The sequence below is a fragment of the Talpa europaea genome (genome assembly GCF_964194135.1).
Source record: "Talpa europaea genome assembly, chromosome: 12".
Classification (NCBI taxonomy): domain Eukaryota; kingdom Metazoa; phylum Chordata; class Mammalia; order Eulipotyphla; family Talpidae; genus Talpa; species Talpa europaea.
The window spans coordinates 25,033,489-25,104,605 of NC_140079.1; the positions used below are offsets into that span (position 1 = coordinate 25,033,489).

The window sequence follows — 71,117 nt, forward strand, 5'->3', positions numbered from 1 at the left end:
GATCTCCTTGTAAAATAATAATAATAAAACAGCTCCACATATTATGTATTTATTATGTGTCAGGAGCTGGGCTAGATTTTATATGTATTTATAAAGGCCATAACTTCATTCATATCCCCATCTTCAGATGCCAGATGAGGCATAGATACCTTACATGAGGCATCACTTCTAGTAAGTGGCAGACTTGGGATTCATACCTAACTCTGTTTAGCTCCAAGCACTAACTTTATTTACTTTATTAAGAGAGAAGCAGCTCACCAAGGAGAAGGCAGCCCCTTTGTGAGGAGGCTCCTTTGGGGTATCCTCTGATAAGAGGATAAGGAGTGGGGAGCTCTTCCATGTAAGTTATAACACCAGGGCTGGTGTTTGAAAAAGGCCAACTATGTAGCTTTGTTCTATTTGCATTTTATGCCAATTCAATGATCTTATTTATCCTGGGTGTGGGGGAAGTGCTAAAAAGAGACCCCAAGAGATGGCGCTGAATGGTAGGAGCTGGGACAGAAGACAGAATGGTAAACCACTAGCAAATAGTGAGAACCAAAATATAAATTGAGAATTGAAACCCAGAAAAATATTAATGATTTGAATCATGCCCCATTGTGCCTGAGATACTAAAATGTTAACTATTTCATCAGTTTTGAAATTATGGACACCCAGGTACTTGGGTGGACCCAAACAGAGGTCCTCAGCGGAGGACTTCTCTTTGGGGGAGGAACTTTTCTGGGATGAAGAGGGAAGTGTGGAATCTTACTTTCTTCCAAGAATTTCACATTCTTATACTATGTGCGAGAAATCCTTAAGGATTTCTAAGACTCGGAGAGGGGCTGTGTCCTCTTTCTCATCTTGGATTTCAACATTTAGGCACATGTGTAAGTCTTTGGAATTGCAAGAGCTATTATTTTTCTTGAGTATGTCTAAATGTACTAAGTGTACTGTTGTCCACTCAGTCCTCCCGCGTCCACCTCTAAGGCCTAAAGTTACAGTGTCACCTTGTTCCAGTGCTCTTACCTTTATTCACCTGAGTAGGCTTTTCACCTCTCATCTGTTGCTCATTTAGACTTTAATGATCAGAAACGATCTCAGGCCAAGGCCCCAAGAAGATGATGTTCTCTGCCTCCTCACCCGTGGGCTGGATACCAGGCTGTTCCCGGCCCCAGGCTTGTCAGGATTACATGCCTCTGAGGTACTGTCCACAACCCACCTCCCCCAGGTCTGGAGTGACATGTACTCCCAGGAAGACACCCCCCCCACACACACACACATTATTGTCCCTCCTTGGGAATGGGCGGGGATCCCTCTTGACTTATCCAGATACTTGGGTCATGACCAGGGTCTACACTTCTCCCAGGGCCTCTTCTTCTTGACTTTAGCTATACAACACTCCCTTCTGCGTTTTTTATCATTTTATTCCTTCCCCTGGGTCTTCTCCCAGGTTGAAGTCTTTAAAACCATCTCTCTTTGTAGCTCCTGAATCTCTCTTCGTTCATTCCTCCTAGCAGCTCTGTGATAGCAGCCCTGCAGGACTCCAAGGAGCAAAATCAAAGCTCTTTTTCTCTAAGAGAATGGCTACATGCCTCCATTTCAGCAGATTAAGTTTAACAAATACTAACAAATTGAGAAAATATGGCTCCAGCTGAACAACATCAAGGCCGTAGCAAATTCAGTAATAGTAGGGACAGAGGAGGGAACAGTAGTGATATTATGAGCCCAGAACAGACTGGACTCTGCGACTGATTTAATGTGAAATGAGAGAGGATAAACTGAAGATAAGGCTGATTTTATTCACACCAGGGTATGGAACACACAGGAGGAAGAAAGAACATTTAAGTCAACACCTGAATTTGAGTTTCCTATAAGGGAGAGAATGGGAGATGTACAAGATGTACAAGAGACAATTGGCATTTCTACAGGCAAAAGTTGAATGGGCCTGTCTGCAGAGGGAGCTACCCAGAGTGGGCACTGTCCACCCTGAGAGATTTCCAGGACCCCAGGCTTCTCCACAGTGAGGCAAGGGGCCAGCTGTCTCTTTCTTCCTGAGACTGTCACTGTCCACTGTGTCCGAGATCTAGGTCCCTGGTTACTTCAAATGCCCATGATGTCTTCTCCAGTCCTCTGCTGAGCAACTGTCTAGGGAATTGTAATTCTGAGAGGGATTCCCAGAAAATGCTAGGGGTGATGAGTCTTACAGTAGAAAAGAATACACACAGAACCCCCCAGAGACTCTTCTTTTAGGTTCTTTCTTGTCTGCAAATCTGCTCTTTTATGTCCCTCAAAAGGGTAGACTCTGGTTTTATCTAGTCCCTGCCACCCAGAGCTGTGCAGCCGCCCAGTACTTTCCTAGAGAAAAAAAGATAGGTTGTTTGGATCCTTCCTTCAAACCCTGATCTAGAAGAAACTGTTCTCTTCCTGCGGGCTCACTGGTATAAACCCCATAGGTATTGGGAAAACCCCAGGGGCCTGAGGTTCTTCATCTTGCAGACCCTTCTAATCGTGTCGGGGACCTGTCCAAACTGAGATCTCTTTCCTCAAATCCTGGCACTGACCACCAGCCCTATCAACCTATTCAAAAAGTTCATCATGTGTGGTTTTCTTGATTCTCAATGACTTTCAGGATGTTTGGCAGTATTCCCTGTGGAGAGTAGATCTATTTCTTTTAAAAATAATGATAACTATAAGACAATAAAAATAAATCAAAACAAAACAAATAAAAAATAACGGTAACTGATTGGAGAGTGAATTTTCTTTTAAGAAGCATTTTTATTGATCTGCATGATAACTTCAGTGATGCAGACCCACAATCTTAGGTCGTAATCTAAGCACCTTCTAATCACACAGAATGACATAATTGAGTGACTACATAGTCACTCTCAGGGTTAATGTAAACTTCTCCCCTGTCTTGTTCCCCACCCATCTGGCCTGACAGCAGGTGGGAAGGACCGGTTTCCCTGCTTCCAGGAGAGGTCATGTCAAACCACTCCTAGCATGATCTAACATTCCCCATCAGGAAGCAGTTTTCTCCCCAGGCCTCGACTTCTACTCTAAGGGTTTGCTTCTTTCCAGTATGGTGCAGTGGAAACTTGACAGAAGCAAAGTCGCTGAGCCTCTTTCCACCTCTCTTCCCCATGTCCCTAAAAGGAAGCTTTTTCGAGGTTCTGTGCTCAACTTTCTCTCGCCCTTTCTACATTCTGGCCATCTGCACCCACACATCCTTTCAGCTTTAATGAGCGTGGCAGTGTAGGTGACTCTGAATCCTACCCCTCCTGACTTTCCTTCTTATCCCTCCCCGCTTCTCCCCCAGTGTGGGGTCATGAGAAGACCACAGAATGTGGCAACAAAATCCTGTGTGGTAGGGTGGTGGGACTGGAATAAATCAGGCTCAGACCTTACCTGGCCAGCCCCTCTCCCCATCCCCCTGATTTTCCCAAAGGAGAAATTATAGGTCACAGATCTCCCTCAGAACAGGTATCCTTTAAAGGACTTCCTCAGTGTCCCCACCCTTAGCCCTTCCCGGGGAAGCCCAGCCTGGCAGGTGTATAAATAGGCACATTGCTGCCTCTGCCTTTCTTGGTTTTTCTCCTTCCAAAATGAGCAAGTCCCTCCTGCTGGGAGTCCCCATCCTGCTCTGCTGCTTTGGAGGTGAGTCTCTAGGTCCAGCATGTGCATGCAGTGTCCTGGTGTGCTGCAGGCCTCGCACAACAGAGGTCCTCTTATGGGAGGCATGTGGTAACAGAGGCTGTCATGCTAACGCCACGCTTCCACCCACAACACATCACGCCTTTTGCCTAAACCTTCTGTCCTCCCCTTCCAGCTGGAAAGAGGTGGGTTCTAGAGGAATCAAGAGGGTTTTCCTACAAGCTCTGAGGTGGGGATTGTAAAGTGAGGTCTGCACAGAGAATATCTTTTTTTCCCCACAGTACTATCTGGAGCATTTTTGAGCAGGGATCGTTCAGGTGAGCGGACATGGATCAGGGGCGTGGCAGAGGAAGGGGGCGGAGGGAGGAGAGATGGGGGAGGTGAAGGGGGGGCAGTGGGGGCTGAAAGGAACTCAGCAACCTCTTCCCACACGATGGGTCTGGATGGGAGTGAATTTTAAGTTTGGCAAATACTTGAGCAGCAGTTGACAAGGCTGGGATGAGAATAATAAAGAACAAGAAAAAGGGAAAGAAGGAAGTGGAATGTTGGTTTCACAGGCACCAACTAGCCAGGTCCCAAGGCAGCAACTCCATGTATCTCTGTTGCTCCCCCCCATTGCCGTTTTCCAGACATGCATGGGTAAGAGTGACACATAAAGTCAATTGAAAAGAAGGGATGAAAACCAGAAAAAAGTGGGGGGCATTTATTCTTCTCTGATCTGTGCTGCATCTTCTAGGGGTAGTTAGGGAGTCTGAGAGACACTAGAGAAATGAAAAGATTTGAAAGAGGGAAGAGGGGCAGAGATGCTGAAATCAGTGGCTAGGATTTGTGGGGGGGACACACAGGTTCTGGAGTGGCCCCAGTTAGGAGCTCCAAATGGACCTGCAGTCATTGCAAGGATTGCGGTGGCTCTATGCAAGGCTAAATCTCAGGCAAAATAACACATTTGTTTTTGTTTTCTTAGCCAGCGCAGCCCAGATACTACAGATTAAAGAAGAGCAGATTCCTCGTGAGTACTGAAGGACCTGGTCTGTCTTGATGTCGTTCCTCTTTATCTTAGCCCTCCACCTTCCTTCCCCTTGCCATTTTTCAGGCTTACACTTCTGAGACCATAAACTCCAGGCTGTCTCTGGGGGTGACCTATTTTCATAGAGACACGTGCTTACCGGCTCTCTGACACAAGCTGGCAGTAACCCAAGGAGATGGGGACCCTTCTTCTGGCCATAAGAAATCTGCTCTCACGTCTCTCTCTCTATTCTCTGGCCCAAATTACAGACATTATTCAGTGTCGGATGTGTCACTTCCAGTTTCCAGGAAAGAAGTGTTTGCGGGGCAGAGGAATATGTAGAGCAACAGAGGATGAGGTTTGTGCAACTGTGAAGATTTTCAAAGGTAGGTTGTGGGCTTGGGGGGAGTGGGGGGTGGTGGTGCAGAGGGCAGAGGAGATGGACAGAGGCAGCCAGCCATAGTGAGACAGAGGGACCTTGACACAGACACATTCATACAGAGGTGTGAAGCTGTATTCCTGAAATTTACACAGTGTTATAAACCAATGGTAAATCAATAATTTTTTTAAATTAAGATAAAAAATACATGAAATAAAAATAAAAAGAGATACTTGACTTCACTATAGGCAGTGTCAGTCCTGGGATGACTGACACTTGCCACCATCAAATGCCATAATGAGAAATTGATGGAGGTGCACACTAAGGGCTAAGGCTGTATAGCCCAGGGCTAGTATTTTGCAAAGCCAGAGGAAAACAAGGAGACTAGATTAAGGTTTAGAGGAAGGGACTATGGTCAGTGGCTAACTTTCTGCTGGAAGCAGAGAAGGCAGCAGCTCCTTGTATTTGTCCCTGTCTGGACATCCTTGTGGGTGGTTTTATTTTTTTTTTAATTTTTTTAAAGATTTATTTATTTTTATACAAGAATTGGGGTACAGGCCAGAGATGTGGGGGGGGGGGCGGTGAGAGGATTCACCAGAGACAGAGCAGGGAAACAGAACAGGCAGACAGACCAAAGCACACTGTTGAGGGGAGCAGCGGGCGAGACAGGAGAGCTCTGTCCCGCCATGTGGGCCTCTCCCTAGTGGGCCAGGAATCGAACTCGTGCTGCAGTGGCTGAGGATTGCTTCATAGGTTGCGTCCCAACCTCTGCGCCACCAGGGGGGCCCTGTGGGTGGTTTTAAACTGTGGAAACAGAAGTTCTAACTAAAATCTTCAATTAAGAGGGCACCCTTCTCCCTGGTCTCAATTAACTGCAAGCTAAAAGTCAGTACCCCACTGTGAAGAAGCTGTGTGCACAAGAAAACTGCTTCCAGACAAATCAGTAATTGCAAAGACACAGACATCAAGGTTTAGGATGTGGCTAAAATGCCCAGTTCCCAGAAGTTAAGGCTCTCAATAAGGTGGATTTTAGTCACCCTTTTTGTTTTCCTCAAACCATGTATAACATCAAGTAGATACATTAATCAGACCTCTACCCAAATTTCCTTTACCTGCAGAACTTCTTGAATAACTGTATATAAATCTCACTGAAGATCTCAAAATTGGGGCAGCCTTCCCAGAGCTATCTGGAGGTTGCTCCCGGACTCAAGTACCCACTCTTGATTGATTAATAAACTCAATCATTTACTTGCCTGGATTTATCAGACAGCAAACAAAAGATCAGTGGATGCTGTCTTAATGGCCCTTGATGGGTAAGACTAAACACCATGATTTCTCTGTTTTCCCACCCTTCATGCTAAGTCATCCTTTGGCATCTCTAACCCTACATAAACCAGTGTTAAGATTCTCAATGGAAACATCAAATTCTGGTAATCACTGCATTGCAGTCGCCACTTCCTCCCCCCACCCCTCTCCCAATAATTTTTGTAAATTATGCTGAAGTTGTTTTTCTTTTGAGAAGCCCTCCAGCTTGCAACATCTTCCAGTTCTTCGCATTTGAAGAACAGAGTTTTGAATCACACAAGTTTGCTTTTTTATCTTGGGATGGGATGGAAAGAAGTTTCTTTGCTGATCTGTTTCTTCTCACTTCTGCAGATGATGGTACTCCATGGTTAACCTTCATGGGCTGCTTAAAGAACTGTGCTAATGTGAACAGCATAAACTGGAAAACCTATTTGGTGAACTTCCGGTGCTGCAGAGGCTATGACCGGTGTAATGAATACCTCTAAATATTGTGGGTCTTTGTGTGGTTTCAATCTCTGAGCCTCATTGCTATCTTGACCTCTTCACAATGATTTCTTCTAAAAACATCTCAGATCACAGGCCTATGGCTCTGCCTTCTGATTGTGTAAAAAACAGCACTCTCCTTTTTTAGATTCTTAATTTTAAAACCCGAGAGAAGGAGGGAGGGTATGTGGGAGGTGGGGGAATTGGAGGATGGAGAACACTTAGAGAGCAAGATCAACATATCCTGCAGGTTGTCACAAAATCAAGAGCGTTCAGTGTGTACCTAAGTTGCTTCAGAAATAGAAGATAAGTCAATTCTTTTCCCTACTTCTTCCTTCCTTCTGTGGCAGAATATGTTCATATTTTTATTATTTATTTCTCTCTGTATTGTCTTTCTTATCCCAGTCCAATTAAAGCATATAACCCTGGCCTCTTGGGGAGGAATGGGGAAAAGTGAAAAGAGATGACTTGGGTCTTCTTGAATGTTGTTCACCCAGAGTGAGAAGGGTAGAATGTAGAAAGGAATTTATACCGGAACCAGGAAGAATGATTTTCTACCTTCTAGAATGAGATTCTCTTTAGTGTTAAGGGTCGGAGAGTAAGAAGCGAAATATCTATGGGATTCTAGAGAGAGTGCTTGCACCTGCCTCCGTGACAAACTCGCAGAAAGGCATTGATCCGGGGATAGGGAAGACCTGCAGGGTCTTTCCAAAGAGATGACACCAGGAGCAGCTGCACAAATATTTCCATGTCTGAAGCACAGAGGTAATTAAGATCTGTGGGATCTGAGGAAGCCAGGTGAGTCTGATCACTACACGTCAACAGCAGCCTCTATGGAGAGTCGTCCCACGGACCAGATGCCTGTCCCCACACCCCATCTCTGTCTCACACTTCTTATATATATAGTGAAAGGTTGACTGTTTTTCTATTTAGAATTGAGACAGAGACATCTACCACTTGTAATTATCATCACTCTACAGGTCCTAAGAAGTACAAGGCATGGTAGAAATATAAAAGGAGAATAAACACTTAAGAAAGAGGTAAATTACATCACAGTAATTCCCCCATGAATTATTGAAATATTGGGACCCAATGCTAATATCTCCATTCTGCCCATATAAACTAATTATCCCATCCTGAATAGGAAAATCTCCTATTTTCTACTTCTGGGTATGCTTAAGTATTATATTCATCCAAACATTATATAATTAGGGGGAAATACCAGCATGCACACAGTGCAAATATTTAAAAATTAAACCATATATTAGAATATTTTATCTATTTGTGCAAATAAAATATGGTAGAAACAAATAAGCATTCATAAGTCTGGGGGTCAGGAGGGTCTCTACCAAACCTGGGATAATATTATATATGTTTATATAATCACAAAGCTAAAAATTAAATGTAATGGTCTGCAAATTCTAACACATAGGAAAGTTAACATGTTAAAAAATAATTTATCAATCTAAGTCAGTGAAAAAAAATTTAGGAATTACTTTTTGTCTTTTCATAGAATATTATTTTTTGTTAGGAAAACCATAGTGAAGATTTGAAACACCTCTCTCCTTGTCATTTTTCCGTTGTCGGGCTGTGCCCATAATTGAAAGACACTCAGTTTCCTATAAATGAGTGCGTTGACACTGTGGAGAGCTGTGTGGAGATTTCTGGACCTACTAAACACAGAGCTTCCATATGATCCAGCAATTCCACTCCTAGGTATTTACCCAAAGGACACAGAAACATCAATTCCAAAGAACACCTGCACCCCTATGTTTATAGCAGCACTGTTTACAATAGCTAAGCTTTGGAAACAACCCAAATGCCCAAAAATAGATGACTGGATCAAGAAGATGTGGTACATATATACCATGGAATATTACTCAGCATTCAAAAAAGATAAACACATGCAATTTGCAGCAACATGGATAGCGCTGGAAGGGATCATGCTCAGCGAAATAAGCCAGAAAGAAAAAGAAAAATACCGGATGGTCTCACTCATAGCAGGAATCTAGAAAACTTAAATAAGGGACCAGGAAAATGAATAACTATAAGAAAGTGAAAATCAAAATCAACAAAAAACTATGAACCAGAGACACTTTTAGGGGGGCGGGGGCGGGAGGGGAGGGATTGGGGTCAGAATGGGGGGGGGCTGCAATTGTATGGGGAATATAAAAATAAAATTTATTATTTAAAAAAAAACTACATATGCATTGTATAAAATTAGAGAGTAAAGACACACACAATAAAATTACTTTTAACATCTTAAAAAAAAATAAAAAAAATAAATGAGTGCGTTGAATCCAAGATGACATCGAGATATTCACATTGAAATATATTTGAGTTCGGGTGGTAGAGTGACTCACGTGCCCGAAGACAGAACGATTGGCAAATACTCAGTCAAATGCCCCTTCTGATATATTTGCTTTTGATCATGAGAGCAAGGTAAGAGGCATAGAAGCACAGTAGCCCCGTGAACAGGAGTAGCTGTGCTTGGTAAGTGGTGACAGACACACTAACTCTACTGTCTGGGATGTCACAAGTCAGTCTTCTAGTTCACATGACTTTCTCAAGTCTGCTGTTTAAGACAAGCTCTTCCTAGCACCCCCGCCAAATGCTCTTCTACTTTCCTCCCAAGGATTTCTCCCCTTTTGTACCTATCTCTTCAATTTGTTTTCTCCTAACCTTCCCTCATAACCTTGACCAGGAAAATAGCTTTATTGCCTTTACCAGAAACTTTAGAACTCTGACATTAGCCCAAGTTTAGCATCAGAATTTAAGAGTAAGAAAGATTGCCAGGAGGTATAGAGAACAAAAGAGAGGAATTTAACCAGAAGGTAGAATTAGGTTTTTGTGGTCTATGGCTTTACCTTTTCCCATGAAGGACACACTGACATGGGACCGAACAGAGCTTTTGCAGATAGACCTAGTGGAATGGAGAAGAGGGTAGGGTCTAGGTTTTGAGAAATGGAAAAATGATATTGTCATTGGGTATGAGAAGGACAAAGATAATTAGAAGAAATAGTTTAAGAATCTTAATTATTTTAATGGTATTCATCTGTAATCAAGACATCTGAATTCTATCTTCATTTTTTTCATCATCACCTGGAACTTTTTCTCCATGTTTCCTTTGAATATCAAGGTTTCTATCAGGATGATTACAAAAGTCTTTGTTATTGCAGCATTGTGTTTCTCTCAGGAGATCATGGAATAGCTGGGTCATTCCCGCCTCACAAGGATCACAAGATAGTTTTGTGTAACGATACAGATATCTCCCTAAATAAATAAATTAATTAATAATTAATAATAAATGCTTAATCTCACCTTTTTCCTAACAATGGCTTCTCTCCAGCCCCCCCCCCCACTTTTCTGCAGAGAACATGAGCCCTGAGGCTGTCTCTGCATTTCACCTCTGTCTCTCTAGATACCAAGAGACATGGCTCCACCTAGCTCTGTCTGCATGGAGGAGAATCCTGCTTTCCCCACTCTCTCCCACACTTGCAGTTCCCTCCACAACTTGACTTCACCAGAAATGGGGAGCGCCTCTGGTAATATTTTATGTCTCTCACTAACTCCACTTACCTGTCAAGCGATCACTAAAATAAAAATGATCTGTTTTACAACTCCTGTTATAACGTAGTACATTAAACTTCCAGCAATGTGTCATTTCGGTAAGGCATTCGTATCCATCATAGTAGTCGCATACTTTGCAAAAGCGTGTCACTAAAAAAGGAAGAAAGCCAGGGAGCAAAATTTGAGGGGAAAGTGATTCTGCTTCACAAGCCTGTCCCCACCTATAAACATGTATGCCGTTGTGGTACAAGCCTCACAAGGAGAAATTGACATCCTTCCCAGCTTTTGTCAGGGTGGGTGACAGACTTCTCCAAGAGTCAAAGACACCCTCCTCGCCAACAGCCCCACCCCCCCAACCGGCCAGGGTTACAGACAGAAAGAAGAAACTAGAGCAGTGAGTGGAGAGAATGAACTATAGACAGGGAGGACACAGACAAGGTGTAAAGAGCTCAAGAATGTCCCTTCTCATTGTAGCATCACTTAGCCGTGAACTTGCAACAACTACACCATACGTTTTATTGTCAGGACTCTGTCTCCTGTGAAGAGAAGAAAAATTCTCCTTAATCATTGTACAAGAGCCCCAAGAGTCAAGTTTAGAAATCCCTCTCTTTCTTCCCATAAACTCTCCCCACCCATCAAGGCCTCCCTCACTGGGCCTTACCTTCATTCATTAAGAGCACTGTAAATATGCCCAGCAGAAACACCTGGAATGTCCTGGGGTCCATTCCTGAGAAGCTTCCAGTGTTAGCTTCCAGCTTTATTTATTCCCATCACCTGCCCTCAGGCATCCCACTGGAATCACAGCATCATAAATCTCAGATCAAACACTCGATTCCTCTTTACGGTGTTCCAGAGAGGGTACATCCTGTCTGCGTCCACATCCCTCCAGCTACTCGGGGCTCAGCCCACCCATTTCTTTTATTAGACCTTCTCAAAAGAAACTAATTCAGTGGCTGAACGTTCTGTCTCCCCGAGACCTCTTTACTTCAGTAGTTGTTTTTCTGTGTGTTGGTCTACACAGAATATGGTGACCTTCACATCCATACCATATCCTTTCACACGTAACCAAACTGATGATCCGTGATTGCTCTGTTCCTCTCAGGTGCTAGAAACATCCTGGACACTCACCTCAGCATGACTCAGAGAGGTACTACAGCCCTCTACATGGCAAGTCACGAGGATCAGAGCCGCATATCCCAGATGTGGTCTCAAGGTCCAGCTTAGCGTCCTGCCTGAGGGGCAGAAGGGACTGCCCAGGAGTAAAGAGTGAGCAGGCAAAGACAATCTTAGTTTCTCTCAGGATTGATTCATTTTTTTTCAAGGGCAGCAAAGACCATCAATAACTGCGGTGGGACAGACATTGGGTGTCATGGGTTAGAAAGAGGACGCTGTGTTTGAATTAGTTACTAGAAGGGTGCATGGAGGAGAAGTAGGGAGGGTTGGAAATAAATTTTCCATCAGTTCCCTGACTTGATCTTACTTCCTGCAGAGTATGTGTGTGTGTGTACGTATAGACAAAACTTCCTTACCACACCTCTCTGTTCCTTTCTCGTTTGAGTTTCTCTAGAGAAATTAACCCATTTGTCACTTCATAGCTTTTCCTTATGGACATTATTTTGCCTTGCTCCTCCCAAGAATGAAAACTCCAGGAATGCAGGAGTTTCATGTGCCGTGTCTTCTGCTTTCTCAGCACCTGGAAGGATGCTTTGCACATATCAGAAAACCACAAATTTTGCATGATTGGGAGCCATGGGGCAATGGTGCCACTTCCAGACAGCCTCCAATTCCAAGTCAACGGGGTGAGATTCCTGCCTACACCTTGCAGGTAGTAGTCACTGCACAGAAGAAAGGCAGTGCTAATAGCAGGTCCCCCTGTCTTGGGGGGAGAGTGACGGTGGGGACCATTTGTCTGAGTGGGCTCACTGCCCAGGCTAGGTACACGCTACATCTGGGATCAGCGCAAGATCCCTACCTACCTGCTGTGCGACCTTAACCAAGTTGCTGAGCTTCTCTGAGCTCCATGACCTCATGGGTGGAAGCAAGGACTATTACTATTAGAGGTATATCTGTTGTTGTTAGCATTTAATATAATCCTGACACGGGCAATGGCAAAGGGAGGGAATAAACATTAAGACTTCCTTGATCTCAAACATGTAACACTTGTTCTCTTTAAATTCCATGAACAACTTAACAGGTTAGAAAAAATCTGACATCATCCTACAGTTGAAGGTGTGTGGTTCTTAGTGCTGAAGTACCTTTCCCCAGGTAACAAAGCACTCATCTGTCTGGTTCCTTGTTCATTGTTCCTTGTTCAATGGGCCATTATCTTCTCACTCCAGCACGTGGTCTTCTCATTACAGTCAGAGAAGCTGACCCAGGCCAGGGCTCTAGGGCAGGCTCTGCCTGAAGACACCAGATGCCAACATGGAGAGAGGAAAAATGTGGAAGGAAAGGCTGTCTCCATTAAAAAAAAAAAAAAAAAGGAATCTCTTTGACTGGCAGGACTACATTCATGACCAAGCTTCCACTGAAACTTAGGGGCCTACGAATCTGGCTGTGATCTACGATTTACAGGCCACCATCAGGGAAGTCATTCCCACAGGGACTGTAGATGACCTGCCTCATAACCCAGATCCTTCTAGCACACTGGATCAGCCCTCAACACTGCCTGCATGCCTGGGTTAGATGACCCTGGAGTAAAAGTCTTGATTCACCCTCTGCTCTTCCATCTCCACCCCAGTCAGCTTCCTTTAACTCCTCCAAACTCCCTGAGTCTTGCATTTGGAATGTGTGAGACACAGGCAGCCGCCCTCGGATATGCGTTCTAGTGGGTCTGAGATAAGAGCATCAACTTTAGGGCCTTCTCGGTGGCACAGTGGGTTGAGGTAGCGGGTTGAGTGCTGTGCTGTGAAGCTGTCCACAGCCTCAGCAGTGCAGGTTTGGTCCCAGCCGACCGTTGAGAATCTCACATGGTGCCGCAGACCTCTCCTGTCACACCCGCTGCTCCTCTCAGCAGTGTATTTCTGTCATCTCCCTGTTCTGCTCCCAGCTCTGTCTCTGGTGAATCCTCTCACCCTCCTGTGCTTCTGGCCTATACCCCAGCTCTTGTATAAAAATAAATAAATCTTTAAAAAAAAAAAAAAAAAGAACATCAACTTTATGCCTCCAAGCAAAGGTCTTGTTCTTCTGGGAAGACACCCTGCGCCAGGACCTGGGCAACTGGATTACACTGTGGGTATGAATCCCAAACTCCATTCAACCCAAGTCTTCCTCCTATAGTTTGTCCAGACAACTTTGAACATTTTTCTCAGACTAAAAGTACAGAAACTTTAGAAAACTTATTAAGAAATAAATGAAGTTCCCTTAGTGCCCCACATCTGAGAAAAGCTTTATCTTCATACAATATTTTTGCAATCTTATTCTGACACTTACATCACATATTCATAGTTGACATAAGTGATATTCTGATGTTCTACTGTGGAATCTCTACCCTTATCTTTGTACCTCACTGCTCCTCCTAGAATGTGAGGCCCAGAATTGGGCAGGAAATTCGGGAGATGTTCCCCTGTTTAAGCCTTTCTGACTCAGCCAGAAGCTTCCACTAGCTGCTTAGACTTTCAACACCCCACACCTCAGGGTCTTAATATGGCTCATAGGCAGACCCTGAACTCTGGGGGCCACCTCTCCTCCCACAGAGAGGATGTGCAGGCCAGCCAACTCTTTCCTTTGTGTCTGAGCCTTTAGCCCTCTCAAGACTTCTCCTGGCACCCAGAGCCTGTGCTGTCTCCCATCCATGTCTGGCTCCTACCCAAAGCCTTTCCACCCCTCGTTGTTCTTTCCTGGAGGGGTTGGGGGTGTGGGTACAATAGGCAGGATATGCCGTTCTGCCTTGTCCTCTCCTGTCATGCTGAGGGCACAAGCTGCACCTGTCCCCTTCTCCACAGAAGGAGGGAAGGTAATGGATTGAGACCAAATGAGGCCCTTTGTAGTCAGCCCAACGTTGTGTTTGCATTAACCTTGCATGGGGACAGTGAAAGGCAGGGGATGCAGAGAAAATCAAAATACCAATAAAACTTCCCCAAAGAGCATTGCCTGCATTCAGCAAGACCCTCCTCAACTACTCACCTCAAACAAGCACTACCCCTAGCTCTGCACAGCAGGGAGGCAATCTGAGAGTGGAATCCCTGGTCCCAGGTGAGTCAGTGACAGACCCAGACTTTCTGCACTGCAGGCTCTGCTAGAGTTCAATGTGGGCAGGAGAAAGGAGGGGGTGACGGCAGGTTTTTTTTTTCCCACAACAGTTTCTTCTCCATGACAGCTAGCCTGCCTCACTCCTAGGCCTGCAAGGGGAAGTAGGGAACAGGCCATCTAGTTCTCCTGACATTGGGACATGCCTCATAATCCAGATCCTTCTGACACACTGGATCAGCACTAAACACTGCCTGCATACCTGGGTTAGATGACAATGGAGTGAAAGTCTTGACCCACCTTCTGCTCCTCCATCTCCACCCCAGTCAGCTTCCTTTAACTCTCCTCCAAATTGCCTAGCCTTCCACAGCTTTACAGTAAGGTCTTGCAGACCAAATGGGTCAAACAGAGGAGTTGAGTGTAGAAGCAGCATAGCCCAATGTCCTTATTTTACACCTAAGAAAAAGGACTGAATTAAAATTGTGCCACAGTGCAAAGGCAGTGGGAGATCCTCATCCATATCCTCTCAGTTAGGAGGTCAGGGATCATGTCTGACAGGTAAAAGGGGTGTGGAATGTGAATTTGGTATTAGATGTAGATTCCCAGTCACCACTTGTCATTAGTTCCGCTCCTCCCACATGCCCAGATAGGAGCTTAATTCATTTAACTTAGTTAAAAAGAGGATTAATTGTGAGACCAAGAATAACAGCAAAGACTTTTTCACCAGGACTCCTCCAAAAGATGTCTCCATGACCCCCTCACCTGAGGGTTTGTCTGGACCTTAAGCTTAAGGTCCAGCGCAGAGGGATTTGCCTTGAGGCCACTCCCGCAAGCTGTTACAGGCCTGAGAGGAAATTGCCTCCTATGCTGCTGGGTTCTTCTTCAGGCTGGTAGAGCAATCAAATGTACATGGACTATGAGTGAAAAACTACCTGAATATAAATCCTAGAGTCCTTGGGACCAAATAAGGATTTATATCCTGAGTTATGGAATGGGATAGAGGGCCCAGAGCTTCCAGGAAAGGAGAGTGGCTCATATGGCAAAATCCAGATGTCCTGAAACTACTTTTCCCTGCCACAGGAGCCTAGTGCCTGGACAAGGGCAACCACCTGGAGATGTAAGGAGCTCAGATTTTTCACGACAAACACTCACTGCACTGATCTGCAGAGGATCAGCAGGGCACCCAAGTCTTTTTTGAACCCCAAGGTGAGACACTGATCTCTCTTTTTTCTTCCCCCTAGACTCATTTGTGTGTGTATGTGTAGAAGAACTGGGATGTAGGTCAGAGGTGTGGGGGGTGAGAGGACTCATCAGCGACAGAGTAGGGAACAGAAAAGGCGGATCTACTGAAATACACTGCTGAGGGGAGCAGCGGATGAGACAGAAGAGGTCTGCCTTGCCATGTGGGTATCTCCCTGGCCAGGAATTGAACTCAGGTGGTAGAAGTGATGGTGCTAGGACTTAACCCCTAAGCCACCAGAAAGACCCTAGACTCACTTCTACCATCTCCATGATTCAATGCATGAGTCCACATACAGCTAAGAATAAAAATATTTTCACCCTAACTCAAAATAGCCTCATTACATTGGCCTTTCTAACCTGCTTGTCTATTTTGAACAAGTTGTCTTTGTGTCTTTCTTCATCATCACTAGGATTCCTGAGAAAGGAATATATTCTCAGGCACAGACAACACAGAGAACACACCAAGTCACTCAAATAGAGGGGTAATTGGTTTATTTTATACATTTCACACAGCATAATAAGGCAGAAAAAAATTCATGGAAATCCAGGACCAGGAAGCACAGTAGGCTTTACAAGGAGAAAAGCGCTAGGGTTATTCCAGAATCAAGAACATCACCATCTTGTTCATAGTTCCACCATCAGTGGTACTAAATTTCTATTTGTTTTACCCAATGTCTGCCTACTTCTCTTTCCCTCAATAAGACCTTTCTGCAATCTCCACTTCCTGCTTAAGATATTCTGTTACCAAAACATCACCTTGTGGTATCTCCATACATTCTATTATCTCCAACTACCATGTCACCTTTATTATCGACACCCTCTCCACCACCCACCCTAGCCCATTCTTATGAGAAGATACTGACTGGCCATCTTTGGACAAGGTCTCAAATCCCAGTTCAGTAACCTAGTTCAGTCATGTGCTACCTAGCTACCTGGCAACCAGGGCCATGATAATTCAAGCCCATTCTACCCATACCAAATTTTCTCTCAATCTTAGTTTCCACCACCTGGAATGTCCTTAAAATTTTCCTGCATGCCTCATCCTTACACCTGTCCCGTTTTTTCTGACCTGAGATTCCTCCAAGTGTTCTTCCAGAGAAAAACCATTGGGAAATTGGAGTTGGCCCTTTTCGACCTCTGCCCACAGGCCAAAGCAAAGTCGCAGTGGGTGTCAAGTTTCCTCTGAAGAGAATCCAATCCAGAGAAGTGGGTATTGATGAGGATAGCATATGGTCACAGAATTCTCAGTATAAGCTTAGAATTGTTTTGTTTGAAGTCTTCACATTTCCATGTATAGGAGATAATAATCAATTCTAAGTCTAACCCTATCCATCTGTCATAAGGAAACCCAATCCCACTACCAGCATTAGGGATTTGCAAAATTTCAGTCCAGTGCGCCTCCATTAACAGACTCAGCTACCCTCCCGTTCTCCTTGTAACTGCTGCACTTTTCACTAGCAGTTGGCTTTCTCATTTTTATCAGGAGTTAGAAGAGGAAAACAAATACAGGTTTGGGGGGAAGAGATAAAAGGAATGTAAGTTGAAGAATGACCCCAAATTCAGGAGAAATGTAGAACTAACTTCCATCAGGGATGTTGCAATTGTCACTGTGTTTGCAACAGATGAGCTCAATCTTCTTGTCAAAAGATAAAAAGTTCATGTCCTCACAGTTGTGCATACATGACAGTCTTGAATAAAAATACATACTCCTTCCTGGGGAGGGAGATGGAGGAATACAACTGTCATGACTCTCAAAATTCCTACCAGAAACCTCTCTTTGGGTCCTCACTAACCATTCTCTAGGCCCAAATGGGTTCTGTGAGTCTACTAGTTACTGCACAAAGGATGGATTTTATCCCTTAACTGATAAGGGACCTCAAACTCAATATTGTATTATGGAAAAGTTCATCCTTGCCATATCCTCTATAGGACCACCCCATCCTTCCCCACCCCTCTCACCCACACACTCTCAGGGTAAAAGAACATCACTGTCTCTAAAGGCAGGAGGTGGAGGAGGTGTGTCTCATCCCTCTGTTCCCCATTTTACCTTTCTTCGTAAAAATGTAAATGTTCTCAACAGCACAGGACTGTTGGTACTTGAGATTGCAGGAAGTCATTGTGCCATAGCACACACCAAGATGAAACATCTTACAGGAATAACAGGTACTTGCAGTCTCTGCCAGACACAGAAAGAGATGCTTAAAGGACACTCTCTGGAGAAGGTTCTAGGCCTGGAGGTTTCTCCACAAGAGCTTTACTATTGCCTAGTGGTCCCTAACTTTTTTGACTTCTTTGATGATCTTGTGAAAGATAACTGGTGCAGACACAAATCAAATGTTGTGTATAATTTCAAAAGATCAGAATTCTTATAAAATGTACCCATGACCCCAAGTAAGAAACCCCTTATCTGGTATGGTGATTTTGTCCACAGTAGAGAAAAAAGCACAAAGAAGATTTTAGCCTCCTCATTCCAAGAAATGAATTAAATTGGTCTGGGAAAAGATAAAACCAGGGTTCCACAGTAGAACTGACCACAGTCCTCTCTGAAGATGAAGATTTAGTCCTAAATGTGTCACAAAGATCTGTTTACGGAGGTTTGGGCATGGCCATACCTTTTAGGCGTTCCTGAAGATTACCTGTGCAAAGAAGAAAAGTATTCCTTGTCATACACACATTCATCTATCAAAACCCCAAGAGTCTATTTTGGAAATTTTCTGTCCCCTAGCATCCTGCCCAGCTATTTTTTTTTTTTTTTTAAGATTTATCTATGCATACAAGAACTGGGATACAGGCCAGAGGTGTGGGGGGTTAGAGGATTCACCAGAGACAGAATGGGGAACAGAATAGGCAGAGTGACTGAAATACACTGCTGAGGGGAGCAGCAGACAAGACAGGAGGGGTCTGCTGGCTGCAGACAGCTTCATAGGCTGTGTCTTAAACCCTTGCACCACCTGGGTGGCCACCTGCCTGGCTCTTAACCAAGAGCCAGCTGACCTTCCCTCTGCAGGACTTACCCTTGTTCATGCAGACCAGAAAGACCATGCTCAGCAGAGACAGAATAAACATCCTGGGCCTTTTGTCATGTGCAGTTTCCCGGCTGATTCAGCTCCTCCTGTGATCTGTCCTGGGGCTAGTCAACTAACCATATAATCATACAAGTCCAGGGACAGACAGTACCTAAGTGTGCCCAGAACCAAGTCACCCACTGGAGTCTTCTTATCCCCAGGCATTGAATTTAAAATTGTCTTTAATGATGAGCCCAAAATAGTAACATGTCCTCTCCTCCTCCTTCTCCTCTCCCTTTCCCTCTTCTCCCCTCCCTTCCTGCCTCCTCTCCTCCTCTTTCTAAATGTATATAAATGCATATATTCATAATTGTGCAGCTAACTTTTGTGCTCTGTTCTTCTTATGACGGCCCCTTTTTCACCAGCAGTTGGCTTCCTCGTTTTACCCCTGGTTCGAACAGGAGTGTAAAGAAAATCAAATTTCTCTCCATTTCAACCTTTCAGATATTGCAAAAACAGGCTAGAACCCCTTCATTCCTATTGGCTCTCTTCACTAACCTAATCCTGTTCTTCAGCATAATCCAGATTTGTCTTTGTCTCACTTAGAAGCACCAGGAACTCAGCTCAGCATTCCAGGCGCAGTGCGAGTTCCGGGGAAACACTGGAGTGTGCCTCTGTGGTATGGGAAAGGAGAGGCGAGCAGAGAAGTCTCTCCAGCTTGCCTTCAGGCATCAATACAATTGATTCATTTTTAATCAAGCAATCATTAAATACTTAAGAAATGCCATTATCACGGGAAGAGAAGGTGCCAGGCAAACCAGTACATCAATCACTGGCCTGGCAGAGGTCGGAGTCTAGTTAAGAAGACTACAAACACTTCAAACATGGGGGTCTTTGGGAGCCCAGATGAGTGATGATCAAAACTGATTACCTTATCAGGGAAGGTTTCCCTGAAGAAGGGATGGTGAGTAGGACTTTGAAGGCTAATGTTGTGTTAGCAAGAAGTAGGGACAGACAGGCAAAAGAACAGCAAATATCAACATACAGAGTCAAGCAACCTGAAAGCTGGTGATGTGTAGAAAGTGTGAGAGAGACACTCAAGCTCAGAGAGAAACATGGTTTTGGTGATGATGAGACGTGGGTAAAGAGAGGGGCTCCAGTGGAGAGGGACTGGTCATACCCTGAGACAGCTATGTTCACGCATGTAGGATGTAATGTCTTGCTCACAATTGTACAATTGCAAGATGTCAATGAAAAGAGTCCTTTTCCCCAGCATTGGGAAAGATATTCAATACCCATTCTTCTGTGCCAATGGGGGTTTCTAGAAAGATCACTCGCTAACTTAAGTTTGCTATACATATGAGTTTAACTCCATAGTCTGTTGCTTGCTGACTGTGATTTTTGGTGAGTCACTGATGTTGAGGATAATTTTCATAACTAAAGGGATTAATATTAGGACTATACAGCTGGTTGACCCTTGAAAAACATGGGGATTGGGAAGCTGACTTCCATGCAGTGGAAATCTGTTTTTAACTTTTGACTCCCCCCAAACTTCACGATTAATAGCTAGCTATTGACCTGAAGTCTTACCAATAACATGAACCATCAATAAACACATGTGGTATGAGACATGTATATATACTATATTCTTATAATAAATTAAGCTGGAGAAAGGGACATGTTATTAAGTAAATCACAAGGAAGAGAAAATACATTTATATAGTACTAGACTATATTTATGAATACTGCAAATTTATATCATCCATTACATCATCCGTGTATAAGAAAATGCACATTTAAATGGACCTGTGTAGTTCAATCCCATGTTGTTCAAGGATCAGCTGCACTGGTTTGTGAAAAGGGGAAGATATTTGTTAAGAACTTGGTAACTATCAAGCACTAACTCTCCAAGCAGGTCTTATAGTTTCAGAAACAGTCTGAGCCCTTCTGCTAGGGCTTCAGCCCAGGCTTCAGCCACAAGGAGCTGGAATACAGGAAAGGACCCCTAGCTAGAAGAGACAATAGGGCAGGGATTGTTGTGTGGATTTGGCCTCCAGGGCACAAGAGCCTGGCTCTGAGGAAGCTACTAGGAGCATCTGGTCCGGGGTTAATTTTCACCAAGGCTTAGATCTGGCTTTGGGTATTGGAAAAGGTGGGAAGATTAGTACGTGTGTTCTAGAATGGACTTTGAAGAAAGAAAGTCAGGTTCAGAACAAACTTTCTACTTTGCTTTGGGTGGGTGAATGGCCAGGAACTAGCTGAGCTCTGATTCAAGAGATTGGGTAAGAACTGGGTACCATTCTCATAGCTCAAAGGACGCTTGCTATTGTCTGCTGATGACCCCCAAGGTTGCATCTCCGCCTCAGATCTCTGAGTTCCAGACTCACATCTCAAGTGGTCACTCCATTTTGGAAGGCTCACAGATACCACAATCTCTGGCTGTCTCAAAATGATATTGTAATCTTTCTGATTCACTAAACATTTTCCTACATCAGTTTATTCAAGAAAAAAAAAAAAAACCTCTTAGAAATCATTCTTTATAGCCCCTGGATCCCATTCTCAAAGAGAATCTAATAGCAAGCAGGTCTCATCCATTCTACCTACTAAAGTTTCCATGATTATCTATCTGTCTCCACAGCCACAACTGTACCCAATTTATCAGGATCTCTTGAATTTATCAAGCAATGGCCTTTTTTTTTTTTTTAAACGTCTCTTCTTTTACTCTTGTCCCTTTTCAGCTGATTCTTCACAAAGCAGGAAACCTGTGTGATTGGTTCCCTGTAGGCATAAATAATCCCTGCCCTGGGATGAGGATTTCTCCCTGCAGCTTAAAGAACTGTGTTTACAGTCTGACTTATTTTCCTCCTGTACAAGGGATTTCTGGGTCAGCATGGAAAAACACTTCTTGTTGATCTTCTCTCTTTCCTGCTTCATTGTGGGTGAGTCACAGGCCTGAGGAGTGGGTCTCAGAGATGGAATCATGGAGCCCCAGGAGCTTCCACAGGAGCCGTGGGTGTCATGCAGGGCTGAGTCTTGCCCATATTTATAGGGGAGGGAAAGTCTTTACAATGCTCCCTCTGCCTTCCTTGGCGACTTCCCTGCCCTTTTCAGTATCCTGCAAGCCCCCATCAGGGGCTCATGTCTCTAGGACTGTCACTTCATCCTGCTCCCCACTCTGTTCCAAACATTACCCGTAACCCAAAATGCTAGCAAGATTTTCCTTAAGACATGTTTTCCATTTATAGTTCTGTGCCCCACTTTCTGAGAGAGCTGGTCAGTCTGCAATTAAAAATGCTACAATTTGGGGGCCACACAATGGTGTTTGAAACCTTTTCAAGGACTTTATTATTAAAACAAGTGGTTGTAGGAAATACTGGATGTTCTGCAATCAGGCAGAATTTTAAAAATGTCTCTGTCCCTGTCTCAAGTCCCCGGACCTTTGGCTGCTCATCTAAGGGGTGGGGGAATGGCTACAAGGCCTTTGTATAGATTAAATCACATATACATGGGCAACACAGCTCCATGAGATGCTGAATAAATGCTTCTTTCCTTTCTCACTTATGTCTGCCAGGGAGTTTTTTTTTAAATTAAGCCTATATTTTGATTTACTCACCTGAGAACTCCAAAAAGTGTCGCTGACTACACCATTCCTCATAAAGTCTTCATTTAGAATCAGATTGAAATTCAAAATAACAGAGCATTATCAGTTAACAATAGTTAAGAAGCAAATGTCAGAAATCCCATCATAGAAACAGGCCAGAGTAAAATTTTTTTTAAATATTTTATTTATTGTGCATACAAAAACTGGGGGGTGTGTGTGAGAGGATTCACCAGAGACAGAGCGGGGAACAGAACAGGCAGATTGACCGAAATTCACTGCTGAGGGGGCCAGTGTGCAAGTCAGGAGAGGTCTGCTGCACCATGTGGGTAGCTCCCTGGCCAGGGATCAAACTCGTGCTGCAGTGGCAGCGAACAGCTTCATAGGTTGTGTCTTAACCCTTTGTGCCACCACAGAGGCCCCAGGGTAAAATATTTAAAGCACTCACCCTCATCGTCACATCCTTATCTGTCCTCAGTGCTGCTACATTTGTTAGCCAGGCCAGCAGTACCGGCACTGTTTCATGGTGGAAAAACCAAAACCTTAGAGGCTAAACCTTTGCTCAGCATTACTCAGGTTAAAAGGACTGTCGTTGGCACCAGAATTCCTTTATTCTCTCATCGGCATTTCTCTGGAATGTAGAGATGGTGAGAGGTCCAACTACCTAACACCAGCACTTCATTCACCCCTGCAGTCTGGACACTTCCCGCTCCTTCTCAACCCTTCTCTCTGGCCTCACCCTACCTCTCTGTTCTCCGGCAGTGGCTTCCCTGATGTGTAGAACATGCCACCTTCACATCCAGACAGACCGCTGTCGTAGAGGTCTTGGAGTCTGTGTTGCTCAGAAAAACGAGGAGTGCATGTTAATAAGTATCATGCAGGGTAAGTTAGGGCACCGGGGAAGTGCTGTGAGATTCTTAGAAAACTCTTAGGGGAGTACCTCAGCAATTTTATATCTCAGACTAAGGCCAACCAAGGGAAGGTAGCAAAGTGCAAGATGCCCCTGAGCATGATCCCTGTGAAGACAGAAGAGGATTTGGGAAAATGAGACAGGGTCGAAAAGTGGGGATCCTATATAGTAACCTCCTTGTCTGTGGTTTCACTTTCTGCAGTGTTTATTATCTGTGGTCCAAAATAATTGTGTGCAATGAGATATTTTGAGTGAACATATTCACATACTGTCTAATGTAGTATATTGCTACTTAGTTATTATTATTTGTTGTTAATCTTTTACTGTGACTAACATAAAGAAAGTTTTATCATAGATGTTTCTTCAGGAGAAAACAGCATATACAGGGCTTGGTGCTATCTGTGGTTTCAGCATCCACATATTGGAATATATCCTCCCAGGGTTAAGGGGGCAGATATATTGATTCCCAATAAAAATAACCAAACAGATTTGAACTCTCAAAGCACTAAAGCACTGTTTTATAAAGCACTCATAATGAATTATTTCTTTGTTTGCTGAATTTGCCCCCAGTGTGTTATCAATCATAACAATCAGAATAGTTGGTAACCTGGCAGGAAAAAGAATGAAGCTGATATACAAAGAAGGAAGCATCGTCTAGCACACACCCCTGCAGGAACCAGGGAACTCTGAATTTAGATCTGTGTAGGTCCTCATGGGAAATAGAAGCTGGGAGACCATCCATGTACACACCCTGATGCCTAATTAAGTTCTCAGTGACAGGATTAGTGTCAGGTTTGATTGTCTCTTGAGAACTTATATCATTAGCTTATTTTCTGCTGTTCCTTCTTTTTACAGGTGACATTCTACAGTTATCATATATGGTCTGTCAGAAATTCTGCAGAAACTTGACTTTTGTGTACGAGAATCGGACTTATGTTCATAAATGCTGCAAAGAAAATTTTTGTAACTTCAGATTGTAAGATATTTGCCCTTCTGAGATCTCATTTAGAATATTATTCCCAACATATTCTGGCCTTGCTTTCCTGCCCTGTCTGTCCTGGAAGTGCCTCAGGTCTTCCTTGAATGCAGTAACCACCTCACCGGTGCCTCCTCCTTGATTTCTGCCTCAGTCAGAGGATAATGATTCTGAACAAGAGATTTCATTACAGAGAATGATTGTTCTGCATTCCAAGATGCCAGCCTCGAGAGGCCGTGCAGGGTATGATTTAAAACAAGAAGGTCCTAGAACCTGTGATTAGCGAGTTGAAGTAGACGAGAAATGCTTCAGTTGAAAATTCACGAAGACTTTTATCTAAAACTCCCGTTTATTACTATAATTAAGAAGTAAAATGGATAGCAGGCCCTTGAAATTTTTCTCTGTGGACACAGTTATTTTCCCCAATGGACAGTGTCCACTCAAGACTCACTCGTAATTTTCTTGGCATTTACCAAGTACATCCCTAGTGTTAGTAGGAAACAGCAAATGAGGGATTTTCTTGCCTTTGTGACATTCAGAGCTCACACATGACCACTTCTAGGCCTATCAAAATATACGTTCAATATATATTGCACCTCTCATTTCTTCCCTTTCCTCTCCAAATCTTTCTCTGTTCCTTTCATCCTTTGCTATCCACCCCATCACCTTCTCAGTAATCCATACAATTGCTACACAAATGCACCATTTTCTGAATGCCCATGTCACTTTGTGAATACTATTTTTGATACTATTATAAGGAATCATTTCTGTAAAAGCTGATGGAATTTTTTTTTGGTTCATCTGTTTAGTTGTCAGAAATTATGATCCCTCCAAGCTTTCTCAGGCTTACCTATTTTGTTGAATGTACCAGTCATGCTAACCTCTATTCTCTAGCAGACAGAATAATCACTCCAGTGCTAATATATCATGTGTCTCATTCCTCTGGTAACCATTAAATTCTTTTACTAGGTCTAAGATTTATTGCTGCTGTAGTTTGCCTGTGTGTGATTTTTTTGTTGTTGTTGTTATTTATGTTCCATAGATGAGGGAAACCATCTGATATCTTTCACTTTCTGACTCATTTCATTTAACATAATCACTTTGAGGTCCATTCATTTTGTCCTAAAGCCACTATTTCCTCTTTTTAAACAGATGTGTAGTAGTTCATTGAGTATGTATTCCAAGAAATAGATCTCTTTATCCATTTGTCTATTGAAGGGCTCTGAGGTTAGATCCATGCATGACTTGGCAATTATGGACAGTGTTGCTGAGGACAAAGATGGTCATAAATCTTTTTGTATTCGAGTGTTTTATATTTTTAGGATAAATATTTAATAGAGGTTTGCTGGATCATATAGAATTTTTTATTTTCTAAATCAATCTCTATATCATTTTCCAAAACGGCTGCACCAACTGGCATTCCCAAAAACAGTAAGTGAGAGTGCCTTTTTCACCACATCCTCACCAACATTTGTTGTTTCCAAGCTTTTTGGTATGGACCATTCTTCCAGAGGACAGGTAATATCACATGTGGGTAAATATTCATTTCCCTTAAATAAGTGATGTTGAATAATTTTTCATGTCTGTAGGCCATCTGAATGTCTTCTTTTCTTTTCTTTTTTTTTTTTTTAAAGATTTATTTATTTATACAAGCACTGGGTACAGTCAGAAGCACGGGAGGGTGAGAGAATTCACCAGAGCCAGAGCAGGGAGCAGAGCAGGCAGACTAGACAAAATACACTGCTGAGGGGAGCAGCGGGCAGCAGGAGAGGTCTGCGCGCCATGTGGGACCCTCGCCTGGTGGCCGGGGATTAAACTGGAGCTGCAGAGGCTGCAGGCAGCTTCGCAGCCCAGTGCTCAACCGCTGCACCACCAGGGGAGGCCCCTGAATGTCTTCTTTAGAAAGGTGTTTATTTAGATCTTTTGTCTATTTTTTTGATTGTATTGTTTTTTTGTTGTTGTTGGATTGTATAAAAATGCTGTGTGTGATGTGCAAATATTTTTCCCATTCTGTAGGTTACCTTTATGTTTTTGTGATGGTTTCTAGAGACATACAAAAGCTTTTTAGTTTGATATAGTCCCACTTATTCATTTTTGGTTTTGTTTTCCTTGTTGTTGGGGTTGAGTCCCCAAATACATCTTTACAGTAGATATCCTAGGTATATCCCTATGTTCCTAAAAAATAAAGTATTTCATTATATCACTTTTATGTCCACATCTTTAATCTATTTTGACAGCATTTGCGTATGGATATAGTTTCCTTTTTTTTTTTTTTTTTTGGCGTATAGTTATCCATGATTCCCAACACCATCTTTGTATGGCTGTGGCTCCTTTGTCAAAGAATAAGTGTCTGTATTTGTGTGGATTTATCACTGATCTTTCTATCCTGTTCCTTTGGTCTGCTTTTGTTTTTGTTCCAGTACCACACTGTTTTGATTATGTTGCTGTGTAATAGTTTGAAGTCAGAAAGTGTGATATCCACCTTTCTATTCCTTTCTCACAAGATTGCTTTAGCTATTCAGGGCCTTTTGTGACTCCACATAAATTTTATAAGTGTTCAATTTTTTTTTTTTACTTTTTTTTTAAAGAGGCATGTATTTTTATTTATTTATTTATTTATTTGTTTGTTTGTTTGTTTGTTTGTTTGTTTATACATGCACTGGGTACAGTCAGAAGCCCGGGAGGGTGAGAGAATTCACCAGAGCCAGAGCAGGGAGCAGAGCAGGGAGCAGAGCAGGCAGAAGGACCGAAGCACACTGCTGAGGGGAGCAGCAGGTGGCAGGAGTGGTCTGTGCGCCATGTGGGACCCTCCTCTAGTGGCCGGGGAGCAGCCAGGGATCGAACCAGCGCTGCAGAGGCCGCGGGCAGCTTTGCAACCCAGCGCTCAACCGCTGCGCCACCGGGGAGGCCCTATAAGTGTTCAATTTCATTGAAAAAAGTCACTGGGATTTTGACAGGTATTGCATTGAATCTTTAAATTACTTAGGAATATGGACAAGTATTGATGTTTATTCTTCTAATCCATGAATACAGGATATCTTTTCATTTCTTTGTGTCTTACCTCCTTTTATAAACTTCTATAGTTTTAAAGATATAGGTCTCTCTCCTATAGTTTCCCTGGAAATTTTGAGTAACATTTTTTTCTGACTAAAAATAACAGAAATTTCAGAAATATACCCACTCAAGGGAAGAGCACAAGGGACCAAGGTGATGATTCATGGGTGATGTGGTGGTGGAAGATTTATGGGGTTACACTTGAGGGGAGAATTCAAATATTGTGCAAAAATGAACAACAATGTAAGAAAACAAAGTTTAAAAATTAGAAATAGATATATATCCACTTACTGAGAAATAGATGCAGTTGCCTTTGTGCCACATATCTTAGAAAAGCAAAGTGAATATTTGCCTGCCTTCACACAATAATATTTCTATTAATAAATACTGTCATAGTTGACATTGTCAACTGATGTCTACTGTAGAATCTATACCCTTATCTTTGTACCTCACTGTTCCTCCTAGAATGTGAGGCCCAGAGCCTCCCTGGTGGTGCAGGGGTTAAAGAGAGGTGCTATCAAGCTAACACCAGCCCCTGCAGCACGAGTTCGATCCCCGATCAGCCAGGGAGCAACACACATGGCACAGCAGACCTCTCCTGTCTCACCCGCTGCTCTCCACAGCAGTGTATTTCAGTAGATCTGCCTGTTCTGCTCCCACTCTCTCTGGTAGATCCTCTCACTCCCTGCACCTCTGGCTTATACCCCAGTTCTTGTATGCATAAATAAATAAATCTTAAAAAAAAAGAAAAAAGAATGTGAGGCCCAGAATTGGGCAGGAGCTTAGTCTTTCAACACCCCACACCCTAAGGTCTTAATGGGGTTCACAGGCAGACCCTGGACTCCAGGGGCCACCTCTCCTCCCACAGAGAGGATGTGCAGGCCAGCCAACTCTTTCCTTTATATCTGAGCCTCCAGCCCTCTCAAGACTTCTCCTGGCACCCAGAGCCTGTGCTGTCTCCCATCCATCCCTGGCTCCTACCCAAAGCCTTTCCACCCCTCGTTGTTCTTTCCTGGAGGGGTTGGGGGTGTGGGTACAATAGGCAGGTCATGCCGTTCCGCCTTGTCCTCTCCTGTCATGCTGAGGGCACAAGCTGCACCTGTCCCCTTCTCCACAGAAGGAGGGAAGGTCTGGATTGAGACCAAATGAGGCCCTTTGTAGTCAGCCCAATGTTGTGTTTGCATTAACCCTGCATGGGGACAGTGAAAGGCAGGGGATGCAGAGAAAATCAAGATACCAACAAAACTTCCCCAAAGAGCATTGCCTGCATTCAGCAAGACCCTCCTCAACTACTCACCTCAAACAAGCACTACCCCTAGCTCTGCACAGCAGGGAGGCAATCTGAGAGTGGAATCCCTGGTCCCAGGTGAGTCAGTGACAGACCCAGACTTTCTGCACTGCAGGCTCTGCTAGAGTTCAATGTGGGCAGGAGAAAGGAGGGGGTGACGGCAGGTTTTTTTTTCCCACAATAGTTTCTTCTCCATGACAGCTAGCCTGCCTCACTCCTAGGCCTGCAAGGGGAAGTAGGAAACAGGCCATCTAGGTATAAAATTAAGTGGTTTTATGGCAAGAAAATGAGGTAAATGAATAGTTCCAAAAGAAGTAGTTTATGCCAGTCCCCACCAAAATTTAATAAGTAATCTAACTGCACTTTTAACCTCTCCCCAAAGTTGAATTTTGAATTCATCAATATGGAGTTTCTTGGTTAGCACTAATGCAGTAATCTGCATGGTAAAATCTCCCTGCCTTCCCTTAATGTAAGGTGGTTTCTTCCCCTAAGGGAGGAAAGAAATAAGCTTTCTTTACTTTTGTTAATAACTTTGTTTCACCCTCTTTACAACTATAAAAATCTTCCATTTAATCAACTCCTTATAGCACCTTTCTACTTGCTAGATGGGATGCTGTCTCACTCATTAATTATTTAATAAAGCCAATTAGATATTTAAATTTACTTGGATGAATTGTGGTTTTCAACACAAGCTTAAGCTAATCTTGGCTACACACAATTGACTACTGAGTCTCTAGAAAGGATACATGGAGAAGTGAGTGATTCTACCCTCTAGCTATGCATTCATAATTATCAGTTTTCATGATCTCGATGACTTCTCAAACAACTGATTGCTTGATAGTTTCTTAAAACAATTGTTTTTGGCCCTGTTCAAAGATCTTTAGCCAAGTTCAAAGGAGACAGGCAATGTGATTCCTCTGTAATGACTCCCTACTCCATTTTAAAAATGGCTTTCAGGGCCTCCCTGGTGGCGCAGTGTTTGAGGGCTAGGTTGCAAAGCTGCCCGCAGCCTCTGCGGCACTGGTTCGACCCCCGGCCACTGGGCAAGGGTCCCACATGCCGCGCAGACCTCTCCTGCTGCCCGCTGCTCCCCTCAGCAGTGTTCTTTGGTCCTTCTGCCTGTTCTGCTTCCCACTCTGGCTCTGGTGAATTCTCTCACCCTCCTGTGCTTCTGACTGTACCCAGTGTTTGTATAAATAAATAATAAAAAATATTTAAAAAATTAAAAAAAAAAGGCTTCAAAGATGTCAAATTTTCACACAAGTTCAACAGATGAGCGTTTCAAGGACAGTAGGCTCCCTTCTCTTTTTATTATGTATTTTCCTAAAGACCACATTCTCACCTGCAAGTTAAACTACCATTCACCCATATGCAAATATCACAAGACCATACCTTTATATAACTTTCACACTCAGATTTCCAACTGCCTAATTTTATATTTACCTGGTTGTCCGAAAAGGGTATGGTAAATTCAATCTAATTCAGCCTCTCCAACATGATCTTCTTCCAGTATTCCCTAGTTCTGAAAATGTTCTCTGGTTGCATAAACCAGAAAACTACAAATAATCATGACATGTCTTTCTCTCATACGTGAACCCCAGTCAGTGCATGTTCTGTCATTAAGGGGTTAGCCACTAAATGTTCTGTCCTTGCTATTTCTAGCTAGTGCCATCAAAGCCTAAGCTACCATCATGCTCCTCCTGGAATACAGTCAACGACCTCCTATTTGGACTTCACATACAATCTTGCCCTCTTCAAATCCATTCTCAATGCAGGCAAGGTAATTTCAAATGCAAATCTGAATGTCACATAACACATTCCAATCCTCATTTCAGTTAGTTTCTACAGTTCTTAGGTAGAGATCAAATCTCTTGCCTTGTACGTGATGTACACCATCTGGCTCCTGACAACTTCTCTAGTCCCATCTCTACCTGCTGTCTTTCAGCTGGTCTTCTTTCAGTTTCTTGAATCTTCCAAGCTTCTACCCTCAAAGGACTTTGCCTATGCTTTTCCCTCTGCCCAGATAAATCCTTCCACTCCCATTTCTGCCCCCTTATCCTTTAGCTTGTGGTCCAGAGACACCATGTCAGATCTTTTATTAGATGTTCTCATACGGACTATTTGTCTCTCTTCAGCACTGAACTTAATTATAATTTTTACAATAATTTTGACTGTTTTACCAATGTCAATTTCTCCTATTAGACTGGAAGTTTCATAAGGACAGGAACTGTGTCTTTATTCACCATCAAATCACTAAGATATAGCATAGTATTTAACATAGGAGTTCAATATGTATTTGCTGGATAAATGATCAAATACTCTCAAAAAAAGTAAAATACTCTCAAAAAAGAGAATGAGGGCTGAGCAAAATAACTGGAGTTGACTATTAAAAAGAAGCTGGTGACCCTTGAGAATACAGTTTGAATATTCTGATTGTAACAGGGTGGTCCCCAGGAAAGGGGGAGGTTCCCTGCCCCACCCAAGGGAGGGTGGAGCTGAGCAGGGAGAGGAGAAGCTGAAGAAGAGACTGAGGTAGGAAGCAGGATGGAGCCAGGAGACCTGGAGGAGGCACATGGAGCCTAGAGACACGTGAAGAAACTGCGCTTGTCTTTTGGTCGTAGACTGGGTGACACAGATGTGGGTGAGACCTATGGGGAGGTGACAATGGCAGCTTTTATCTTGATGTTGATTTTGCTCTTTTCCTTCCGGGCTTGTCCGGTTGTTTGTGACCCTTTTCTGTGGGTCCCCACTGGAAGATGCTTTAGACTTGTGGCAGGCCTTGGGGCCTTGTGCTGGGCCAATCCCATTTGGATGGACTTTTACCCACGAGGGGACGGGTAACTTTGGGTGCTTGATTTAGAAACTAGATTCTTTGCCTTTCCTGTATTGTTTCCTAGTTTTATTAAAGTTCCTTCCCATTAAAGTCTTATATGTTTTGTGTTGATGCGGCGGATGGCAGAACCCATTTAGAATAGGCAGGTTTGCGGGGTTTGGGCTGCCCCTCTCCCCGTCCTATAACATGATGAAGTACTTAAATGAGCAATGACAAAAGGGCAGAAAGGATGGATGAGAATGCTGACAGGAGGGGGCAGCAGTGTCAAGGAGAATTACAGGTTTTCATTTTGCTTTACGCTAGTATTGTTCCCCAGGTTTGGGAAGATTCAAAGAGGGAAGAATTCAAAACATTAGAGATAGGAGATGAGAGAGCTACAGCTGAAGGAGTTTGTCTGAAAATGTCAACAAAGAGGTCTGAGGTAAGCAAAGATATCATAAAAGAGTGACTAATTTAAGCATGACAATATCAACAGTTGAAAGTAATATTTGAATCCATAAAGATGCAGATGGGTTCATAAATCAGCCAGATCCAATTCAGGTAAGCATCTGGAATAGAGCCGTGTAACAACTAAAAGGTAAGGAAATCACATTAAACTACCTCCTTTAGATGTGATCCACAAAGTTCAGATTATGGGAGGGGTCTCCCTGGTGCTGCAGGGGTTAAGTCTAAGCACTAGCAAGCTATCACCATTCACTGCAGGGTGAGTTTGATCCCCTGCCAGGAAGCTAACCCACGTATAGCACAGCAGACCTCACCTGCCTTGCCCACTGCTCCCCTCAGCAGCGTATTTCAGTAGATCTGCCTATTCTGCTACCTACTCTGTCTCTGGTGGATCCTCTCACCCCCCCCCCTTAACATCTGGCCTACACCCCAGTTACTATATGCATAAATAAATAAAAATAAATCTTTTTAAAAATTCAGATTATAGGCAACTGCACATAACCAACAAGATGATTCCTTCAACAAACAAATTGAGAAAAATAAAATTGGAGGCAGAACTAATAGAATAAAAAGAAACATAAACTTCTAAGATCCTGGAGATCAGACGCGAAAGAAAAAGTCTTGCAGGTATAAGGTGACCAAACCTGAACATTTGATGTTTGCTCATAAGGAGGAAAAAATGTATAGAGTTAATAATAAAGTATCGAGATGTTGGGAGATCTAGGGGGAAGGGTCATTCAAATATTCACAACCTGCTCCTGCCATCTTCATTTCACTCCGCCTCCACCCAATAAATCTAAGCCTGAAAAGTATTGCAAAGGTCCTGAGGCAACAAGGTAAGAGAAAGAGGTAATACTGACATTTTTGGAGGAAAGGATTAAACATTATTTCTCCCTTTCCCTGATTTAAGAAATAGTATAAATTGCATATGGCAACCAGGGAATTTGTGCAAACTGGGAGAAGCAACTCCGACGACTTGGAGCACAAATAGTTTGGTTACGTTGCGCTGCAGTGACTGGGATATTGACTTGCTTTTCCTTTCTAGGTCTCATCCTCAGCACTTTGCAAAGCACCCCGTCTTTCTTCCCCAGGTACATATTCAAAAAACAAGACCATGTGAAGGGAGTCAATGGGAGGCTTTCGAGAGCAAAACCGCAAGCGCTCGAGTCTGGAGCGGAGTTTAAGAGTAATGTGTAGGGGCTGAGGCTGGAGACACAGCACCAGGTTCAATCAGAAAATCCTGCACGCCACGGACTCCCAGCGCGGGGAGCGGCGGGTCTCCGCGCCCCGGTGGACTGCCTGGAGGAGGCGGCCTGCAGAGAGTCTCCCCTTCCAGAGGACACCGACCCCCACAGCCGCCCGGCGCTGGGAAGGGCGGAGGCTGCCGCCACTGAGGCGGGCCGAACGTTAAGGTCGCCTCTCTGAAAACCCAACGAGCGCGCCGTTAACTGGCGGCCAAAAGTTCCTCTCCGCCCGCGATGCGCGAAGGTAGCGCAGCAACCGCTAGATCACAGCGCTATTGCCCGCGACCTCAACCTTCTACATCCCGGGCTACCTCCCGCCCGCGGAGGAGGACCTAGCGCACAGGTGCACCAATCGAAATGTAGACGCGGAAAGACGTTCGCCATAGGGACCAATAGAAAGGTGCGTGGGCGGGACCGAGGGCTCCGATTGGCTCATGAGGTTTAAACCTCCGCGGCCCGGCAGTTAACGGCGGCCTGGGGCGTGGGTGGCTTCTGCGCCTGCGCGAGCGGGGAGACGCCGGCTGGAGCGTGCGGTCCTGCGCGGGCCTCGGTGCTGGCCTCGGTGCGGCGGGCGGACCTGGGCTCCGCTCGGCTCGGCGGGCAGACCTTGGCAGGGCCGGTAAGCGGGCCAAGGCTGGGAGACGCGGGCGCCGGTCCCCAAGGGCCGCCTGCCCCCTGCTGTGGGCGGTTGGTGGGGTGTTGTGCCCCCCCCCCCCGGTCGCCCCCGGTCGCCCCCGGTCGCCCCCGGTTACCTGCGTCCTTGGCCCCTTGCGTCGGGAGCCGTGACCTTCCGGGTCAATCCGGGGTCCTGCCCCCGAGGCCGGGGTGAGCGCTGAGGTGCTGAGCCCTGGGCGTGCCCGAGCCCTCGAGGTCGCGGGGCGCCGACTGCCCGTGGGGCGCCCCTCTGCGTCCCCCGCCTGCGGGTGCCCCTCGACGGGATGGACGGGCCGGGGGTTACGGGGTCGCTGCCCCGAGGTGGCGGCCGCGAAAGCCACGCCTGGGCCCGGCGGGGCCGACTCCTGCTTTGTTGTGGTGGTGGTGAAAGGAGAGTCGCCGCGGCCTCTGGTTACGCCTTTTAGTTGGAGGCTCGGAGCTGCTCTGCCCCGAAGGAGCTGGGGTGGTTGTCACATCGAGGAATCGTTGTCCTGTCCCAGAATGAAAATCACCCTTTTTTTTTTTTTCTCTGATTAGAAGTTGCTCGATCTCTTTTGTTTTCAGAAATCAATTCAGGTAATACTAGGTACGTATTAAGAAGAAAGTCGCTCAGCCCCTGATAACTATCTGCCCGAAGCCCGTCACTTTTGGGTTACCCCCCCCAAAAATGGTCATTATGAATATTTACACGACTATATGTTTATTTTTACATAATTGTATATTGTTAATACCATAAGGCGTACTTTAAAGGTAGGTCATGCCGTATTTAGCCGGTACTAGGCAATGTGTCGATATCAGCATTAGATAACGCCTTATCATTTTTAATTGATGAATTGGTATTTTTTGGCCCCGCCTGTATTTGTGCCATACATTACTTCTTAACCAAGCCCCTAATGATGGTCATGTTGCCATGGTTTCTCATCTTCACACAATCGCATATAGCAGTGGTTATTTGCACGTGTAAAGTTTGCAGTCTCCGCTAACTTATCTCTTTACAGTAGTTCCTGAAAGTGGATTATGGCTTGGAAATTATAGTACAGTTTAGATTATGATTCAGACTTTTAAAATTCTTTTATTCATTATTTCTTTGGTAAAACGTCTTTTCCCTTTTCTGCTAGAATCTATACCTTTTAGCAGTTTTCTAAATCTGTTACAGACCTTCCCCCTAGTTTGCTGTCTGTTTGGATTATGGTGTTCTTTTTGGTAGGGTGTTTCTTTTCTTCTATTTTAATAATAATGTCCCTAAATCCTTATTCTTCTAGATTTGATAGTATAGAAATATACTTAACCTTGAGAGGATTTTATTAAGATCTAAGACCATGATCCGCTGACTCCTTTGCTTCATAATCTGCAAGGATGACTTTCTAGTGCTTTTTGTTCTGTGTCATTTTAGAGTTGATCTTAAACTGTTTTTTTTTTCTTCATTCAAAAACTAATTCTAGTCAAGGTACGTTGAAATAGGTATGAAGTTGAGAAAAATAAGCTTTGTTTTGTTCTTACATGCCTAAGTGAGGATATTCTACTGTCCTTAATGATTGCACTAAAAACAAAAGAATCTTTACATCAGAATAAAAGGACAAAGCAATCACATTTTATGACCATTCAGAGCATTACGAAATGTTGGCAAATTAGGTCCAAAAACGCAGAATATGGTTCAAATTCCAGAAGAGCTGGATCATATTAATTGGCAATTTAAAATAAATCTAAATTTTACTTCTATATCCCCAACTCTAAAATGGTGGTTTTATTCCTACTCTGCTAGACCGTAAAAGTTATTATTCATCAGTATTACAAGATCACCTCTCTTTTCTTAAACTGTTTTACCTTCTAAATCTGGAACTCTTTGAAGTCTTATTTCCACAGTCTACCCATTACTAAGCTTCTGTATTACTTATGCAGCATCAGTTTATCATTAGGGTTGTTTCTCATTGTCCTGTGTCATATGTTAGCTCGCAGCTTGAGTATATAAACCAGATTTTGTATACCTACAGTTTACGGCAGAGGAACAAACTATTTGTTGGTTATAAATAAAACTTTAGATCTTGTAAACATTGCGTATTATTGTGGCATCAATGTGAATAATACCCTCTTCAGGCAATAATGTTATTTTTTTTTACTTATTTTTTTATTTTTATATTCCCCATACAATTGCAACCCCGATTTTGACCCCAATCCTTTCCCCACCCCCCCCATGTTATTATGAGGCAGAATATCTGAGTTCATTTACTTTGATACTTAATATTTTTGTTATAAAGGATAATGTTACTATGTAAGGATTTTGAGCTCTTTTGAATAATATTGGTATTTATAAGTAATATTTTGAGGGTCACTTATCAACTTTGAGAACAGTCAAAGCTCTGTCTCATTTTCCTATGTGTGCCTCAAATGTGCTTACATCTGAAAGCTAGGAGGTATCTTGAAAGGCTCCCTGCTTCAGAACCTCACATTTATTCAACCACAAAGCTTGCTTCCTAATCTCAAATTCATTCACTTCTCTCTAGTCCTCTTACTACAAATCCAGTCTAAGCCATCTTTGATAATCTATATCCTTGACTACTCCCAACAGCTTCCTAGTTGACCCCACCATCTTCCCTCTTCTAATCCACAGTACACCCAGAGCAATATTTTTGCTACACAATTGTGGCTTTTAAATTTTCAGAAAATTTTGTTCCGTGTCCTTTCAAGGTAAAAAGCTAAGTTTTTTCAAGGCTTTACAAAATGGCCCTTGCTTACCTTCCTAAGCTATATTCTTATCACTCTCAAGCTATACTGTTTTATTTTACAATACCTGAGTGCAAATGCTTCAATCTCTAACCCTTTTAACCCTTTGTGCAAACTACATCTTTTTCCTTAGACCCATAAAACTCTGGTTCTTTAGCCCCACTTTACTGGCTCCCACTTGTTCTGCAATTCCTGTTTTTTTTTTTTTGTTTTTTTGTGGGACCCTCTCGCCGGTGGCCGGGGATCATACTGGTGCTACAGAAGCTGCGGACAGCCTCGCAACCCAGTGCTCAACCACTGTGCCACCAGGGGAGGCCCTCTGCAATTCCTGTTTATAAGAACTTTCCTTAAGTCACTAGTCCAGCGTTGATAAATTACATGTTTTTATATGGCTTATTAGCTAAGAAATTTTTACATTTGTAAAAGGTTGTAAAAAAATACACAACAGAGATAACTGCTTTATCAGTTAGGTCACTTTAGGTAGTATGTGCCAGGCACTAAACCAATTATCAAATATTTAACTGACTAGATTTCAAATTTTTAATTTGTTTTAGAAAATAAGATACTTATCAGCAAAACTATGAAAATTCAGATGAGTGGTGACATCTCATTTGTGTTTAAAATGGACAGCACAACAAATTAGACACAGGATCAGGCTTTAATGAATTTGAACACAGGTTTCAGGTATACATAAATACATCTCCACTTTCATGATTACTTTTTGCTTTTTCCATCTCGTCAATTTGGACAAGAATGAGAGAATGATCTCTTCCTTCTTCAAGCAAGGACTTCCCTCAGTAAATATATGTATTTTTTTGTATTTCCTTTTTAACCACCTACCACTAGCTAGTTGTTGCCTCCAAAATCCAGGTGAGTTTTCTATGGTTAAATGATGCTTTTAATTTCTGTGTCAACACAGACTCTCTTTGTTGGTTTCTCCAAAATAGTATTTTCTTCCTCTACGATGTCATTACAGTCCTTTCTGAGTTCTGTTTCTTCTTCATGGAATGAATGGGGGTGCTCAATGCGTCCCCTGCGTACAAAATGCTGGATCCTGGATTCTAATCCTTGGCATTTAGGACGATCCATTAGGGGCTTATATGTGCGCGTTTTCACTCCTTCTACAAAGGCACTGGTCTGCTTTATGACAGAGGGCTTAACATTTCTCCATTCTATCACTCCATCCATCTTTGGTCCTGTAACCAAGCATTACATAAGATACTTTAACCACAATATAACCACCTCCAAACAAAAAGTAATTTACCCATAACCCTTGTATAATTTTGGTTCTGGTTGATAATTTTACCCTTAAAGTTCTCTGTCCTACCTGTCTCACAGGGTACTGCAACAGAGTCCAGTCCTTGTAGCATACTATACAACATGTGAGTTTTAACAGCGTGGTTAGCCCAGAGTTGTTGAAGGTGGATAACATTGAACTCCTGAACCTCCCGGTCATAGATCCACTTGATATTTTCAAATTTACAGTCATACAATACTAGAGGGAATTCTACAGCCATACTAGAGAAAGAGAAGAAACAGAGAATACATAACAGCCATTCAACAGATTTTTGAAAACAGTTGGATTAAAAAGAGGGCAAAAAATGTTTATAATGTTTCAATAAACATTTGAAAATACAACACAATCCCTAACCTTGAACAACCTTATAATTAACAAAAGAAAAAGGCAGCAAACTAAGAACTGTTTTGGCTAATCTAATTAGGGTAAATTTCGGTGGTAAGAAATCACCTAGAAGTGAGTTGACTTGGCTCTTTTACACTGCCATAAAATGAAAAACAGCTGGTGGTATTTTTTCTAAGCTTGTCAATTTTGTATAGAAAGAAGTAAAAACTAGATTTCATTACTTAGGAATGAATTACTGGTCTATCTGACTTCAGACTTCTCTCAAAAGAAAAATCTGACTATTCTTTATGCCTTTCCTACCATTTCAGAAACTAAAAATTAGGAAAAATTCAAAAGTACAGCAATACGACTACTATGTAATAAAAAGTTAGCAAGATTTAATGTGAATAGTTTGAATGCTTTTTTTTTTAAGTTCACCAGAAACTAACAAAGTAACTCTTAGTACAAGTTACGGGAAAAAGGATGTAAAAATGAATGCTCTTTTATTTACAGGGCCTTTTACAAATATCCATTTCCTTACTAATGGGATAGAACAGTGAGAAAATTAAAGGATACACTGCCTCCTGCCTGTTTATAACATTGTACAAGTTAGATAAAAAGCTGCATAAAGACAGAATCAATGACTTAGTCATATAGACTAAGAACTTTCCCTAAGTTTCCTCCCCGTTGCGGGGGGAGGGGAGAGAGGAAAAACTCATATTAAAAGTAGTATATATATATATATATATATATATATATATATGCATGCATGCATGCATGCATGCCAGGAGCAATAGCTGTTTGTTTTTATGTGGTTTTATTTTTTAAGGGGGGGGGTTCTTTTAACTTACCTATATTGAGGTTTCTGGGGATTTTTCTCTATGTTCAGTAGCTCATCAATAATCTCAGGCTTTTCCAATCCTTGGCCAATCAGAAAAAGGATAGCCATCATACAGCGGACTTGATGATAAAGGAATGCCTGGCCAATCACTTCAAACTGACATAACTGGAAAGGCTCTTGCCATCTCTCCTCACTCAGATTCTGACCCACTCGCTGTACTTGAGCAGACAGAATAGTTCTCTGAAAATTAGTCACTCCATTGGCTACATCCATTTTACATAAGTTCCTGAAATCATGGGTCCCAACATACTTCTGAGCCGCGTAATTCATGGTTACAATATCTAAATCAGCATGAGGGAAAAAATAGCGGTAAGTCCTTTCAAGACAACTGAACCTAGCACTGAAGCTAGGCTCTACAGGGGCCCAGGCCAGTACACGGATGTCTGGAGGGAGCACTCGATTGAGAATGTGGGTGTAACGGATCTCTTTAGCAATTTCATCTTTTAAATTAAAAGTCTCTGAATCCTTGTCCTTTGGAAAGTGAGAACGAAGGTCAAGAGAAATCACCTGTGGAATTAAGAGAGACTATATTTTAGAGACACAAATAATTCTCAGAATATACACTGAGAATACCTGTTGCTTTGGAAACAGTATACTACTGACTCTTACCTGTCCAAAGGCACTAACTCCTTTGTCTGTTCGCCCACACCGGTGATAGTTAGATGTCTGTCTGCTTTCTACTAGACGAGTCTTAGTTAGAGCCTCAAACAGTTTCTCTTCAATTGTATTGCTTGTGTTTTCCTGACTGGCAAAGCCTTGGTATCCCCAGCCCAGATAGGCTATCTTTAGGGCTATATGTCTTCGACCATGAGCACTGTAATCAAATGAACGCTTAGCTTTTCTAGTTCCTGAGGAATTTTCTCTGGTGTTTGAGTCCTTGTTGTTGGCTTGTTCTTCTTTAAGTCTTTGTACCTCCTTCTCCAGTTCTTGTACTCTTTTTAGGAGCTTCGCAATCTGGATTTTGTCTGTGTCATTTTCAGCCATGATAAGACCACCATAAGAATAAACAATCCATACAGGTCCACGCCACCTGAAAAGAGTGAAAGTATTCAAGTTTCAGTGTTGATTTCTTTGGTGATGTCACTATCATTCCATTATGTTCCAATAGTATCTAATATTTAATGCCTCTGCTCAGGGATGCAAAAATAACCTTAGCATTTTGGGTTGACCATGTATTGTTTGCTATCCAATCTGGCCAACTTATAGGAAACAGAAAAATGGCATCAAAAAATACTCACCTATGCCAGCATTGCCAAAATTTCTTTTAAGTAATCACAATAATCACAATTTGGGGGAAATTTAGACTTAATTTTTCTAGTCTTCATTAGATAGATGATTGACATCTTTTTGACTATTTGCCCAATTTTAAAAATAATAATCTCTACATGGAATAAATCTGCTATTTTTAATGCTTTCCAGTATTTCAGATAAAATTAGTGGCTTTCTTTGTTCCATCATCCAATACTCAGTTCTGTCTTAAAGGTGGTGCGGTAAGAAGCTAGCCTAATTGAAGAAGCTGTGATTGTACTTCATATTGGAAGTAGAACCTGGAGACGAGATTTTCCTGCTTAAGTAGTTTTGATGGCACAGAGAAGGTAACTATGCATCATGATCCTTTGAAATTCAAATTTAATGCATGTCCTGATAAGATTTGTGTACCTCTAACAGTCACAAGAGTCAAAATGCATGTTGTAGTTAAGATGTCAGTATCAAAGTTACTGGGATTTTTCAGTAATATGAGGACAGCACAGTTCTACTGGTGCTGATGTAGTTGGATCATCAAGACAATCTTGAAAGTTCAGAAAAGTTGTAATATGATTTTCTAGTATAAAAAATGTATATATGAATATAAAAATTACTAGGGAAATTATGAGAAGCTGCCTTTAAGAGTGTTTAAAATCAGCATGCACATGTTAATTCTTCAGTTAAAGAAAAATAGTAGGGACACAGGAAATAGTAGGCAGTAGATACCTATCTTAGATTGACTTCAGTAAATAGCTTTAGGTATTGGTTGGTTGATGTGGGTACTAAAGTCCTTTCAGTGATAGGGCATTGGAATAAACATACTTGGCAACTGAAGATATGTTAAGATTACTTAAGCATAGGAGTGTTTGCACACATATATATACATGTGGGTGTGATAGGAAAATACTGCTTTTGTATTATTTATGGAATAAATTATTAATGCTAGAGCCAGACTGCCTGAGTTAGAATTCCAACTATCCCACTTATTAGTTGTTTACCCTTGAATAAGTTATTTAACCTTTCTGTGCCTCATATTACTATACTCTGTGAAGAGGAGATAAGAGTCTCTGCCCATGATTGTGGGGATTATTTGAATAAATGTAAAAGCACACAGAACAATGCCAGATTATTTGAATAAATGTAAAAGCACACAGAACAATGCCAGATACAAAAAAAATGTCCCCTTAAGTAGAAGCAATACTATACATTAAGCAGTATACCTCGTATCATACAGTCTCAAGCTTTTCTTATGTCAGAACTCTTCTGTCAGTAGCTCCTCCTAGGAGCTACTAGAGGTGGGAAGAACAGCCAGGCAGTACAAAGTGGGAGTGAATAAGAAGAGAGTGGAAATGAAATCAGGTAATAGATTCCTTAGAGCTGATTTAATGCACCTCCATACTGTTCCCATGCTAACCTGTACTATATAACTGTTGTACTTGTGATTGCTTTGCCCATTCTCTTTCACTGCTATAAAGTAATAGACAAAGGAATGAGCAATTTATGAGCTGGGAACTTGTTATCAGAAAACTGACCCTTGTTTTTCTCTTGCAGAAGGTCCTACAGTATAGGGGAAGCAATGGAAGAACTCTTGGGGCCTGATGGACAAAAATGGGCCAATATGGATCAAGAAGAACGAATGTTAGCAGCTGCTACAGCTTTTACTCGTATTTGTGCAGGGCAGGGTGAGGGAGATGTCAGGAGAGAAGCCCAGTCTATCCAATATGATCCCTACAGTAAAGCTTCAGTAACCCCTGGGACACAGTGTGCTCTTCATGTGCAACCACAGTACCCACACGTGGAGAGTACTGTCACTTCAGAAACAGTCTCAGAGTCTTCCCACAGACTCCGAAAGCCAGTGATGAAGAGAAAGGTGTTGCGTAGGAAGCCAGGTGGGGAAGTATTAGTGACTGACGAGTCGATTATGAGTGAATCAGAGTCTGGTACAGAAAGTGATATGGATCTCTGGGACTTAAGACAAAGGCTGATGAGTCTGCATTTCCAGGAAGACAGGGAATCCCCAGTTGATAATTCACAAAAATTTCACCTACCACGTGAATACCAAGGAATTTCTCAAGATCAGCTCATTTGCTATCTACAAAGAGAAGGCATGGGCCCCCCGGCTTATGAACAAGACCTGATTGTTGCCAGCCGACCCAAGTCTTTTATTCTCCCAAGGCTGGACCAATTAAGCCGGAATCGGGGCAAGGTAGACCGGGTAGCCCGATACTTTGAGTACAAACGAGACTGGGACTCAATGCGGTTACCTGGTGAAGATCATAGGAAGGAATTACGTTGGGGTGTCCGAGAGCAGATGCTTTGTCGAGAACCCCAACTGAAGCCTCATCACATATATGTTCCAAACAATTATCTAGTACCAACTGAGAAGAAAAGATCTGCACTTCGATGGGGTGTTCGTTGTGACCTTGCAAATGGTGTGATGCCCAGGAAGCTTCCCTTTCCTCTTTCTCCTTCTTAAGTCTTTTTTTTTTTCCTTTTCCCTAAACCTGTCTCTCACAGTTTTGTTTGGGGTAAACTGATTCCTTATATCTCACCTTTTATTTAAATAGAAACAACTCAGAAGCCTATGGAACATTATAAAGACTTCACTCATCGTTGGTTTTTCGTAGGTATATGTCACATTGGTATCAGATACCTCAACTTCCAATAGCCACTCTCAAATCCAGCAATTGCAAGAGAAATGCCAGAGAAAATAGAACTATTAAAATTTGCCAAATTAGTAAGCAAAATCACTAAGTACTGTTTGTGTTCTGTAACCTTTTTACCTTGGCCAGTGTGAGTTGCTGTTTTTATTAGTGTGTTTTTAAAGTTGCTGGGCATTAAGCTTATTAAAGGATTTTGGAAATTCATAGACTTGACCTTATTTTAACTTAAATACTTCTCATGGTATGCTGATATCAAAACTGGCTTATGATTCTGCTTCAATCATACTCCTCTCCATACTCTGACCACCTAAAGAACAAAAGCCAAAGGAACAAACCTGTTCTTTATACCTCACTAACTAAAGAAAGGTAACAGCACAGATACTGAAAGAATATAATAAATCCAAAATCTTTCGAATGTTTTTAAGTAGATATACAGTATTTTAATCCATGGTTTCAGAATTATTTTCAGTAATATTTTGCCATTTAGCTGGTACTTCTGCAATAACTTCATAATTTCACATATTTTCTAGAAATTGTGCATGTTGGTTGAAAGTTATTCCTACTCTGCAACAGAACTTCAAACTACAAAAATCTGGAATCAGATGCAGCGATCAATACCAAAATGAATCAGTCCTATTTGAGTACAGACTCAAAGTTAATCTGCTCACTTTAAATTGGACCTTGCTTCTAATCCAATGAGGAACATCTAAAATCTGGACGTTCTCAGTTTTAGTGTTTGAAGCTATAATAGTGACAGCAGAAAGTTTGCTTGTTCAAGGAAAAACAGCTGCGTAACATGAAACTGAGTGACCTTAATAGTATCTGCTAAATTTTCTACATAATATTTAGGCTACATCACTCATTTGCTCAGTTCCACTGCAAGGCATTTATCACGGAAAGAAGACACATAGGCTATATTCATTGCAAATTAAACTCCAATAGTGAAGTGGTTAAAGACACTAGAATATTAATCATTGGGAATCGGGAAACAGGAAAATGCAAGTGAAACGTTGCATAACACACCCAATAAATACAAGTAACAAGGAATGATAAACCTAACAATGGTGGGGCTAAAGGCAGTTTTGTTTTTTTTTTAATTTTCTATTTTTTAAGTTGAAAACCACATGTGTTTTTTACATGCGAATTACAGCGAAACTCTTGTGGTTTACGTGTATTTATATGGGTCTCAGTATACTAATGTCAAATCAGTTTCCTTATTTAGTTGAACTCCTATTTAACCAAAAAACTAGTAGCCCAGAGGGGCTAAGTGGGTAATAAAATTTTGTGGAAAAAAGGGCTTGAGTTCAAAACTCTTGAACTCAAGAGTTTTGGCTACATCACTCATTTGCATCACATACTTTACAGTGCTTTCACAAGCACACCACACCATTCTGGGGTGAAGTACAATGGTTCTCTAGCAAACATGGAAGGGGCTGCCTATTTACCCATCGTTAGAGTTGCAATTCAGCTTTTGAAGTTAATGGGTTTTGGTCTCGAAAGTAGCAGGGACCACTGGAACACTAGAACGAGCATTCCCTACGACAGACTTTATTTCGAACTCCAGAATGTTATCCAAAGGACGGGGAGACAGACACAATGATCACTAATATAGAAAGCAAGCCCCCAAACAATTTGAAAAATGTCGCCACCCCTCCTTCCCACTGCCCATACTACTGAGATCCTGACCTCTACTAGAATTTAGTTTTATAAGCAAACTAATTTGGAGGTAGCAGAAACAAACCCACAGCCAGGGATCCTCTATGAATCGAATTTAAATACTCCCTACTGCGAGCTCCTGCCAGGAACCAGTTCCAAGAAGCACCAGACAGAAACACATGGTCTTAAGAGGTTCCATTCCTGTGCTTTCTGAAAAGAACAGAGAATGGTGAAAAGGGGTGGGATGAAAGAGAGAGAAAGAACCGTCTCGCTGTTTATCCACTCGCCTGTTCTTTGTAGAATCTAAAAAATAACGCGCCCACGACCCCCACACTTACCTTCCGGTAGTCAGCCACGCAACTTTTCGCGACACAGGAAGCTGTCGCTTTGCGTCGTCTGCGCGCGCCCGAGGGCTCATGGGAGATGTAGTACACCTTTGTGGGAAATGTAGTTCTAAGAGCCGGGAGGCCGGGTGCTTGCGCGTGGGTGAGTGTGTGTGTGCGTGTTTGTGTGTCCACCATTTCTCCACTTGCAACAAGGTAGAATCTGGGGCCTGTGGCAGTACAAAAATAAAAGATAGAATGAATTTTAGTGCAATAAAATAATAGAAAAGTGGTAATTTTTCTAACGTCTGCCATCCTTAAAGGGAAACTAAGGTTAAAAAAACTGGCCCGATTTTACACCTATTTAATTTAGTAGAAAGGCACCATTAAGAGAGAAAACATTTACCTTTGGAATCCACATATCAAGACCGAAAAGAATGTGCTAACCTGAAAACAAAAGATTGAGGTGCCTGCGATTGACGAAACAGAACTGGGGCGGTTGCTTCAGCACCACGGAGAGATCTTGATTAGGCTTTTGTGAGGTTTTCCGGCGGCACTGATATATAAGGATTGCAGTCAGAAAACTGAAAACACCTGGTTCCTTTTCCAAACTTAGCAGTCAGAAGCACGAAGAACTTCTCCCGGATTATGCACGTGGAGGAAGGAAATGGAGGTTGCACAGCAAGGAAAACATTTTTTTTCAGTGTGGCTCTAACAAGGGGCACACACCAGAATTAAAAGTAAAGTCGGTATGTGCAACTGTGGCAACATCACAATTATCTAGGAATAGGGACATAGAACTTGAAAACGTCCTCTACGCATCTTTCTATTCCGAATACATTTGTAGGTAACTCACCCACTCTGACCGCCAACATCCTATGCAATTAGCTGCCTTCCTGCTACCTTGCAGTGTAGAAGCGGAATTTCGGGAGCAACTCGGGCACCCGAACTTGAAGAGAGGAGAGGAACTGCACCCTCACCACCCGGAGAATAGCTGGTGGGACGGTGGAATGAGAGAGTCAGGACTCCCGGATCACTAGGAAGATCTCTGCAGCTTCCAGCCCCAAGCCGTTGTTGGCTTAGCCCCAGTCCGCCAGCCGGCGAACGCCCACTACCACAGCGCCCTCACCTGGGTTTCGAACACCTGGAGCAGTGGGGGGCTGGCCAAGCAGAACCCTGTGGCATCAACACAACTCCCCCGTCCCCCGACCCCCCCTCCGCCGCCCTCCCCTCAGGCGCCTGCGCGCCAGGCCGCGGTGGTCGCGGGGCGCGGGCCTGCCCCCTGAGGAAGCCGATTGGCCGCCGCCGGGCCGCGCCCTGCCTCGCGCCTGCCGTGGACGCACGTGCCGGGGGCGGGAGCAGCGGCCGCAGCTATGGCGTCGTTACTTTGGGCTGGCGACGCTGGGGCGGCGGAGAGCGAGCGGCTGAACAGCCACGTAACCGCCACCGAGGCGGGGAGGGCCGAGGGGCGGGGGCTAGAATCGCACTCCCTGAGGGGAATTTGCTGGGGCGGGGAGGGGGAGCCCCGCTAGCCTGTGGAGTGGGGTGTCAAATGGCGGAGGGGAGATGTGGCAAGGATTTGGAAGAGGGCCACGGGTAAGGAGACCGGGGGAGAGCTCTTGGGTTTGAAAGGGCGAAGTGAAGACACCTGAATGCCCGGGAGGGAAAGCAGTTCGTAGCCCCAAGTAGAACCCCGAGTTTTCTACTCTCCCAATTTGATCTTTCGCCTTGGCCAGCTTCCTTTTTATCTACCAAAGCGCTTTACTGGCCTCCATCCCTTGTTCGTGCTGTGACCCTTAAGGACTGCGGCATTTAGTCTTGAGGCCTCATAAAGAGGAGCTTCACGTACCGGGGACGCGGAAAGGCTCCCGCAGTTTTAGTTCCTACAGGAGACCTATTCTTGCAAAGCAAACAGTGTTCAGGTGGTCTTTCCTGCATCCCTCCCTGCCCCTGTTAGGAGAGCCCCGGGCTGCTGATGGCTCGCTTCTTAATATTGCTTGACATTTGTGTCTTTCAATAGTTTTCAAACCTCATCCACCCCCGGAAGAACCTTCGGGGTATTAAGAGTACTACAGTCCCAAACGCAGGTGAGTGCTATTAGGGTGCAGCAGGTGACCTCTGGTAATTAGAATGCGTTGTTTTCCTCCCTTCCCTAACAACTGAAGTATCTTTGGCTCCCTTATTTTCACATTCAGGACTCTCCACTACCTTCCTGTCTGAGAGCACCGTACAGTGGCAAGAGAAAGTGGGGTAATACACTTTATACCGCTGCTCGGCTTTCATCTTTTCTTGTTTCTCTTCCCATATTTTTAGATGATTCTATTAACAACACGGAAGAAGATGATGAAGATGATGTAGGTAGGAGATTTTCTTTATAGTGACTGTCAATAGAAATACTAAGTCAGAAGGGGGGACTATTTGTTTAGGGGAAGTTGAAATGATTGAATATGCAAGCATGGTTAACATTTTTCAGTTGATAAGGAAAAATTAGGTCTGCTGCTGCTGATGTCGGGCTTGCTTGAGATTAGAGGGTGTGGCAGCAGAGCATTAGACACTGGGTGCTAGTGGAAAAAGTTTTTTTCTAGACTTTTTTCCTAGAATCTTCTTTTAGAAGATGAGAGTAGGTGCAATTGTTTCATATATATGCAAGCACTGAAAGGGAGGGAGCAATTTAATAGATGTCATCCGGACATCTTGATTTCCCCCCTGCAAGAGCCCCTTTTTTATTCTTGCTTGTTTTTTAGTGGATTTGGCAGCTAATTCACTCCTAAACAAGTTAATCCGGCAGTCCTTAGTAGAATCCAGTCACCGAGTTGAAGTCTTACAAAAGGATCCCAGCTCTCCGCTCTACTCGGTGAAAACATTTGAAGAGCTGCGGCTGTGAGTATTTTTACTTTCCGTATGGGAAAATGCTGGAAAGCATAGCACAGAACAAACTCATTTGCTAATAATAAAAAACATCAGGGTCTTCTTCATGTCCTAAGCATGTATTAAAATGAGATGTGTGCATTTTGCATGCAGTTAAAATCTAGCTCGGAGAGGAACACTAGCTACCTGAGCAGTCCAGAGAATTAAGAGCATCTTTGATGATAAAGTGTTTTATGCTGTTGTGCTAAGGGGGATAGCTAAGCCAGAGAGCGAAACCATATTGCTACTGTCCATACCAGAATATAACCATAGGGACAGTGACAACCCAAATCTTCCCTGCCCACTCTTGATAAGTTACAGACTGTAACCTTGCTAATTATATTTTGTTTCAGAATAATATTAAAATGAGTAACTTTAACAATTTGGTTTGCATTTCCTAGGGATTTATCAATTGACATTAAGGAAATGAATTTTAACAGGGAGAGATACTGATGAGGACTTGCTATGAAGGGGGAAAATCCAAAATCCCGATGCCCCAGCCATTTCCTAACATTTAACTGGAGACTCCGGGAAAGATATGTTTACAAAATACTGACTCTCTCTGTTCCTAGAGAATCACCTCAATCAAATTGCCTTCTGTGAAAATTGCTGTTAAAATTTTGTCATTTAGTAAAAAGAATTAAACAGTGAATCTGATTAGTTTTTTATTTATGTGGAAAAGAAAACTCCCCCAACAAATGAGCATAATCTATCAAGATGTTTTCCTTTTTTTGCTTGTTGCAACAGAAAGTTCCAATGTTAGACTCTTATTACTGCCTAGCCGAGGCTTATAGCATTATTTATTGTAATGGCTCATTTGTACAGGCATGATTGTGTATGTTTGGGAGTTGAGATACAAACTATGTATTTCTAAATATTTGGACGTTTCCAAGTAGTTTAATTTAGAAATGTACCTTTCAAGTTTGTATTTCTGAGACTGCTGGCCAATCGGAGCTTTTCATGTTTTGTTTTGTTTGACAGAAAGGAAGAGTTACTAAAAGGGATCTATGCAATGGGTTTTAATAGACCATCCAAAATCCAAGAGATGGCTCTCCCTATGATGCTAGCACATCCGTGAGTTTCCAGGGTAGTGGTATTCTAACTTGGTTATTTTCAGTCTTGCTTGTTCAGTTTATGCCCAGGATCTTATATTCAGTTTATGTCCAGTGGTCTCCTCTTTTTTACAGACCCCAAAATCTCATAGCCCAGAGCCAGTCTGGAACAGGAAAAACAGCTGCGTTTGTGCTGGCAATGCTAAGCAGAGTTAATGCCTTGGAATTGTTTCCACAGGTAAGGAAGGGCTGAGAGAGAGAGAGGGAGAGTTTGCAATGCCAGTGATAACTTAGTGATTGATGATGATGTTGCAATGGCATGATCACTATGATAGTATATTTAGAATAGACATTTCTTCATAAAGTCCTAGCACTTTTGGACAGCAGATGGGACAGTGATTGAGAGCACAAGTTTCATCATAGTTTGATTCCAAGCTCAACCTCTCCACTTACTTACTAGCTGAATGTCTTATATGAGTTTGTAAATCTTTTCCCAGTCTATTTCCTTTTCTGTAAAGATACCCTTTATAAAGGCAAGGATCATTGTTCTGTTCACCCTTGAGTCCTAACACCTAGTGCAATGCCTGGCTTATAGAAACTGCTCAGTAAGCAGTGAATGAATGAATGCATGAATGTGCCTTATAAGATTATTAAATGAAATAGTGTACATTTTAGCACTGTGCCTGGCATAAAGTAAGCAATACTGATAACTCTGTAGTTACAGGACTACATGATCACCTTATTCATTTTGTAGAGGAGGAAGCTTGAGGCTTGGCGAGGAAATTGTCCTGTGTAAGGTCACACATGTCAGGGAGAGACTGAGGAAGCTCTGGCACGAGCTTGCCATTCTCCTAGTCCACCTTCCAGTTATGGGAAGTATCTGGTAATCTCTTCCACTTCCTCCAAACTGTCCTCATCAACTCTTCTGTCATGCTGAGTCCTGCGTACACTCCATGCTGTGAGGGAAAGCAAGCGTTCTGTTCTCCCAGGAAATCTGCAGTCTGATCAGCAAGATAATCTGTGGTGTGGTTGACTAATGCCAGGCATGTGGAATATTGGGCTCTCTTTAGACAAGTTCAGTTAAAAAATATTTGGGGGGAAGTGTTAATATAAACACAAATTCTTTGGGAAAAACTGGGCACGTAGAAAACGTGTGTAGGAACTATTTTTAGCACTTTGAGATATGTTTACCCCTCTTCTCTCAGATCTTAATTAAGACATGAATATGTTAAATATCACCAGTTTCATTCATCAACAGCTGTCCTTTTTTTGGGGGGGTGGAAATAATCAATGAGAGTGTGAGAGGATATTCAGCTAGAGTTCTGTAAGATGAATGGATCAAGCAGGTAGTGTTCTGGAAATAGACTTGTGATTGCAGGCAAGCGGTGCTGGGACTTTCACCTTGTATTCCCTCTTTTTCTAATTCACAGACTCCTTCCATTCTATTCTTCCCCCACCAAAAAAGTCTCCGTTTCTTCATAAGCCTTAGAGAGGAATATATAAAAGATAGCTATTTCTCCATCCGTCTGCTCTTTCTCCCTCGAAATCTCAACATTTGCATTAGATCTGTCAGCTGCTAAATTGTATTTAATTTAAAATAACTTAATCACAATGTCCCATCTTATTTCTGTGCATTGTCCCTGTACAAATTTTAATTGTGTTTCAAATGTAAAGGATGGTTTGTATGAACCTTTCTCCTCCCCGCTTTTCTGTCTCACAGTGCCTCTGCCTGGCTCCTACTTATGAACTGGCTCTGCAGACTGGCCGTGTGGTTGAACGGATGGGAAAATTCTGTGTGGATGTTCAAGTGATGTATGCCATTCGAGGGAATAGAAGTAAGTACCAGAAGCCAGTCCTGGCTGACAGTTTTATCTTCATTGCCAACAGGCATGTTCTAAGATGGGGGAGGTAGTAGCACCTGTGTCCAGAAGTGTTTCTAGCTTTCAGTGAAATGATCTAGATAAAGCACTGTGCAGAGGACCTGCCACATAATAGGGGCGCAGAGAACGTTGGCTGCCTCAGGGCACATCCCACACTTTTGCTTTTGAGACTCAGTTGTTTGTACAGAACAACGTATCATATGTGTTTAATTTTTTGTTCAAGTATTACATATATATATAGCAAAAAAAAAAAATCCTTAAAACAAAATTAGAAGATAAAAGTGAAAGTTCTGCCTGTCCTCCAGAAACCTATTTTTCAAAGATAACAGCAGCCGTGTTAACAGATCTTTGCTGTTTGCTTTTTGTGTATGTGCTCACACAGATACAAATGCCCATATGTTTTCATTGCTTACAAAAATGGGAGCTTTTTTTTTTTTAATACTGTTCAGAAACACACATGTGTTAGACCTCTTTGCATGTCATCACATACAGCTCCACCTCATTCTTTGGACCAGCTGCATACGGTCTCATGATTTATTGGAAGTAATCTTCGGATGGATAGTTTGGTTATTTTCCTCCAGGGAAGGGGTTTTTGTGGGTTTTTCACAGGTATGCCAGAATTTCTGGGGGACAGTGGGATTGATGAAGGGTGGTTTTTTTAAATGACCATGGGACAGAATTAAGTATGTAGAACCACTCTTGTTAACCATAAACCAAGAAACTTGGAAATTTATTCTCAACTCTGCAAAATCAAAACCACAGTGGTCCTCAGGGATTGAACTTGGAAAATCACTACAAAGTGTCCTTTTGCTGAAGAGTTCTCTGTTTCTCTGCCCTGAATTGTGGGCTTTAGATTGTTTGGATTTAAAGAGGCCCTTTAAACCCTTTTCGTATAGTTCCCAGAGGCACCGACATCACCAAACAGATTATAATCGGCACTCCTGGGACTGTCCTAGATTGGTGTTTCAAGCGAAAATTAATAGATTTGGCTAAGATTCGAGTGTTTGTCTTGGATGAGGCAGATGTGATGATTGACACACAAGGATTCTCAGATCAGAGCATTCGTATCCAAAGGTAATCTTCACATTCATCCTTCCCAGATTTCCATCCTGTGACATGAGAAATTACAGGGTCTGCTGCTCCTTTTGTCTTTACTGCTGAAGTTCCCACTTTCAGGTTCTTCTCTATTCCAAATTGTCAGTTGTGGCTGTTGTTTTTGCCCTACAAAGAAATACTACAGCTGCCACAGAGGGACTAGCCTTCCTACTCTCTTCATTTTCATTTCACTTCATGTGAGATGGTTACTGCAACAAACCTCTAGAATAACACCCCTGACTCCATGATTCTGCTTCTGCTGAGAAAATTAGCAGGGAAAACCTCAAACCTGCCTCCCCTCCCCCATCACCCCCCTCCCCCCAGAGCACACATCTAAACTTTGCTGGTGAGATGCATGTCCAGTTTAGGTAGTCTTCCAAATTCTTGCCAGCAGGAGAGAGCAAACAGGAGGGTGATTTGTTGCTGCAGGTGTGTGAGGGGCAGCTGCTGGCAGTGGGGGTGCCTCTGAGGAGCGTGATGGGACAGCCATGAGCTGATGGCCTCCTCCCTTCTCTCCCACAGAGCTTTACCCTCTGAGTGCCAGATGCTCCTCTTTTCAGCCACCTTTGAGGACTCTGTGTGGCAATTTGCGGAGCGCATCATTCCTGACCCTAATGTTATCAAGTTACGTAAAGAGGAGTTGACCTTGAACAACATCCGACAATATTATGTGTTGTGCGAGAACCGGAAAGACAAATACCAGGCTCTGTGCAACATTTACGGCGGCATCACCATCGGTCAGGCCATCATCTTCTGCCAGGTGACTGTGCTGAGCACTGTCTCTTGTGCCCCAAATTCCCCGCAGGTGGAGGTGGGAGGACAGCGGTGCTAATAAGCACCAAGTGCCAGACACCACATTCAGTCCTATGCACATTATGTAGTTCAGTCTTCAGAGCAACTCTGAGTACGGATGAAGTTCGCAGTTGTTGTATCTTAGGAGTAAAACTTAGAAAGACTTCAGTATGCTGTTACATGGAGGGCCCCCTTATCTGAGAGGGATTGATTCAAACACTTCCCCATTTTAGTTGCTGCTTATTACTGGGTTTTTACAGATACCCTTTATCAAGTTAAAAATGGTTTCTATTATTCCTGACTTATAGTGAGTAAAGCAGCCACCCAGTTACTATCACCCTATTTTAGGTTTTTTTTTTGGTATTTTTTGCTACCTGATGTTTTATGTGACCTGCCTGGTACATGGGCAGTGCTGCGAACATATCTAGAATAAGAAAGCTGGGCTCTCCCTGAACTGGCTGTGAGCAAATTATTTAACATCTTTATGAGTTTTGTTTTGTTTTTAAATGAACTTAGGTTACTGCTTTGTCAGTGTTGTGAAAACAAATGACTATGATGCAAGTAGAGATTTTTGCAGAATGCCTGGCAGCGCGAAGCACCTGAAAGTACTTGGTGGTGTTGTTATTATCTCATTTTGTTGTCATACTACCATGTGAAGCAGGTAGAGCATTTTTATGTCTGTTTCACGGCAGAGAAGCCAGAGCTTTAACGGGTCGAGAAGGTGTGACCCTTAGCTGCGTAGTGGAGGGAGTGTGCCATGCCAGCTGCAGGTTTCTCTGAACTGGGGGAGATATGAGGAAAAACTCTGCAGCCTTCCCCATGCCCCACCTGTGTGCAGCAGCACTGCAGACGCAGCCTTGCAAGCACACTGCGTTCACTTGGGTTGCTTTGCTCAGGTTTACTTTTTTCCTCTAGACTCGTCGAAATGCCAAGTGGTTAACTGTGGAGATGATGCAAGATGGCCACCAGGTGTCCTTGCTGAGTGGCGAGCTGACGGTGGACCAGCGGGCTTCCATCATCCAGAGGTTCCGGGATGGGAAAGAGAAAGTTCTTATAACAACCAATGTCTGTGCTCGAGGTATGTGTGCGTGTGTGCGTGTGTGCGTGTGTGTGATAAAGTCAAATTTATTGAGATGTAATTTACATATGATAAAATTGACTCTTGACATATGAAGGGCAGTGAGTTTTGATAAATATACTCCTATCACCCTCACGGTAATCAAAAGACAGAATTCTCATTTTCATCCTGCCAAAATTTTCTTGTGCTCCTTTGCAAGCTCTTCCTTTTATCACATACCCCAGCAACTGCTGACCAGATTTCTGTCTCTGTTTTTTTGTCCCTTCCAGAATGTCTTAGAAATTAAATCATATAGTAGATAATGTGTGTTTGACTTTTTCAACTTTGCAGAATGCTTTTAAATTCAGCAGTGATGTTATATTTCTCAGTAGCCCATTCCTTTTTATTGCTGAGTAGTATTTATAGGTATATCGTGATTAGTTCATCCATTCCCTAGTTCATGGACATTTGTATTATTCATTTGGGGATTATTTTGAATAAAACTAATAAACATTCATGTATAGGTCTTGGGTAGATGTTTTCATTTCCACCAGCAATGTGGTAGAGTTCTGGTTGCTCTGAGTCCTTGCTCACAATTGGTAATGTCACTCTTTAGTTTTGACCATTGTAATCCGTGCGTGTGGTATCTACTTGGTTTTTTAACTTGTGTTCCTGAATGATTCATAATATTGACCATCTCTGAGGTGTTTTTAAAACTGTTGACAATTGAGGAGAAACATCTTTATTTTTTCAAGAGAAGAACCTTCTGTCTTCATCTCTCCTATATCCTGTCTTGGCCCCATATTCAAGTTTTGTTCTCTAATTCAGTCTCAGTTGAGCACATGGAGCTGAGCACCCACTGTGCAGGCTGAGCTCAGCGAAGAGGAGCCTGAAAAAAATGCCCCTCAGGAATTTGCTGCCTCAACTCTGGGCTCTCTCGACCAGTGGTCCAGTTGAGCTTTCTGCAGTGACGGGAATGTTCTGTGCCATGCTGTCCAGTTGGTCACCACTATCTATATGTGGCTGTGGAGCACTTAATGTGGCTGTTGTGACAACTCAGGAACTGAATTCTTGAATAAATTTCAGTAACCCCGTAGGGTAATGGTACCACACCGAGCAGCACAGCCCCTGCAGGAAGGAGCACAAAGAGCCCCAGAGGCAGAGCACAGTGCAAGGGGACACCGATTTCCCCAGACAGCTAGTTCGTTAGTGCTGGGGGAGGGAGGCACTGGCCAATGGCAGAAGTCTTCCTAGGAAACCTCAGATTTGAAAGGCTTTGAAGGAAGGTTAACAGTTCAGTTCAGGGAGCACTTATAGTTTTGTTGGAAAGTGGCAAGACCATGCGATGGTAGCGTTGGATTTGTGAGTCGGGAGTGGGAGAGGAAACTTTAGGTGGCTTTGAAGTCTTCAAATGCTTGTCCTTTCTCCTGTCAATTTGGGCACTGGGGTTCTGCACACAAGTGTTCTGGACATCACCACGATGACCATCCCAGGGGTAGAAGAACAAAGAGAGACCAGTATGGAAATTGTAACAGCTGAGGCAGGAGATAGAGTCGTGACTAAATCAGTGGTTGTGGAATGGAATGGAGCGGGGTCCCTGTTAGGAGTAAGGGGGCTGCTGGTAACTCAGCACAGCAGGTGTCAAGGATGGGGAGTTGGCTCTGTTGGCTTGGTGCCAGCTCCTTCCCACAGCTGGTACATGCACGCGCATGCACACACACGCACCCACTCAGGTGCATGCACGTGCACATATACTTTCTTTATCCATGCTTAGAATTCTGTAGAATTAGCTTTATTGACACTCATACCCTGCATCACATACTGTGCAAGCAAACTGCCTCACCGAAGCACCTATTTCAATTATGTATAACCAGGTTTGATTTAGAAATGAATGAGAATTCCCTCAGCAAATGTGGTTCTTGAGTCTCTGTGTACAAAAGGAGAAGGTTGCGGCTCCCTACAGTGTCTTTCCTCTTCTAGGGATTGATGTGAAGCAAGTCACAATCGTTGTGAACTTTGATCTCCCTGTAAACCAAGCAGAAGAGCCGGACTACGAGACCTACCTTCACCGCATAGGGCGAACAGGGCGCTTTGGGAAAAAGGGCCTTGCCTTCAACATGATCGAAGTGGATAAGCTGCCCCTGCTTTTGAAGATCCAGGATCACTTCAGTAAGTATTAGCACCTTTCAGAACAGGACCCACTGATATGGACGGTGATGGTGTCTGTCCCCATCCTGAACCCTGGGGGGTGAGGTGTTAGGATGGACCAGGAGTCATGGAGTAGGGGATGCTCACTCACAGCCTGATAGGAGATGGTTGGGTTAGTCATTCCCAAGTAGTAGTTAATGGGAAATTTTTTTAAATCTAGTGGAATTAATTGTCGCATGTATTTGTGAATCGTTGCTCATCCTGGGCTCTGTGCCCCAAAGCTTACAGAGAGAGCAGGGGAAGACTTGAATGACTCTAATTCTCCTGCCTTTTAAGATACAGGTACTTTACCTTTGTGGGGAGTCGCAGTGGCCACTCTCCCCAGGGAAATGCACTTAGGCATGGCTGTGCAGTTTGGAATGTAATTTTAAAAGGTTTGCAGACTAACTTGGACTCTGCAGCAAAGTTAGTTGACAGCCCTGTGTTAGGATAACTGTGGAGGGACTGGGGGTGGAGAAAGAACCATTAAAGTCCACTGTTGCTGCAGGAAGCTCCTAAAGCACTGGTCTTGGAAAATGACCTCTGTGGAGGAGTCTTAGTCCCTCTCCCCCTCCCACATTCCTGCACCCATTTGGTTGCACTTCGGCCTTTTCTGTCTTGCAATACCTTGATGTTTGTGCATTTGTTGCTATTTTAGTTCACATCCTTTCCTTACCTAGTGTTCATGCGTCTGAGGCTCTGTATGCAGGGAACTTACACTTTCAAAGGTGTCGCTGTCTTTGGAGATTCAGAGTTGAAGTTCCAGGTGTGCCCTGAGATAAGACTGGTCCCATCTGTTCTTTTCTTTTAGATAGCAGCATCAAGCAACTCGACCCTGAAGACATGGATGAAATTGAAAAGATTGAATACTGAAGAAAGAACTTGATTGTTTGCGAAATATCCTAGTTTATGTGAGAATGTCCCAATAGGTTTTGAAGGTAATTTTTTTATGTTGAGGCTTTTCAGTGTGAAACTGTTACTCTGGCAAAAAAAAAAAAAAAAAATGTCGTCGTATTTTAGTTTTAAGACCTGGGGTCTTTTCGAAACCAAACTGATGTAAAGCACATGATCCTTTTGAATAAAAAAGCAAAATTATGTCTTATTCTAATCTTTTTAAAGGTAAACATCTTGTGAGCGCTGCTGGGATGTATGGAATCTGAGTAGATCATGCCTCTTGTGAACACCTCATAGTGCCAGGAGATGGCAGTAGAACTTTGCTGTGTGGGGAACTGAGCCATGTGTTTAGATCTCTCTCAAGCTTTCTAGATGCTGCTGTCTTCTCCCTCCCTGCTCCCCTCCCCCATGCATGCATGCAGACTTACAAGTTTTTTTTGTTTTTGTTATTGTTTTGGTGACAATGCAGGATGACGCCTTTAAAAAGTAAAATAATATGGAAGAGAGAACATTTTGCTTTTTTAATGATTCAGCTGACATAACAGAATTTCACATTATTTTTCTATTTTGCTTCTTAATGTCTTCAAATTACAGAAGATTTAATCCATCATCAGTTATTTAATAGTCTCTCAAACTGTGGCTTTACAATAGGCAGTGGAGGGGAAAAGCCCACTTTATTAAAGAAGTAACATTTCAGGAAGTCAAAAGGTTTTGCTTTTAAGAACTTAAAACGTGTATTTGAGAAATCCTGGACATTTTCCTGCAAGTCTCGTTGAGATGCTTTTCATTTCTCACATTTGCTACTAAAAAATGGAACAGCGAAGTTGAGAAAACAGGGAGTAAAGTGATATTCTCCCAGAAAGTTCGGGTGGGTTTTATAGCCATCACCCGGAGCCCAGGCCCAGTGCGGTCATGCAGACACTGCCAGCAGCTTCAACGTGTGCTGCTGTTCTCCAAGCAGGGAAGGGCATTTCTGCCTTATCTCTGTTGCTATATCCCATGCCTGTCACTCTGCCTGTGTTTTATGCCCATAAGCAGGGCTCAGAAATACATCCTTGCAGCTACCTAACACAGGTCCACTGACAACGGCCTGGATCCAGCTCATCACCAAAATTCCCTGGAGAACTTACAAAAATAGAAATTCCATCGCCCCTACAGAAAAAAAGACTGAGGTTGGATCCAATAAATACTAAATTACAAGAGAGCTAAAGGCTTAGGTAAAGCAGCAGGTAATAGGCCACTATCTTAGGGAGGAGACACTGAGGCCGGAGAAGTCCTCAGAGACGGAATTTAGGAAATGTGGAGCTCCCACTTCTGAATGCCTTGCCAGTTCTGCTGTTCTGCCTTCCTCTGAACGGTGAGCAGTTGGTGACCAGCCTCCTCATCCACTCAGTGACCAGCCTTCTCATCCGCTCAGCACCCAGCTCCCATCAGTGTCCAGCACATTTAGAGAGTGTGGGGAATCTTCTTTTGACTCAGTGCTCTCTTGCCATTGCTTCATTCAATAACATTTTCCCCTAATATTCCATCGTAGTTTTCAGTCTCCGTTACATGGCACGGGATTGAACAAGCATAGGAAGCAGATCAAGTTACTTCTCTGGCTCTCACTGTTTCAGAACTGAGTTGGGCTTTCTGTCATACTCAACCCAGCACTGGGGTGTTCTTAAAAAACTTGATCACTCCAATTTCTAGTTCAGATCTCAGAATCTACCAGTTGTTCCCCTGCCCTGAAGTTTTCAATAATTTCTATTTGGCAACTGTTCCCACAGGATCTGCAAACAGTGGGCATTCTTCTGACTGCCCCTTTGCCCCTCTCCTCACATCCCTTTGTCTTGCCACCTAGGAGGCAGCAAAGCCATCCAGTGTCCTGTGTGCATCACAGATGTCTTAACACTGGCTGTCCAGTGTGGTGAGTCAACAACCCAGAGGCTGTCTTGGAGGGTGCAGCTTCTTGCTCAGAACTGCAAGTAATTCACACCTCTCTCTGCCTGGTCTGGCCGAGTTCATCTCTCTCAGTCAAGGCCTGTCTGAGGAAGAAAGAAATGGAGAAGAAGGAATAACCAGATGATTTCAGTGCATCTGTGAGCGGGGCTAATCAGCTGTGTATTACTTGGCACCAGATACTAAACCAGATCCATTAGGTTTATCTTGGCCAGCACAATCCTCTTAGCACAGAGCGGGGCTGTGATTTTCAGTGGGAGTTGTAAGTGAACACACCGCCCAGGGCATGGCTCCTGTGATGTTAGGTGCTGGGTCTAAAGCAATTATTAATAATAGAACAAGCAAATGCATTGGTCATAGTCTGGTAGAGTGTCTGACAGCCCTTCTCAAGAGACGGCATTGCTTCTAGTCCCCAGAAAGTCTTAATTCTCAGCAGGGCTTGCTCCCCAAGAAAGCCTCTGGCAGACTCTGCACACGTGATTATCAGCGAGCAGTGCCTTTCCAGACACGCTGTCCTGCCTTGGTTTTGTTCTTGGGCCTCTCCTAGGCTGGTCCCTTTCCCTCGGATTCAAGTGGGGGCCCAGGTCAGCCCAAGGACCCAAGCAGAGACAGAAGGAAGTGGAATGGTGTTCCAGTGAGGGACCCCCTCCATGGTTTGTGCTTCTTCACCCTCTAAGTTCAAACGCCTAGCTCTTTCCCTCCTGCTGTTGTACAGAGCCCGTGCGTGCTGACCCAGGGGCACATGGAGCCCAGCCTGGGTACGTGTTAGTTTTACGAGGGACTAACAGAACAGTCTGGTCCTCTCCCATCCCAGCCCCTTACTCCAAGTCCCCATCACTTTCAGAGAATCATCATGACATTGTAACCCAGGCATGGTAAAATACACAGTCTCGCAATATGCCCATCTGCTTTGGGAGGAATTTGAAAAGAACTCACCTTAGCATTTTCTTCACTTTTTTTCACCCATGGCTGAGAGGAGTTAGAATTTCCAGCTCACTTCTACCTGCTAACTCCCTCGTCCAGTGCCCCTCCTCACTTCCTCAGGTTAATGGTCTCCCTTTCTAGATTTTGTGTTCTTGGGGCAGGCCCTCCAATGCCCCCTGTGTCTCTAAGGACTGATCCAGCTCCCGGCCTCTGAGGCAGGCTCTCTGAGCTTTTGTCTCTAGGCACTGCTTACCTTCTCGTAGCTCTGGGGGCTAGAAAGTTCAAGGTCGAGGTTCAGCAGGGCTCATTTTTTATGAGAACTGCCTTCCACCTTCTCCTGTGTGATCCTGGTGGGGCGTGGGAGGAGCATGCCCTCTTGGATCTAGTCAGGGTACCAATCCCATCACAAGTCTCATCCTCACAGGGTCTGATCACCTCCTGAAGGCCCCACCTCCATATACCATCACCCTGGGCTTAGGGCTTCAATATATGAGTGTGGGGGGTAGGGGGGACAAATGGGTCCTACCCTCACAAATAGCACTTTCCCATCTATCATTTTTAAACTATCCCTAATGCTTTGCAAACTATTACTTCTAAAATTTAGGTGGGATTGAAGCACTATTATCCACATTTTAGGTGGTTTTCCTTCCCTCCACCCTTTAAGCATGAATCTTTTAGACTCTTCTAGCAAAATAGAGGGAACACCTGAAATGAATGATTCATGGGTAAGAGAAGCAGGAATGTAACCTGGAGACCCTCAGGAGTCACTACAGAGGCTACTGCCTGCCTGCCTTCACTTTATCGGCTCACCTTGCACGTCTTCTGTGAGGCTGGAGACAACCAGAATCTCTAACATAAGGAAAACAAGCACTGAAAAGCCCCCTCTTGGATCGAGAACCAAAGGACATGTCTGAATGAGATGGAGGGCGGATCTAAAGTCTCGTTAGTCTTTAGGGAGACGCATGGGCAGCTCTCTGTAGTGCTTTTCTTCTGGGGCTTGATCTTTGCCATTTTTTTCTATTCACTAAAGTAGCCATGGGTTTCTAGAACATGCCAGTTTCTAGAACATATTTTTCATGATCAGGGCTCTGCTATCTCTTATTATAAGAGTAATATTTTCTTTCTGTTAAAAAGATCAATGCAGGGCTTCCCTGGTGGCGCTGCGGTTGAGCGCTGGGTTGCGAGGCTGCCCGCAGCCTCTGCAGCGGTGATTCAATCCCCGGCTGCTCCCCGGGCCACCGAGGGAGGGTCCCGCGTGGCGCGCAGACCTCTCCTGCCGCTCGCTGCTCCCCTCAGCAGTGTACTTTGGTCCTTCTGCCTGCTCTGCTCCCCGCTCTGGCTCTGGTGAATCCTCTCACCCTCCTGCGCTTCTGACTGTACCCAATGCTTGTATAAATAAATAAATAAATCTTTAAAAAAAAAAAAAAGATCAATGCAGTCTCTCTCCAGGCCCCGAGTTCGTTACTCATATCCTGAAATCCTGGCTGGCAGGAGGTGACTGGGAAACCCACGTTGCCTCGAGCATGATTTAGAAGGCAGAGCTGAACAGGCTGTTTTGTGAGGTGGTGAGCTCCCCAGTCACGGGAACACATAGTCCACCAGAAGCATCCATTACAGTTTCTTGCAATGGATGAATTAGCTGGGCATTTGGAATAAACCTGTCTGCTCAGACACAATATCTCCGTGAACACCAGAGCAGACATGGAAGAACAGGGCCTTCGAAGTGCTGCACTCTGCACAGAGGAAGAAAGAGGTGGGGTGATGAGCTCCTGTCATGCCTTGTCTTAGCTTTCAGGTTCACTGTTTTCTTCCTCGTGTGAGCATCTGTATCTTCATCAGCTTATGCAGAAAGTGGGGTATGAATATTTTAAAATGTTTTTATTATAAATGTAATAAATGAAAATAGGGGGAATTATCCAAAAAATCTCACGACTTCTCATAATTATTGTGTTGAGGATATAGTCCCTTTCAACTTCATGTCTGTGGTTAATCATAGTGCATATATATTACAGCCTTTTACTTGCAATATGCAAGTATGTTTTCATGCAGCTACCTAGTCTTGGAATGATTTGAGCACAATCAGGTAGTGTCCAATTTTTCAACATTATAATAATGAATAATTCTGCAGCAAATCTTCTTGCCCATTCTTAGAATAATTCTCAGAATTAAGATGTTAAGTTACAGGACTAGGTTCTAAAAAAGGCATTTTTATGGTTTCTGTGCTTTGTTGCTTCCAAAAGGCCGTGACCTCATCAATTTACACTATCCCTCCATTTCCCTCCACCTTTCCAGGAGAAGACATTCTCATTTTCAAATTTCTGGACTGCCTTTTTCTGATTTATATTTCTTTTAGTACAAACAAGACTGAATGGGGAACACAGTTTATTGTTTGAAAAACATCTGTGGTGTTCTTTGTCCTTTTATCTTATGAGATCTTAATAATTGTCCTTATCAAGTTGTGTGAAATGTGTATGTGAATTGATTTTTCCAAATAAAATAAAGACATTAACTTTTTTTTACTGAAAATGTTTTTCCAGTTTGTCTTTATTATGACTTTTTCACACTAAATTATCTAATTTGTGTGATAAAATATAGCTGTCATTTTGTGCATTTTGTCGGTTCTAGAATGTTGTTGGTACTCTTGAAAACATTCAATTTTATTCTCAGTTACTGTGATTTTGTCTTTAAAAAGATATTTAACTTTAATCCATCAGGAATTTATTCTAGTGTGAGTTATATCAAATTGATGATATTTTCTCCTTTTAAAAATGTTAATTCCAACAATTTATTGAGAAATATTTTCTCTAATTTCTTCTGACAGCTCTTTCCTCATACTGTAGGCTTCTGGGTTTCTGCTTAATTCCGGTTTATTCTTGTGCCAGTGCCACAAATTTTGAAGTATTATTGTTATATAATGTGTTTTAACTTGTTTTCCAGTTCTTAGCTGCTCTCTCATTTTTTAAAAATATCACAAGCTTTATTTTTTAAGATTTATTTTAGATCCATTTTATCAACTTCTAAAAACAGTCCTCTGGATTTTTACTTGACTGCGTCCATTTGGCATGATGTATTCAGTTCACATTAATTTTTGAAAAATTGAGCTATTTACAGTATTCCATCATGTGCTAGGTCTTTCCTGTCTCCGTAAAGCTAGGAGGTGCACTTCGGAGCAAAGACACAGGGAAGGTGGAGCATGCATGGCCAGGAGGCTGAGACTGCTGGGGAGAGGAGCAGGAAGGGAGGAGGGAGTGTTGGGGTGAAGCTAGGTGCTTTCTGCTGGAGGTACCTGGGTTGGGCCCTTGGTATGTGTCCACTTGCTGACTTACCTGCTAGAGAGTGAGGTCAAGTGAGGGAGGAGTGGTGTGCCCTGTGACAGTCACCTGGGTCCCAGTTCCACCCAGAGTCTGATTAGTCCATTCTAGGTCTGGGAAAGTCTCTACCTGCCATGGACTTGTCCCCCAAGTCCCTTCCATCTTCAAAATCCTCTACCTCTGCTTCGTGTGGTGGGAGCACTGCAATGCTGCTCAAGCCACGCGTCTGCTAAGCCTCCTGGGCAGAAGTCAGAGATCCTTCCTAATCCATTCTGCCCTCCAGTCAATCCCAGCACCCAGCCTAGTGCCTGGCACCTCACAGGTGTTCCACGCCCATGAGAAACTGGAAGGAAGGACATGCGCAGCCCCTTTTTACATAAAGGTTTTTACTTGGCCCTTGCGTTCTTGAGTGCTCTGTCTCAGACTTCCGTGTAAACAGAAGTCACATGGCGTCCTGTGAAGAGGCAGATCTCTGAGTAGGCCTGGCTGGCGGTGGTGCTGTTCCTTTCCAGACCATACTTCGAGCAGCAAAGTTTTAGAACACAGACTTCTTGGCTGAAGGGGGCTGGGGAGGAAGGGAACAAGGAGAACTCTAGTGTCCTAGTCACAATTATGCTTTCAAAATAACTGCGTGCTCAAGCAATTTGGAAACAGAAACAGTTGCTGTGTTGTTTGTTTTTTTTTAAAGATCTATTTATTTATGCATGCAAGAACTGGGGTACAGGCCAAAGGTATAGGTGGTGAGAGGACTCTCCGTCGACAGAATGGGGAGCAGAACAGGCAGACTGACTGAAATACACTGCTGAGGGGAGCAGCAGGCAAGGCAGGAGAGGTCTGCTGCACCATGTGAGTAGCTCCCTGGCCGGCCAGGGATTAGACTCATGCTGCAGAGGCTGCGGATACTTCATAATGCTGTGCTCAACCCCTTGCGCCACCAGGGAGGCCCAACAGTTGCTATGTTTTAAGGATAATAAGGTTTGGTGTAACTTCTTCTGATTTTTTGTTGCTTTAAAAGGTTTGCAAAGAATAAAAACTAAAGAAATCTGCTGAAAGGGAAAGGAATTCTTCCTCAGCCCCACTGGGCAGCCAGCTGCCCACTCACCGGCCCCTGAGCGGCCCTGCTCCCTGAGGGAAGCCTGTGCTCTGGCTGCCGGTTTTCAAAATGTTTTCAGTCTGCTGCCTCATCTCTCATACAAGTGCAGCTTTAGAGTCACAAGCCAACCCTTGGTCCCCAGCCAGGCTGGCCCTGCAGCTGCCCAAATGACCAGTGCCACCCTCCACACCCACCGGGTGTGCAAAGAAAAATCTCTGACTTAAAGTTTGCCTTTCTTACTGGAAGAATTTTTATTAGGCCAAAGCGTTGACAAGTTTGTCATTCCCAGAATCTGCTAACACCCTCCCCCATCCCCTTCGGTTTTTAGTACTTTCCCCCTCACCATTTTTAGAGGGGAGGAAAAACTCTCCCGAACAGGCAGAAAGTTTTATCCAAGGTGTTTGGCAGTGACTCTGTGCGCTGGGAAAGATTTATGTCTCCCTGCTCTGGCATGGCCTAGTGTGAGCTCACTTAAAACAACTGAATAAATGAGTTCACTTTATCCTGTCAAAATGGAACTGAGGGCGGCACGGTACCCAGCTGGGGTCCACGGGGACCCTGAGGCCACGTTCATGTCTCCGTCACTTGTGCTGAGCTCAGCTGTTTTTATGTCTGTCTGAGATCATTAAAACAAGGAGGGCAGGGAGCAGAAAGCCCTGCGGGATGAATGGTGTGATGGAAACACTGCATGGCGTCTCGAGGGCTCAGCCCAAAGCATGGATTTAGGGTTTCATTTCAAAGCCTGCTCTCACCCAGTCCTGTCCTTCACATGGGTTTGACCTGCTGTCTCTACCAGCTGTTTTGACCTGTGCTTCTTGAAGAGGCCTCCCCAGAAAGATTTCTCCATGCTGATGATCCCAAGAATGTTTGTGTTTTCCTTTCTTAAGTCCTGTTTTTTCTTTCCTGCTGCCCTACTACCATTAACATTAGGTCCACTAAGGCAGGGCCTTACTGCTCCTGCACAAGGGAAGGTGCTTCTTCCCCGATGGACTTTCTGGGCCAGGCCTCTTACATGGGTTTGGCTCAAAGGTCACCCACATTTTTGTTGTCAACCAGAGGCAGCAGGATTTGAAATGTATCAGCTGCCCCGCCAGGAAGGATGGTGCTGCTTGATCAGGAGCTGAGGGAAGCTGGAAAACTAGAGGGCTGGGACCCTTGTCTACACATCAGGAGAGATGGCTACAGGGCCCTCTGTTCTCCCCAACACCAGGACTTCTCCCTTCTTCCAGAGTCTTCTGGCTGCAGCCAGAGGGAGGGGTGGTTTCTCTTCTAGGGTGGCAGACCTGGGACTATAATAACCTCTGGCAATTTCATAGCAGTTGAATGTTGACACTTTTGCCCCTCCTGGAATCGCAGTGTCCCCAAGAATAAAGAGCCAGGGGCCTCCTTGGTGGCGCAGGGTTAAAGTCTCAGCACTATCAAGCTATCCTCAGCTACTGCAGCATGAGTTCGATCCCCAGCCAGGGAAATGACCCACATGGCACAGCAGATGTCTCCTGTCTGCCCCACTGCTCCCCTCAGCAGAGTATTTCAGTAGATCTGTCTGTTTTGCTCCACACTCTTTCTCACCCCACCCCATGCCTCTGGCCTGCACCCCAGTTCTTATATGCATAAATAAAACAAAATAAATCTTCATAAAAGAAGAAGAAAGAGCAGATGAAAGCCCTGGATGAAGCACTACATCCATGTTTAAACCAGACCCAGCCTGTGAGAGAGAATTCAGCTGTGATGGGGAAGACCCAGGAAAGCAGAGCTGTCAGACAGAACCTTCTGTGGTGGCGCAAGTGTTCAATATTTGCACTGTGCTGGGAGACCTTCGCCAGGAGGCTCTCACAATTCTGCCCATTTTGCAAGCAGGCGCATGGAATTTCTTTTTTCTGGACACATTTTAAGAGTGTTTGTATAGCCCACAGCCTTGGAAGGCAGCATCTTCCTTCAGATCCAAGGACAGCAAGCTTCCTCCCAGTACAAAATATTCAGGTTCCCTAGACACAGGGGTCCTTTCTGATGCTGCATGTACAAGTAGCATATGGTCCACCTCACGCTGCCCTGTGGGAACTGGAGCTTGGGAAACTGAGTAAGAAAAAGCTGATGCTCTGGTCACTGAGAGTGCTGTAGCTTGTCACGCCCTTTGTCTCTAAGTCTGGAATCGCATATATTCTGCCTGCAACCTTGAAACTAGCAGATTAACTTGTTGACATGCAACTAGGGTAAACAGGAGATCCTTCACACTTTTTTTTTAAAGATTTATTTATTTATTTCATACAAGAACTGGGGTACAGGCCAGATGTGCGGGAGGGTGAGAGTATTCACCAGAGACAGAGTGGGGAACAGAACAGGCAGATATATACTGACGAAATACACTGCTGAGGGGAGCAGCAGGTGCGACAGGAGAGGTCTGCTGTGCCATGTGGGATTCTCGCCGGCTGGCCGGGATCGAACCGGCGCTGCAGAGGCTGCCGACAGCTTCACAGCGCTGTGCTCAACTGCCTGCGCCACCAGGGGAGGCCCCAGATCCTTCATACTTCTTGACACATTGTCCAGCACACATGGCTACTGAGCACTTGAAATGTCGCCAGTGTGATTAAGAAACAAACTTTTTTATTTTTAATTTTCCTCCTTTATTGAGGTATAATTGACAGTTATATTTTTAAAGTATACAACATTAAGTTTGATATATAAATATATATATACAACTTACAAAATGATTACCACAATCAAGTTAATTAACATATCCATCACCTCACATAGTTACCTTTTAAGATTTACTCTCAGCAAACTCTATGCATACAATCTGGTATTATTAACTATAGTCACCATGCTATATGTTAAATCCTCAGAATTTATTCATCTTACAACTGAAAGTGGGTACCCTGTGACCAAATCTTCCCATTTCCCTCAGCCCCCAAACATGGGCAGTCACTACTCTGCTCTTTCTATAAGTTTGACTTTATTTTTTAAGATTCCACAAATAAGTGACAGCACACAGAACTTTTCTTTGGTTTATTTCATTTATCATATTGCTCAAGTTCTAGCCATATTTCACAAATGGCAGGTTTTCCTTTATGACTGAATAATATTCTGGTACTTGTGTGTGTATGTGTGTGTGTGTGCCCATATATATCATATCTTGCTTATCCATTCCTCTATTGATGGACACTAGGGTTCTTTCCATATCTCAGTTATTGTGAATTAAGCTACAATGAGCACAGGAGTGCAAACATTGATTTCATTTCCTTTGGATGTATATCAAGAAGTGGCGTTTATTTTTAAATACTCATGTGTAGCCAGGGTCTACCATATTGGACCTCATAGCTTAGAATTTTCAAGTATCAACTGTCATCACCATTGGTCCGAGGGAGTTTCTACACTGAGATGGGGTTGAGACTCAGGATATCAAAGTTACTTTTAATATTTGAGATTTGATGGTTCTGCAGCTCTAGTAAAAGTGGAATTGTGGAAAAGACTTTTCATTTTAATTATTTCCAAAGCTGTTTCTTGTGATAGCTGAAAGATGAAAAGTGAGGCTGAGTTTGGAGCCTGGAGATGGGGACAGGTCTTTTGCGAGTGGCCTGGAGGCCAGAGAGAGAAGATATGGCCTAAGAAGATGAGCAGATCAAAGGCCCTGGAAGAATTTACCAGCCTCCCTGTCCCCTTCTCCCCTCAGCTTGAGAGTACCCCCATTGGCTCCTGGCTGACTGAGGACTCCTTTGGGTCCTGCTCAGCACCCCCAGGTCCCTGCCCCTCTCACCTCCTAGCTCAGAACAATCTCCTCTTTGATTGCTGCCTCAGGCCCTGCAGACAGGTCAGGTCACAAGTACCTAATCAGGAGGAGCAGGGGCCTAAGGGATGATAAACGGTGCCTCTCATTTCAATAAAGTTTTTTGCAGAATATTGAAAACAGCTGTGGGCCTTGGCGGATGGTGCCAGAACCTGTGGGGCCTAGTGTCTGGGGGAGAGGGGTTGAGATGGGAGAACACCAGGGAAAGATCTAAAGGGTGTTTTGCCAGCAAAGGCTGACAAAGCCCGGGGGGCTTAGTTCAAGGCCAGCTCCTTCCAGGAATCCCGGGTACTGAGGAGGGTAGAGAGACTATGGAATCAGAAGACTCCGTCAAGGCCCCACAAATCTGCTGCATTTATTATACTTACTTTCACTTATTCCACAAGGGCCACAGAGTTTTCTTGCTTTTCTCACCTAACATCTTTGTGGTAAAATAGACACAATATAAAATTTACCTACTTCACCATGTTTAAATTGAAGGTTCAGTAGTGTTCGTTCATTCATTGTTGTGCAGCCAATCTCCAGAACTTTCTTATCTTGCAAAACTGGAGTTCTGTACCCATTAAACAAACACTCCCTGTTCCCCCTCCTGTGCAGCCTCTGATACCCCCTCTTCCTTCTGCTTTTACGAGCCTGGCTACTACTCTTACAAGTATAATCATACAGCATTTGTTTTTTTGTAATTTATCTTTTTTAATAGTTGCATTGTATTGCATTATGTGGATATATGTGTGTGTATATATATCTCAACCATTACTGGTATTTTTGCTTACACAAAAAATGCTGGAAAAAAATTTTTGTGTGTATATGTTTGCATGCTACAGTTTGCTGTGTTGGATTTTCTTTCTTTCTTTTTTTTTTTTTTTTTTTTTGTGGTAAAAATTCCAGAAGTGACATAGCTGGATCAAAGAAATGCATCTTTTCAGTTTTCATATATGGTACCAGGTACCTTCTCAAAATTCTGGTAATTCACAATCTACCAGTCGTGAGTCATGTTATTGATTTGCCCTCATCATCTCCAGCCTTGGTATCATCATTCTTTCTAAGTTTTGCTCTTCTGATCAATGACAAGTGATGTGGCACTTCTTAAATTTGTATTTCCTTGACTGTTAGTGAGATTGAGCATCTTTCCATAAATATATTGGCCATTTGGATTTTCTCCTTTATAAACCATCAATTCATATGTTTTGTCCATTTTCTACTAGGTTATTTATCTATCTTATTGGTATAAAGGAGCTCTTTGTATATTAAAGATTGTAGGGTAAGGTAAAAGTATCAGGCTTTTCTGCCCTCCCGCCATTAGGACAGATGAAGGAACCCTGCAGTCCCGAATGCATGCCTGATGGCGGGCACCTGGAATAGGGTGTGAGCATATGTAGATGGGATTCACCTGGGCTAAGACTGGGCTTTTAAGGGCGGCGTCACCGGGACACCAGCAGAAGCTGAGAGAGAAGGAGAAGCAGAGTAGAAGTACCGTGAGAGAGCAGAGCAGCAGAGACTACCAGAGAATGCCAGAGAGCCCAGAAAGAGTGAAGACTTGCTGCCAGCCTGCCAGCCTCCCAGCCCCCTGGAACCCCTACCTGCCATGTACCTGGTAAATCCCAATAAAAGCCTGAAAAAGCCACTGAGGGCTCTAGGACTCCTTCTTTACCTGGTCTGCTGGATCAGAAAACCTGCCCTGTGTCCATTCCTGCCTTTACAAAGATGTCAAGTCTTTATTAGTTGTATATATTGATATACTTCTTCCAGTCTGTAATTTGTCTTTTGACCTTATCTATCTCTTTCACCCTTCTAAAATTTAAACATTTTATGTCTATCTTTTCTCTATTGCTTCTAGATTTTCTGTTTTGTTTAGAAAAATATCCTCAAATCCTAGACTATATAAATATTCTCCTAATTTTTTTCCTCAGGAAATTATTTCAAATATTTAAGTTGTTTTAAATATTTAAGCTGTTTTAAATGTTATTTTAAATTATTTTAAATATCCTCATGAAGTTGTTAAATATAGAAAACAGCTTTAAATTGTTTTAAGTATTTAAGTTTAAATACATTTAAATCCTTCATCTGTTTTAAATTGTTTTAATGACTTGAGAGATAAAGAGCTGAAACTTGCTTTGTTTTTTCAGTCAGTTGTGTTATACAATTTATTCTTTCCCTCACTGACTTGAAATGCCACCTTTACATTGTATTGTATAATCCATATGTATTGGGATCTATTTCTGGACTTGGCTCTATTTCTGTCCCATGGATCTATTTATTTTGTCCTTCACCCTTCACACAGGATTTGATCACAGTAATGTCGAGTTAGTTTTCCTAAGGCCACTCTTACCTAAACATTCCTTCACTGATGTTGTTTTCATCATGACACCATGCAAATTCCTTCCAGCTGTCAGGCTCTAGAAGTCAGTAAGGTTTAAGACAAGCCTGAGGAAGGCCTGCTGATGGCACTTTTCAGAATCAACCTAGACAGAGGACGATATTAACTGAGCACCTACTACGTGCTCAGCTCAGCTCTTTTCACTAAAGTTAGGGCTAGAAGACCAGAACTTCCTGGCCCACAGTGACTAATAATTCAAGGTTCTTGTTGCTCAGCTCCAGACCTATTTTCTAGCCACAGCTTTTCAGTGTTGACCTTCAGCCCTGCAAACCCCCACGTCTGCTTTGCCACTAGAGGGAGGTTACAGCCTGGAGGAAGAAAAGGGTCACGGTCGTTCCTCTTCGAGGTCATTGCTCCCTGTCACCCCAACATTTCTTCACCCCAGTGCATTGAACCCATCTTGAAGCAGCAGCTAAACCCAGTTTGTAGTTTTCTAACACTTGCCGCTTCATCTCCCATCACCCACCCATACCCCCTAACCCAAGGACCCCAATACCAGCTGACTGGTACCCCTTCTTCAGAAGTCTAGGTCCCAGCCTCTGTGGCCTCTCAGAATGTCTATGATTTAGTCATTCTAACTACATCCTTTGGTTTCCCCAGGCCTGGGCACTGTAGCTGCCGTTGCAGCCTCCATGATACCCCAGCTTTCTCTTATCACCCTTTCATTTTCTCACTAGCAACTTTATCCCTAGTTATCAATTCCTTATATTAAATTTTCCCTTTTCAGCTGAGTGGTGTGGTTTCTGTCTCTTGACAGGACCCCAACTGACTCAGGTAATGAGAAACTAAAGTTTTCTGGGCTGTGAGGGCTACTGCTCTTGGCCTTGGGCAGAGAACTCCCTCCCTCCTCCATTCCCAGAATTATTTGGCTGCTGGTCGCCAAG

The 71,117-nt window shown here is 43.4% G+C and overlaps 6 protein-coding genes across 7 annotated transcripts; 4 read left to right on the forward strand and 2 right to left on the reverse strand.

Annotated features, from left to right (window-relative positions):
- Nucleotides 1-3,584: 3,584 nt before the first annotated feature.
- Nucleotides 3,585-6,808, forward strand: PATE1 (prostate and testis expressed 1; the record flags this gene model as incomplete). The annotated part of the gene is made up of 3 exons (XM_084249932.1): nt 3,585-3,636; nt 4,909-5,025; nt 6,675-6,808. 3 exons carry the CDS (start codon nt 3,585-3,587, stop codon nt 6,806-6,808), a joined length of 303 nt encoding a protein of 100 aa, XP_084106058.1.
- Nucleotides 6,809-17,382: 10,574 nt separating this feature from the next.
- Nucleotides 17,383-18,848, reverse strand: PATE2 (prostate and testis expressed 2; the record flags this gene model as incomplete). Its single annotated transcript, XM_084249933.1, has 4 exons — nt 17,383-17,519; nt 17,854-17,982; nt 18,419-18,442; nt 18,821-18,848. 4 exons carry the CDS (start codon nt 18,846-18,848, stop codon nt 17,383-17,385), a joined length of 318 nt encoding a protein of 105 aa, XP_084106059.1.
- Nucleotides 18,849-21,701: 2,853 nt separating this feature from the next.
- PATE3 (prostate and testis expressed 3) lies at nt 21,702-24,299 on the forward strand (the record flags this gene model as incomplete). Its single annotated transcript, XM_084249934.1, has 3 exons — nt 21,702-21,750; nt 23,172-23,291; nt 24,175-24,299. The coding sequence occupies 3 exons, from the start codon at nt 21,702-21,704 to the stop codon at nt 24,297-24,299; spliced, it is 294 nt and encodes a 97-aa protein (XP_084106060.1).
- Nucleotides 24,300-37,418: 13,119 nt separating this feature from the next.
- On the reverse strand, nt 37,419-40,039 carry PUS3 (pseudouridine synthase 3; the record flags this gene model as incomplete). The annotated part of the gene is made up of 4 exons (XM_084248689.1): nt 37,419-37,729; nt 37,861-38,051; nt 39,006-39,562; nt 39,665-40,039. 4 exons carry the CDS (start codon nt 40,037-40,039, stop codon nt 37,419-37,421), a joined length of 1,434 nt encoding a protein of 477 aa, XP_084104815.1.
- A 1,816-nt stretch (nt 40,040-41,855) lies between these two features.
- On the forward strand, nt 41,856-42,832 carry HYLS1 (HYLS1 centriolar and ciliogenesis associated). Its single transcript, XM_084248690.1, has one exon. It carries the CDS (start codon nt 41,877-41,879, stop codon nt 42,774-42,776), a length of 900 nt encoding a protein of 299 aa, XP_084104816.1. The 5' UTR covers nt 41,856-41,876; the 3' UTR covers nt 42,777-42,832.
- Nucleotides 42,833-46,251: 3,419 nt separating this feature from the next.
- On the forward strand, nt 46,252-56,785 carry DDX25 (DEAD-box helicase 25; the record flags this gene model as incomplete). Of its 2 annotated transcripts, none has more annotated exons than XM_084249451.1 (12): nt 46,252-46,456; nt 46,963-47,029; nt 47,256-47,300; nt 47,687-47,822; nt 48,831-48,923; nt 49,037-49,139; nt 50,622-50,736; nt 51,678-51,855; nt 52,399-52,636; nt 53,584-53,746; nt 55,706-55,894; nt 56,724-56,785. In XM_084249451.1, 12 exons carry the CDS (start codon nt 46,316-46,318, stop codon nt 56,783-56,785), a joined length of 1,530 nt encoding a protein of 509 aa, XP_084105577.1. The 2 variants fall into 2 exon arrangements, with proteins under 2 accessions (XP_084105577.1, XP_084105578.1); XM_084249452.1 differs by having other exon boundaries at nt 46,316-46,378.
- Between the last annotated feature and the right edge of the window lie 14,332 nt (nt 56,786-71,117).

Bases quoted from the DNA above. Each gene is read 5' to 3' on its own strand.
- HYLS1 (XM_084248690.1), top strand. From the start codon at position 41,877: ATGGAAGAACTCTTGGGGCCTGATGGACAAAAATGGGCCAATATGGAT.